This window comes from Gymnodraco acuticeps, unplaced genomic scaffold, assembly GCF_902827175.1.
Source record: "Gymnodraco acuticeps unplaced genomic scaffold, fGymAcu1.1, whole genome shotgun sequence".
Lineage (NCBI taxonomy): Eukaryota > Metazoa > Chordata > Actinopteri > Perciformes > Bathydraconidae > Gymnodraco > Gymnodraco acuticeps.
The window spans coordinates 2,218,296-2,290,384 of NW_022991123.1; positions in this window are offsets into that span (position 1 = coordinate 2,218,296).

Here is a 72,089-nt window from a genome sequence, read left to right on the forward strand (position 1 = left end):
CATGAAGTAGCAACACCTTTTGACATTAACTACTATTTTGTATTAAACAGTAATTAACTGTATTATTTCCTGAATGGATAGTGTTGCTTTTAAGCACCATTGGCCTTCACTTTTAATGCATGAACAAGTTTCCAATTGAAGTATCAGGTGTTAATCATATAATACAATGTTTTGTATCACATCATCTGCAAACAGATTTAATGCATGCAGTCACATTTGTTGTACTAAACAAAAGCAATAATGATGCTTTTGGTTACTGATTATCTTTATATGTATGCATGTAGGATGAGCAGTAAACTGGAGGGCAAAAATGAGCTTCAACAGATTGTCTCTCGCTGTGTGTATGCTGTAACATGTTGGTTATCTGGTCTTTATTTACAAACCCAGGCAGGCCACGCATGCATCAGAATATTTTGTGCTGAAGTGGCTAGCAAGTGGCCATCCTATATATAAGACCCTAACCCTCACCCCCCCCAGGTTAACACTATTAACTCTGGCGGCACTTTGGCCTCAGTTGGATGCATTCCTCGGTAGTGGAAAAAGTACCCAGGTCCTTTCTTGAGAGAAAGGACAATTATGATCTTAAAATACTCCAATTCAAGTACATTTAAAATGTTACTTAAGTAGAAGTAGGGTGTGTTATCAGAAAAATGCACATTATGTACCAAAATTATAGTACTTACTTGTAGAATTGCTCTTGGATTTATAGGTTATAGAATGTAACTGTTCTGTTTTATCATGATCATATCTAATCATTTTAATGTTGTTGTTTGTAATGTGGAGACAATTTTAGATGCATTTTAAAATACTGTGTATTTAAAAAATACATGGTATTGCATCACATCCTTTACAAAATAATACATGTAGGAGAGTTCAAAATGCAATACTTGCCTCCAAAATGTAATGCAGTAAAAGTAAATGTAGCATAAAATGCAAATGTATGTACAGGTACAATGTTGAGTGTATTTATTTTGATTACATTCCACCACTGGCATTCCTTCAATCTATGTTCTGAATATCATATTGAGGACCTTTAACCTGAAGCATGGACTTTAGTCTATACATTTTCTTCCAGCTATTCTTCAAAATACCATCCTCAGTTTGTTTGTTGTGTTTTTCTTTCTTGATTGTTTCCTGGCCTTTCTCTACTTGTCATTCTCCGCTGGTTAACATGTCATTCTGACTTTATTGTATCTTCAGTCCCATATAGCATTTCTTCTTCCTCCACTGGGTTATTGTGCGGGTGTGTCTGCTGCCTCCACACCATGCCATTAGGCAGGCTGCATCACGGAGGTGACTACTGTAATTTTCTCCCTACCTCTCTCTTTGCACTCTCCAACACTCAGCGGCAGAAAATTGCAGTTGGAACACACTGATGTGATGTGACTACTGATGCCTTACAGTTTCCCTGAACAAGGACTCCCTGCTGTTTGTCTCACATTGGTTGGATGAGTTTCCCTCTCATCTGATGCAGGATGCAGAGAGATGCACTGTTTATACGGAGCATGTGTATACATCTAATAGCAATTAATCATTACCAATAACTTTATGACAGTTTGACGTATACAAGGGGACAGCTATAATTAAAACTATTTGTATGAACAGATTATAGGTATATATTTTTCCCAAAATTCCCACAGTGATGAGATGAATAGAACGCTGAATATATGGATGAGGACTGATAGAGGTAGCCTTCATGATTGAAGTATCAACACTAAATATGTTATTATTATATTGTTAATACGATGCATTAATGTGTGCCATTTTACGGTTGCATCTGTTTGAGATGGAGCTTTTTCAAACTACTTTATCAGCTGGTTTGGTCCAGTAATCCCTAATATAAGGGCCTCCAGAGGGGCCCAAGAACAATCTGAGGGGTCATGAAATTATTGATAGGAGTGGCAATAAGAATAACCAAGCTACACTAAAATGTTCTAAACTTTACAGTATGTGAAAGATTGGATGAATTAACCGCATAAGGCATTAAGGGGAAATGTTGATGTTCGTAAACATCTGAAATGGACACACACACACACACACACACACAATCACATTGTAAATCCCTAAATGTTGTAAATGGAAAATATGTAAATGTAAAACAAGAACTGCAAAAAAGATTTCTAAAAACCCAAAAGTGTTAAACAAATATAATACGGAGATGCAGATATTCTAGTGAATTCCACCCAAAAATGTAAGATGGAACTCCAAACAGCACCTGTTCAACTTTTATTTTATTTTTTAAATCCACCACCTTTTCAGAACTGCTTATAATCTAAAATGTATTTTGTGTTGTTTTATGATGTATTGTGAATTGTACCCTGTAAAGTGTCTTTGAGTACCTTAAAAAACACTCTGAAAAAATGTAAGTAAAATGTGAATATCTTTCTAACATTTACAACTTTTTGTTAAGGCTTTGTGAAACCAATTTGTATTTGTGGTTCTCACTTCTACATCTGTGGATTTGCATTTTACACACAAACACAGTTGAGACACATTTTCCACTGGTCCAAACGGAAATCTACCTCCATCACGCCATTTCAGGAAAACACGTGATGGCGTGCAGACTGCTCTTTTTTTTATTTTTTATAACCAGCTGCAAGTAACGTCTATTTATTATTTCCAGGTCCATTCTTTTTTTTTTAATACCACAGAACTTCAACATTCAAATCCAAATACAACAAACCAAAATGTGCTATGCTCAGTGTTCTGTATGAGTCTAGAGTCTCTGAGTTTGAAGCAGTGGCCGCCTCCACACTGACCTGCATGTGGATCCCAGGGGACCGTTGAGGCAGTGACAGCTGTATTTTTCATGTGTTCCGTTGCTTACTAAGACCTCGTAAATATTGTATTGGCCCATGTGGAGGCCTTAAAGTGCTCTCCAGCTGTCACTTAGAGCACAACTAGCTGGGCATTAAGTCACTGTACGGGCCTTACCCTACTCTCAGCCAAATGAACTGAGTTGTCCACAGTCTCAAACACAGATTTTAGTAAGTGCAAAGCTTTTGTTATATCGCCTCAGGACCAGGCTGCCTGCAATTTTGCAAAGTATATTTAATACCTCAGACTAAATATAACAAAACGAACAGTGTGCAAGAAAAAAGCTTTAAGCAATAGTTTCTGCTGCAATGAGTTAAAAAAAGAAAATGTTAGACTAGAAATGGTGCTTTTAGATACGTTTCTATTAGCAAAGAAGATGGGAATCAAACAAAACATGTAATACCTGTTAACTCTGTTCTTGATTAAGTGACTTTCACGTCTGGTTGTAAAACTGATAGATAAACCATCACTGTAGGATTCATTCATTCATCTTCTACCACTATGAACCACCAGGAGTCCGCTCTAAGAGGAAGCAGTTCCAGTAGAGGGTCCTAAACTTCCCTTTCCCTGGCCACTAGTGCTGTAGCGACGCGTCGACGACGTCGAAGATATTTATATATTTATATCTCACTGAGACTGCTGCTTGACCGGAAGCAGCAGCTAGCTGTGGTGGCAACCATTAGCAGCTAGCATTTGCTCTCCGATTTTTACATAAAAATGGAATTATGGATTATAAATTCAATAATTGTTTATACATAGACGTTAAAAACCTATGGATTAACCGATTCAGCCGCGTTTTTTCTCATTTTAATGCCATTGAACACGTATTTTGATCAGATTGACAGCTACGGCGGTGAGACGATCTCCCTAGAAGCTCTGTGAAGGTACGTGTTGTGATGACTGTATTTGCTTCCCCTGTCGCGAGTCCGGATCACTCAGTGATGATACTATGTACCTACATAATCTGTGGAGTCTCAGCTTTAATCGGATATCTTGTATGTGCAGCTACGATAAGTAATAAGGGTACTTTTATCTTGAGTTCTGTGCCAATGTCCGTTGTCCATTTAGATAGCATTTTAGTTTGCTTCTTATGAGACTTGTGTTTTGTTTTGTGTTGGTAAACATGGTTTGTATCGTCAGTTAGCAGAGATTATTTCCGTTAATCTGGTATAACATATTAATAGGTTCTTAAATATTAAGATCCCCTGAGACACAGTATCGTGAAACATTTTTTTTTTACATTACGTTTTTTTACATTACGTTTTTTATGAATTGAACAACAGAAAATAATCGTTCGATTAGTCGACTAATCGATCAAATAATCGCCCGATTAATCGTTTTCAAAATAATCGTTTCCCCCCAGCACTACTGGCCACATACACCAGCTCTGACTGGGGGATTCCAAGGCGCTCCCAGGCAGCGTAAAGATAATATCCCTTCACCTGGGTCTGCCCCTTGGTCTCCTCCCAGCTGGACGTGCCTGGAACACCTCCTTGTGGAGGCGCCCAGGTGGCTTCCTTACCTGATCCACCTCAACTGGCTCCTTTCTACACTTTGAATCCCTCCCAGATGACTGAACTTCTCACCTTATCCCTAAGGGGAATGCAAGCCACCCTCCGGAGAAAACCCATTTCAGCTGCTTGTATCCGAATATCGTTCTTTTTCGGTCATGACCGACCCTTCATGACCAGGTGAGGGTAAGAATGAAGAAGGACCAGTAGATTGAGAGCTGTGCCTTCTGGCTCAGCTTCATCACAAAGGTAATGCCATAAAACTTAAATACCTCTCCAGCTGCTCCGATTCACCAACCTATCACACGCTCCATTATCCAAGACCTCGACATACTTGAGCTTGAACCATTGCCTCACATTTAGAGATACTGATCCTGTAAGAGTCTTAGAACATCAAATCCTTAGATTATGGATTTAGTCCGCGGGGCAAATTCAGTGGGAACATTGAATGTAACTACACTGTTGACAATGTCTCTTTTAGACTTCCAGTTTAATTCTTAGGTGGCACATACAGGGGATTTAAAAAAACAGAATCAGAAATATTTAATTAGTCCCACAGGGGGAAAATGTACAGTCTCTGCATTTGACCCATCCTCGTGTTAGGAGCAGTGGGCTGCCATTATGTACGGCACACAGGGAACAGTGTAGGGAACCGTGCCTTGCTCAGGGACACCTCGGTAGCACTTGGTCTTTCCGGCACTTGAACTGGTGACCTTCCAGTTCCCATGCCAAGTCCCTATGGGCCACCACCACCCCTAACTTGTCACCTTCATCAGTTTTCTAAAATTTGAAATTTTGAGCAGATTCCTGACAGAGGAAAGTAAAACATTTGAAAGAAGAAGAAAGAAGTCATCATACCTTCATGGAGTCGCCACTTCTAGAGACCCGGGCCTGTCCTTCGTGCCCTGGCTTAATAGTGGCCGCCGATCCCCACTAACTCTGCTTCGAGTGTTTGGGAGACCAGGATATGGCCGAGGCGGTGCCATTCACGTTCGCTATTCCAGCGGGGCGTGGCTCCGTTTGCCGTGGAGAAGGATGACGAGGACTTCTCGTTGTCGGGCACTTCTGGTCCGGCGTCCATGGAAGTCCACCGCCCAGGTCTGTCCAGGACTTCCCCCTGGTGATGACCATGGCGTCGGAGCTGCTCCCACTGGCCACAGTGGGATCCGGCGCATGCACTTTCCAAAAAAAAAAGGCTGTGATGATCTCCTGGGAGCCCCCGTGTCTACGGAAGGGCTCTTTGGATCGATTTCCCTCGGTCACATGGATGAGGAGAAGTCGCAGCTCGGCCTATGCTGCTTCTTGCTCCCTCAGAGGAGAGAACACTGTCCCACACTTGCCGCCCCGCTGTGAGTGGAATAAACCGCAGAAAGTGCTGTCAAAGCACTGTGCAGGTTCAGAGACGCTATAAGCCGGCGTGTTGTTGTCAGAAACACACCTCGCCTGGTGTAATAGCTCCGATTAATGCATTTCAATGTTAATGCAAAACACAGCGTTAATGCGAAGGCGCGCGGCCCCGCAAAAAATCTGCCCTTTTAATGTTGGTTCCCCATAAGCTAGTCTTCCTTTCATGGAAGGTTTGGCGGAGGAGAGGGCCACCAGGGAGTACCACAGCTTCTTAGCTCCACAGCTCCTTGCATGTCCCCTAAGACACAGTTTTATGGGGAATGGAAGCTCAGCTGTGTACTGACAGAAGGGGTGGACAGGACACTGAGACTGGGTTACTCACTCCAGTTTTGCAGCGTCCCTCTTCCATTCAGGCATTCAGGGGCAAGAGAGGCAAATCTATCATCCTAGGAGGAGATAGGTTTTTTAGCAACAGAAATGCAGGCCCTGTTGCAAGAACGGTGGGTTATGTATTGTAACCCTAGTTCTAGAGTAATGTGTGTGTGAAAAATGCATTCAATAAAAACGATTGCATTCATCCCAGAGAGTCATCTCTCTCCACAATTCCACATTTCCCCATAAATGTCTCGTTGAAATCGACAAGGTCCGTTTCATACGATGTTAATTGGGCACCCATTATGAGACACAATTCCCCACTCGCCGCCCCAGTTGTAACTCCAGTCAAGGAGGCAGCCAGTGGGCGTGCGCATGTGAGTGTGATAAACCGCAGGAAGTGCTGTCAAAGCGCTATGCGGGTGCAGGGACATTATGGCCGGCGTGTTGTTGTCAGAAAACACACCTGGCCTAGTGTAATAGCTAACCGTCTGTGTGAAGAAGGCATTATGACGGGGCCCCCCCCGAGAGCGTGCAGCGGTGCGTTCAAGGACCTCAGTAGAAAATCGGCCCTTTCTGTACTACAGCTTCTTAGCTGTGACTCCGCAGCTGCTTGCAGGTCCCCTAACACAGTTTTATGGGGAATTGAAGCTCAACTGTGCACTGACAGAATGGATGGAAAGGACACTGAAACTGGGGTACTCACTCCAATTTACGGCGTCCCTCCTCCATCCGTAGCGGGGCGACACTCAGACCAAACCCCTCCTTTGTTCCCAAGAACCTAAGGAGTTTGTTCAGGTCGAGGGCTATACGATTAGACGGCTTTAGTCTTCCACCCCATATTGGGGACAGGGAGGCTAATTTGCACCTCCTCTGCCCGGTGCGTGCGCTGGCATATTATGTAGGGCGCACGGCTTCCATTACGCACACTGAACAGCTGTTTGTGTGCTTTGGGGATGGTGTGGTAAAGCTCTGTCCAAGAAACGCCTGACAGTATGGCTCTGCGAGTGTATTTCACATGCCTATGGGCAGGCGGGGAGAGCCTTCCCCACTGGGGTCTGTGCACACTCTACACGTGGTATGGCTGTGTCAACAGCCTTGTTCAACGGCGTGAGTGTGGAGGACATATACACGGCGGCGTCTAGGTCTACACCAGGCCCCTTCATAAGGTTTTATCTCTTGGACATGTCTGGCTCCTTTTCACCGTCTGTGCTGGCTGGGGCAACACAGGACTGGGGGGGGGGGTTGTGGGTCAGTAGGTTGAATTGAAGGCAAAGCTATGGTGGCCGACAGGTGGAAACACGCTGCACAGCCGCAAAACATATACTTTAGGAGAAATGCGCTGTGCTTTCTAACACAATGCAAATACAAAACAAAACATTTGCCTAAACATGCAAAATGCAGGAACATCTTCGGCAACTTTTCAACACGTGCGCAGCATTTAGAAAACATTCACCAACTTGACAGAACATGTGCAGCGTTTACTGAAAGCGCTGCATAAACAAAACACTGCAAGAAGCTGCTAACACGACGGAAGCCAGGGGACACTAAAAAGTGACGCACACAGCGGGGACTGGATTGCTTGTTGACGTTCAGGGATTATAAAGTTGTCCAATGTCACTATTGGCAGAATTAGCCTGTTTAATAATAGGTAGTATTTTGTCATTATATTAGAAATGACTACAGTAGGTTAGCTACGTTAGCTGGCTAGCTTACAGCAGAACTGCAATAATATTGGAAGGAATCATGTTACCACATTGTTAAAATAAGCCGATAAAAACAAGTTTTCAGTCACAGTGACTGTTTTCTCCAAATGGAAATATTTATTTTACAGCTTAAACACATTTGCACTTGTCAACCACCGTAGGGAGCACCTGTGGGTGCAGGAGTACATTATGGAATAAAATATTATAAATACTGCTCTGAGTTCATAAATACTGTTGAGGGAAACAGTGCATTGTCCCCAACTCATTACACAACACCGCACACTGTGAAAGGATTTCATTTGGATTTCACACTTGCCATCACACTTAAATGGTTCAGATGTAGTGAGCTTTTAATAATTCTTGGCATTGATTTCTGAGGCAGCTTTGAATCATGGCTTAATGTTTTGAGGGAATAACAAATCATTTGTGGAGCTGATTGATGTCAGGGAAACTCATTTCTCCCCACAGGAAAAAGGAAACATCTTTGAAACATTCAACGGCAACCTACATTTTCCACTGGCTTATAATCCAATTAGTGCAGCAGCATTTATAGAGGGTCTAAGCACATGGATGAATCTCTGTGTCTCACTCAATATAAGGGATAATGGAACAATGCTTCTAAAAATGACAATGCTGGTGAAAAATATAAATGAAGCCTTTCTCTGCAACAGCCATGTGCCATATACATGAGAAGTCACTGAAATAACAAACAGGATCTCATCTCTTATTGACGCTCGGGCAGAGGCCCCTGGCTTCACAACGGAGATGCTGGGGCCAGCCTTTTATCTTGATAAAGGAAATCAACGCAACATTACATTGGAACATGATACACAGGTTGAATCACTAAACCACTTTTTTGGTTAAATTAAACTACAGAAGTAATTCAATTCAAGTCAATTCACTGTAGTTGCTCACTGGTCAAATGTATTGTAAATGTCCTCCCCCTTCGCATATCAGGCACAATGTGTTGGAGTGCTAGCCAATCGAAGCACACGTGTTACATAGTGATGTCACTATGTTACGGTAGTAAACAAAGGAGTCCAATGAGGCGTTTCACGTAGGGGGGAGTGTGGGAGATAAACTCCCTCTGGAGGGATCTGTTTATGGAAAAGAAAATAACTCAAAGACTCTACCAACAAATACAAATACGAAATTTCAGTACACTGGTAATTGTAAAACATCAGTGTCCATTTTCAATCTTTAAAAAAAACAGTAATCCTGCACACATGCAAACCTGTATTTATCCTTTGCTTTAAGCAACAGTATACTTTGTGTTGGTATTAACTTTATATTAATAAAGGTGTTTTTCCATTTTTTTTGTATATTACATTACATGTCAGTTGTTAGACGTTTTATCCAAAGCGACTTAATTCAGTACTGTGGGCAGTCCCCACAGAAGCAGTTTGGGGTGAAGTGTCTTGCTCAAAGAGACAACAACATGCTGACTGCAGTGGGGATGGAACCAGTGCTCTCCTGATCCGAATATCATGCACTTTGGTGTATAAACAGATAAGATCATGTAAGGGCAATAAGAAGCAGTAAAAAAAAATGTCTGTCAAAATTGCATTTCCTTTTGTAAAGGTAAAGGGGTTATAGTTTCAAAAGAGCTCCTTATAGGCTGAGCACATTGTATCGTGATTGTTTTTTGCCAGGATTACTATTCATTTTGAGCTCCTTAAAAACCTGAGTTATGGAAGAACTCCTATTTTGGTATTTTTGTCCAATGTCCTTTAAACTGTATGGAATTATTTTGACTTTATTTTAAGAGACCCTATTATGGTTTTGGTGCATGTAAATGGTCTGCAGACGCTAAAATCCCAAAGTTTCTATCTTACCAGTCACGCCCGCCCTCCAACTGCCTCAAATGCCTCCATTCGACTACTTTATTTACTTCCGTAACACAGTGACATTGCTTTGTAACATGCACGCTTCTAGCCGGCCAGCTAACCAATCAGAGAAGACTGGGCTCTGGTTTCAGACAGAGGGTGAAAAGAGGTGCTGCAGCACAGGCAGTATGAGAAAAATAAAGAGCTTTTTGAACATTAAAAATACGAAATTTGTCACAGGAGAGACACTAAATACAGATATGATCCTCAAAATGAGCTTAATAGGGCCCTGTTAACATAGTTCAATAATATATTGCATGTCTGCACTTTTAAGGTTGTAGGTTATGACTAGGGTTGGGTATCGAGTAGGGCTGTACCCGATATTCGTTCGTTGGAGTACTATTCGGGTTTCAATTTCATTATTCGTTTTGTTTGTTTTTTCCCCGTTCTTTTTTCGAATTGAATTTATTGAAATCTCCAATATCAACGTAAGAGTTTGTGTCTCTTCGGGGGGTGCTAACACTTAACCATAAACGTTATCGTTTACTTTCTCCGTCTTTATATGTAGACATGACTTTTCTACATTAATCTCCATCACGTTGTTTCCAAAGCAACAACAACTTCCTGTCAACTGCGCTAACTCTCCTTCAAAATAAAAGCATGTCCATAAATAGGAAGCCAAGCCAAATTACACTTAAGACATATAATACAACTGCAACGAAAGTAACAAACACAATGCGATATCCTTTTCCATTTCAAAGAACACAAATTGGGTTACATACATTAACAAATAACTATAAAACAACAATACTGTAGAATAACAAAATGAATGCCATGAATACACCGAAATACACGTGTTGAAGCGGTTCGCTGCTGATTACTACAAAAGGTGACACCACAGCAGAATTCCATGCCCATCCAGGACCAGGTAGAGAAGGAGCTGCATATAAGGCTATGCCACGCATAGTTACGTCTGATGACGCTGCGGCCTGGTGGTGGACCATGAGAACAACCTATCCTTGCCTGTCAGACATGGCCTTCTCATATTTATGTGTCCAGGCTTCCTCTACACCCAGTGAACGTGTTTTCGCGACTGCTGGTGACACAATCTGTGCTGAACGCTCACGCATACTGCCTGTCCTGAGAAGGCAGATATGCTTGTTTTTCTCAACAAGAACTGTTTTTAAATGGGGGGGTTCCTTTAAAAGTTGGACTGTTGCTGTATTGTAGCTTCAGTGGGTTCTCAGGTTACAGTTACATAGCAGTGAATATAAACAGACTGGACATATATATGTGAATATTACTGTAAACTAACCTGTGTAAAGGTTTCTCGAATAAATGTTGTTTTTGGGTGGAAGAAGCATGTACAAAATGTTTAACCGGCCCCTCAAAGAATCGGAATTGAGAAGCGTTAAGAACCGGAATCGGAATCAGAATCGTGGAAATTCAAACGATACCCAACCCTATACTGTTATGACAGTAGCTGTGTATTGTAACATATAAAGCCCCCACTTCCCTGTGCAGGGGGGGGGGGGCTGCAGGCAGGCCCTGGTAGTCCTGCATTAGTGGCTCAGGCTTCTCTGAGACCATCTCCAGATGAGACTGATTCTCTTTCCAAGAGCAATTTTATTATGCTGATGAGTGTTTCATCCTAATGGCAAAACCATTAGCGTAAATATATGCAAATAAAGTGCTCCATTCTTTCAACTGTGTTTGTGGCCCAAGGGTTAATGTTTTCATAGAATGACAATTACTTCACAGAATCTCAGGGGCCACTGTCCTCACAAAGATGCTTCCAACAAACGCACTCTTTTAAAATGTACCCTCACTTTCATCTTGATATCTGGAGCCAGTGTAGTTGATGACACAGTGCAGCGTGCACTTAAACATTTGCAACTGAAAGACTAAACACTTTATATCATTCTTTCTTTAATTTACTTGTGTTTTCTATATATTATGATCTATATATGTTGTTAGTACGCAGCCTGTTGCAGTATAGCTCCTGCTAGATTTTTTAATATATTCAACTTTTATCTTTCTTATTTGATCTTACTTGATTTTCTGTTAATAACTTCTGTTAGTCACGTATTAAATTAAGTTTTTTAGCTGTTGAGTTACCACTGTTGTGAAGTAACCCTGTGTCTGCCCTCGTTTACACCAGGGAGAAGCTAAATCTGCTAAAGCCGGCTAGCTTGGTGGTCAGAACAACGGCTATCCTCACTGAAATGTGGAGATGGACACAGAGGATGCAAGGTAAACTGAAGAGATGAAAGATTAGAGCTGGATCCAGGTTAATGGAAAAAAGGAAATATAGGCTGTGTCTCCCCCCTCTCATCATGGGCAACATAAGATCACTGGCAAATGAAATGGCCAAGCTATGGGTCAAACGGAATATCTTGAGTGTAGTTTAATGTGCCTTTTTGGAAGCATGACTGCTCCAGGATATATCTTACGATGGCTTCTGGACTGTTCAGGCAATGTTTATATTGTTTCCTAGGTTCTATTGATGGCCTCCGGACCTTTTTGGCCTACAAGGATTGCATTGAGAGACACCATGATCCTGAGTCTTCAGAGGGTCTCTGTGCTGTTACAGATGTAGCGCTTCATTTCAGACGCCTACCCATGCGGGTCCGTGATCGGCACGGGGTGGGCCCCTGCTGAAAAGGAAAACCCCCCGCAGGACTTGAAACGCCCCCTTGATAAATACATTTAATTATAATGAAACCAGCTGCAATGGATCATGGATCCACCAGGGGGAGCCGTGAAAATCTGCCACACTGGAACTCATGTGAAATAAACAGCTGATCTAGAGGTATCTGATATCGCGGATATTTGTTAAGATCCATATGTCACGGATAGGATCATATTCTGTGCTAAATAAGAGACATGTAATCATTTACTAAACATCACCATGTTTTTATTTAACAAAATAATGTTTAATTCACGTTGGCGTAAGTACAAAACCATCGCTATGTTTTTAGATCAGGAAATGCAGCCCGGCTCAAACAAACTATTTTCAATCATCATCCTCATGATCATTTAATGTATCATATGTTCGCGAATTGAAATGAATGCACTAATACATGTAGTTTAATCCACGTGAGTTTACAACGACAAAAATAATCGCTTTGTTTTATATCACATCCGACCGGAGGAAAAGGCAGCGGCTCTCACTACCGATAATCCTAATCCCACGGGCAAACAATGATATGTACAGTGTTAATAGTTTACTGTATTATTAGTGTCTAATATTACTGCTATAATAATCACACATTGAGACGTCGTTTTTTTTTTAAACAGTCTGAATGAAACGGCAGCTCTCAGGTGATCAGCTGTGTGTTTACACAATAAAATATGCATAGTAATTTAATACCTTCCAACACACATTGGTGAAGACAGTTCTGTTTCATATGAGTGTGAGAGCTGTATCCACAAATCTCTTAAGTTTGCCCTCAGTGCAACCAGATTGATGCATTTAACTTCAATTTAAATAAAAAACATCTTCTGTTGTAACAACAATAACATTATAAATAGTAACATAGCAGGGTATTGCACATTTAGCTTTGAGTGTTACTGGCCTGAGGATTTTTTTATTACATGAATTAAGGTGTATAGTATTCGTCTATATTAGTCCCCGAGGGGAAAATGGGTAGCAAGCACATCACAGAAGCATTTAAAAAGTTAAGACAATACATTCTGGAAATGTTCACATCAGGCAGCCTTCAAGTTAAACAATACTACAGTAAAACAATTAACACAGTAATTATGTGGATTAAATCACATTTATTTCGTTAAAAATAAACGAAATATGATTTCCTCCGGAGTCGGCTTGACTCTGTTTGCATTCATAAAGAATGCACAAATGTGTTTAATCGTTAATGTCAGATATGTAGGCTACTAAGTAAATAGCCTACATTAGTTCCTGCTCAAGATTAGATTCAACTTTATTATTATTGCACAGATTACAGGTACTGAGACAACGAAATGCAGTTTAGTTTCTAACCAGGTGCAACAAGCAGTAAAGTGAAAAGTAATGTACACAATCTACAGAATACAATATAGAATGAATTGAATGAATCATACTTCAATAATGAAAAGTAAACTAATATTAGACAAATATGAACTTTAACCATCCATGACTTAAACATATAATCCAGGATACAAGCCACAGAGTTGCACCTGCAAGGTGAATATAGAACTGGTTAAAAAATAACTACCGAGTGTTTGAAAGCGTACAACAGTTTTATGATATCACTGCCCCATCTAAGACACGAGTGGATCTGTCTTGAATTACATTTGAGTTGAGTGTTTAGTCAACTTAATGTGTTGCTTAAAATAATACTTCTGCATACAGTATGTGACAATGTAGGTGATGCACGGCCAGATACGGCTCGAGAAGCTGACTCAGTTAAGGAAATGTGATATATTATGATATTATATCTGAATGATAAAGTGCGACACGTCGGCGTCTTCTCTGCATACGGCAGTTTAAACTGTATTTCCTTTATCCTGTAATATGACTTGATAGATTTAAACTCCGCACACTGAACTCTGATTGGTCAGCAGGCGGTGCTTTCACTGAGTTGATCTCTTTTCTATAGACGCCGGAGCCGGGCAGCGTCAGGTAAAAAAAAGTTATTTAGCCTTCCCAAACCTGAGCCTCACGCGCCGCCTATGTCCTTAGGACCATACCGTTCACCAGCCCCAACCCCCCATGTTTTCCTATGCTGTATGTTGGGAACTCTTTGTTTTAAAACTAATTGGCCATCGTAATGTGTGGAGTCACATTCCACAGCTCCCCCCCCCCCCCTCCTGTGATCCCCCGCACACAGAGAGACACAGGGAGATCGCTCTTCTGGAGTGAAGAGAGCGGAAATAATGATATTGCAAGTTAGAAACGTAAATGCATTTGACAGACACTTGGGGGAAATATGCTGCATTTTGAATGTCCGATAGTCCACCATTAACACCTTAGTCCGTCTCGTCTCATCAACGAAAACTAAATATACATTTCGTCATAGTTTTCGTTATCAAGAATCTATTTTTAGCTCGTCATCGTCTCGTTTTAGTCATGTAAAAAAGGTCTTTGACGAACATTTTTCGTCATAGTTTTCGTTGACGAAATTAACACTGGCATATTTAAACTGTCGCACTTTATGTTGCTTCTATCGTGCATTGCCGGTATGAAAGGGTCTGTGCCGGAAATATCAAACATTTAATAAAAGTGAAAAACAATGAACAAGACTTAACGTATTCATCATAATTAATTATATTTATTTTGTTTGGATGTAGGATTTTTGACTTTGTTTAGAGCAGTGATCTTCTCTGCAGCAGAGAGCTAAGCGCTGTCAGACCGGACCTAACCCTGAAAAGTATTATCATCTGAAAGTAATCATTATGTTATTAACCCTTTGGAGTCCTGGGCTAATTTGGCCGTTTTCACATACTTTTGATTTGTCTTACTAAACCCCATTAAGAAATGTTTGGCATGTCAATGTTTGGTATCTTTTTTTAAGGACAACCTCACCTATATAACCTGATAGTTATTTATTTCATTTTGAGATACTATATGAACATTTTGGACCCAAAATCACAAAAAAAACTTAAAAACAGATTTTGAAAATGATATTATTTTTCATATAGGTAACACAAACATACACAACGAAACCATTTAAAAGCTGGAAATATATACATGGGATGTCACTATGATAATGTGAAAGTTTGATTGAGGTAGCATGGGATTTCATTCTGATAAGAAAAAAGTGTTATTATAAATATAATACAAATATATATATACACATTATGTACAAAAATCAGTTTTTTCTGTCTTTATCTGTGCCACGCTTCAAAGCGGTTTCTGTCAACTACGACACAGAGGGCAACATCACAGGTTCCTCCTCCTCTATGTCAAAAAACAAGCTTAAAGCTTGACTCACGTTCAGAGTTCTCTTCATCATAGTTGAATCTTCAAAACTCTAAATCTATCTAACTATATCTAAATTCTCAATGTTTGTCTGTCACTTTACTTCAATCGCAGTCTCCCGCCGTCTCTCTTCGTCTCCCGCCGCCTGTCTTCGTATATCTTCGTCTCTCTCCATTTCCCGCCGTCTCTCTTCGGTTCCCGCCGTCCCTCTTCGTCTCTTTTCGTCTCGTTTCGTATCACTCCGTTTACTTGATTACCTCACCCCCTTCCTGGTAAATACATCCTGTTGAGCAGAATCTACAGTTTCCAGTATTTCCCGTTTCGTAAAATTATCAAATACGGCGAAGATATTAAAATATGTGCTTCCATTATTCATACTTCTGAAATATATCTGTATTAACTTTATATCATCGTATGTCCGTGTTTATTGGGTCTTTTTGCATGAAACAAAGACTGGCATATAGTTCCAAGCCAGTACTTTCAACAGAAATACACATATACATCCTGTTGAGCAGGATCTACAGTTTCCAGTATTTTCCGTTTCGTAAAATGATCAAATACGGCGAAGATATTAAAATATGTGCTTCCATTATTCATACTTCTGAAACATATCTGTATTAACTTTATATCATCGTATCTCCGTGTTTACTGGGTCTTTTTGCATGAAACAAAGACTGGGATATAGTTTCAAGCCAGTACTTTCGACAGAAACACATGGCAATGTTGTCCGGACTGTTGTTTTTATGCGGCACCGGCTTGAACAGGTCATGTGATCTGATCACGCCGGTGTGACGGTAGACTCCAAAGGGTTAATATTAAATACATATAAGTATTTTTACAACTTGTATTTAGAAATACTCTGTTGTAATTATTGATGCATAAATGTGTTCATCCATTCAATGTGGCATCTGCTATAATGGGGTTAATGTATGATATTACTTAATAATAAAATACATTATAATATATGATATGATAATTACATTTTAGTTTTATTCATTTCTTATTTCATAGTTTCTCATTATTATTATTTGTATCGCTCATCTTATTTTTGATTTTATTAATCTGTGTGAATCTGTGCTGTCCTGTTTTTCACTCTCACCCTGTTGCTGTTTGAACTACTGAATTTCCCCACGGGATTAATAAAGGTCCATCTTATCTTATTTTAATGTATAAGTTGATTTACTTCAATCTACTGTACTGTGTAAAAACACCCCAACAATATTACAAGAAATATACTGCATAAAGCAAACTATATACTTTATTTGATCTAAAATATTGATGTTTTTTCATTATAGTAGCTTGTGAAAACCATAACAAATAAGTGATTAAATGCTACAGTATTCAGCAAACACAACTGCAGAGCTGCAAACATTGCAAATAGACTAAGTTCTACAACACCCAGTTGTCTTTGTGTATTTTGTGAATGAAGCGCCATCTCATGGTTAAATCCTGTAATTGAACAATGGGGAAATTGGGCAACGCCCTCTAGCAATTTTGCAACACCCCCAGCCACTGGGATCCGCTGGGCTTTTGACTGGGACACACCCATGTGAGTCCGATCTGGAGTGCTACAGATGAAGCGCTCCATTTCAGACGCCTACCCGTGCGGGTCCGTGATCGGCACGGGGTGGGCCCCTGCTGAAAAGGAACCCCCCCCCGCAGGACTTGAAACGCCCCCTTGATAAATACATTTAATTATAATGAAACCAGCTGCAATGGATAATGGATCCACCAGGGGGAGCCGTGATTAAAAAGCTGCCACACAGGAACTCATGTGAAATAAACAGCTGATCTACAGGTATCTGATATAGCGGATATTTGTTAAGATCCATATGTCACGGATAGGATCATATTCTGTGCTAAATAAGAGAGATGTAATCATTTACTAAACATCACCATGTTTTTATTTAACAAAATAATGTTTAATTCACGTTGGCGTAAGTACAAAACCATCACTATGTTTTTAGATCAGGAAATGCATCCAGGCTCAAACAAACGATTTTCAATCATCATCCTCACGATCATTTAATGTACATATGTTCGCGAGTTGAAATTAATGCACTAAATTTAATCCACGTGAGTTTACAACAACAAAAATAATCGCTTTGATTTTATATCACATCCGACCGGAGGAAAATGCAGCACGGGTCTCACTACCGATCATCCTAATCCCACGGGCAAACAATAATATGTACAGTGTTAATAGTTTACTGTATTATTAGTATTATTAGTGTCTAATATTACTGGGGATTTCGGAATGGTGGCCTACTGGATTTTGATTTATTGTATCGGCTTCATATAGCAATATATTCCCGAAGTCTGAAATGAAAAAATGTCCCACATTAGGGCAATTCACCCTACATGTAATCATTCATACAAAATCATATTTCGTTTCTTTTTAACGAAATAAATGTGGTTTAATCCACATAATTTACTGTGTTAATTGTTTACTGTAGTATTGTGCACATTACTTTTCGCTGCTTGTTGCACCTCTGGTTAGAAGCTAAACTGCATTTCGTTGTCTCAGTACCTGCAATATGTGCATAGCCGCGGGAAGTCATTTTGCTCAGGGGGTGCTGCCAAAAGTGAGGATGGAGCCGTTTAAAAAAACGGCTCCCTGTTTGTATAAGGCGAGACACGGCAGCCAAAAACATCGTTTTTCATGCACTGGTCAATTTTGAGATGTTGTGCTATTTTGATTCCATAACATGTTTTCTTTCAGGCTTTTGGAAGGAAAACGTACAAAATACACATTTAAGTGTTCATTTTACTATAGTTTGTCTATTTGCATCTGTATATTTCTCCTAAATTCACCAAGAGTTAGCATTCTAACGTAACATAAAGTACCGCGATCGCTGTTTGCACAATGTCATCGTTGGAAAAGCTCCGTCTCTCCTGCACAATGATCTCATAGTCATCGGATCCAAATATGGTCATTTCCTTTGTATCAGCAACCAATCGTGAAAGTACAAAAGGGTCTTAAACCAAGAAACGAAATCTCATTGGCTGGTGTCAATTTCTGACAACGTGATTCGTTCAGATGCGTCACGTGGTGTGCTAAAACACTTCCTGGTTAGCTTTCCGCTAGAAATGTAAATCTCAAAATGGCAAAAGAACGGCGAAAAAAACGTTCACATAGAAGACAACAACAATTGTCACTTGCACGAAGCAAGGTTATACAAAACACAAATGACCCCGAACATGAAATACCTTCACGGAGTGCGTCGAGGCGCAAGCTGTCATCCAAAGAACAGGAGGGTTTAGCTAGCGCCTCACTGCAATCTTTAAAGTTCGTTTTCTCAAAATGAGTTTTTTCTCCTACTCTGAGTCCGAAATTTCCACTTCAGTTGCACTTACATACACCAAACATTCCAGTTATATTCCTATCAATATTATGAAGGCTTTTACAGAAGGGTTTGTTCATATATCATTCATAGCCTGAATTATATAAGATTTTATACCTAGAAACATGGCGAAAATTGATATTTTAGGGCTGTTGACAATATTTTCTGATTTATGGAGTGATAAAGTGAGATATCCAAAATCCCTTCGGTGAAAGCCTTAGATGCTAATATGACTACAAAGTAAAACGAGAATTTTGAACCTGGCTTTATCCAAAGTGCAGATTTCAGTTCCTGAAATGTGTTAAAATATGCGCAAATGTAATGAGATAATGGATAATTTATATATATATTACTTTAGTTGTAGAGGTGGTGGGCTGAGGAGTGGTCCACTCTTTTTATTGGGTTGTTTGTTGGAGAAAAAAAATCCAAAATCCTTTTTTGCACCATTCTAGAAAGTTGTCACTCTGCAGTGTGTGTGTCGCGTCAATTACGTCACTCTCCCAAGACCTACGACCTAGATGACTCGGATTTTACTTATTTGGAAAATAAATTCAAGCCACCTGATATATACAAATATATACTATGACTATTATATGCTACTGTATACAGCTAATTTTATTTTAAGTAAAATCATAACTATTTTATGTAGTTTAATCATTTTTATTTAGGTGGTCACTCAGTTTTTCAAATGTACACCACTCGCCAACAGGGGGTGCTGCAGCACCCCCAGCACCCCCTACTTCCCGCGGCTATGAATATGTGCAATAACAATAAAGTTGAATCTAATCTTGAGCAGGAACAAATGTATTTAGGCTACTTAGTACATATCTGACATAAACGATTAAACACATTTGTGCATTCTTTAAACCGAGTCAAGCCGAGTCCGGAGGTGGCGGCACATTAAAGTGTGCACCTGATTGTTTAACTTGAAGGTGCCTGATGACATTTAATCATTCAAACTAAATCATATTTCGTTTATTTTTAACGAAATAAATGTGGTTTAATCCACATATTTAGGCCTACTGTGTTAATTGTTTAGTATTGTTTAACTTGAAGGTGCCTGATGTGAACATTTCCAGAAGAACTCTAGCTTGAATGGCCTTTGTATGTATACAGTAGGCCTAACATAGGCGGCGCGTGAGGCTCAGGTTTGGGAAGGCTAAATAACTTTTTTTTTCATCTTACGCTGCCCGCCTTCGGCGTCTATAGAAAATACATCAACTCAGTGAAAGCACCGTCTAATGACCGATCAGAGCTCAGTGTGCGGAGTTTAAATTTATCAAGTCATATTACAGGAAAAAAGGAAATGCAGTTTAAACTACCGTATGCAGAGAAGACGCCGACGTGTCGCACTTATCATTCATATCACACTGACATCACATCATCAATCAGATCATCGATCTCACATCGATATCACAATATTTCCTTATCTGAGTCAGCTTCTCGAGCCGTATCTGGCGGTGCAACACTTAGTTACATTGTCACGTATGCAGACGTATTATTTTAAGCAACACATTAAGTTGACGAAACACTCAACTCAAATGTAATAAAGTCAGATCCCCTCGTGTTTTAGATGGGGCAGTATAAAACTGTTGTACGCTTTCAAACACTCGGTAGTTTATTTTTAACGAGTTGTTCTGTATTCTCCTTGCAGGTGCAACTATGTGGCTTGTATCCTGGATTATATGTTTAAGTCATCATGGATGTTTAAAGTTCATATTTGTCTAATATTAGTTTACTTTTCATTAATGAAGTATGATGTTGCGCTGTCAGTACACTTGTCCCTGTTTGTGATTGGTCAAATGTAGCTAACCCCGCCCCTTTCACATGAACGCGTTCTCAGCTGGAGAGAGAAACCCTGGTTGATTTACCGAGTTGATAACCAGCGCCGTAGGACCGTTTAGCGAGATCGCGTTTGTTAGGGTTAGTTAAGATAACTCAAGCATATCCAGGGTCTGTTGAACTGGCTTCGTGGTACAGGGCACAGGGCACAGGTGGCTGCATAGCAGCGCTAATGTCAAAGACATTATATTTTTATTTTACCAGGATGCAGTTACACAAATATTTGGGAAGGCTTAGCCTTCATAGCCTACAGCACCCGCCGCCCCTGGGCCTACAGTATAGCCCAACCATGTACACCTTCCTTTTTTCCCGTCCAAAGTTTGAATTGGATAAAGGTAATGGTTATCGATGGTGCTTTTATAGCCTATTGTATAATAACTGTGTGATTTATATTGCTTTTCAAATGCATATGGCCACCCATTTACACTGCTCTTCCTGTCAAGAATATGAATAGAACTTAGTTAGATCACTTTACATTTCTGCAAATTAATTTTTAATCACACACGTCTCCCCACGTCTCCCCGTCCCGAAAATGATAAATAAAATAAAAAGAGGAAACCATTTTCAAGTTCAGTTTTCAACGTTTTATTTAAAATAACTGACATAACACAGACACCATACTGTAATCTGCTGCGGAAACCAGGACGAGCTATTTCGGGATCTGTTTTTCGGGGGCTCCTCAGTCTCTCATTTACCCGGCTCCTGATTAGGACACATCCTGGGGATTGTGTTTACAAACATTGACCAGACCGTTCACCAGCCCCCACCCCCCATGTTGCCTATGCTGTCCTGTGTTGCGAACTCTTTGTTTAAAACGAATTGGCCATCGGAATGTGTGGAGGAATTCTCCCAAGGGTCACATTCCACAGCTCCCCCCCCCCCCACTCCTGTGATATCCCATCCCCCAGTCTGTAGGTTTGTGTTTGCATATTTCTATGCCGTAATTCATATTGGTCCTCTCACGCACATACATTCTCCTTACAGTATACATACATAGGCTATATGAGTCCGTGTATCTACGGACCATTTGTTTTTCTTTATTAAAAAAGTAAACGGAAGAGCGTCTGAGAGGCGTTGTTGCCCTTTTGCTTGTTACCTTACTAAATGGTCTGATGGTCAGTGGAGCGAGGGGGGAGGCCCGCGAAACTCGCGGAAGTGATTTCAAAACAAAAAGCACTCGTTTGCTTGGAACAAAGAAAACGGCCAAGACACACATTGAGTCCAGAAAATGAATGTTATTAAGGGCTGTAAATATAATAAGCCTGTGTCTAAAATTGACAACAGGCTTATTATATTTACAGCCCTTAAGATACACTTTTGTGTTTAACAGCTGACCACTACCATGACATACTTTGTTTTAGTAGATTTCGCATGAGAGCAAAATGTATAAATATGAGCATTAAATGATATGAATATGAGAACAAAATGCATGAATGTGTGAGTGACAATATATGAATGTGTGCATTGAAATATGATAATATGAGAGCAAAATGTATGAATGTGTGAGTATATATACGTGTGTGAGAGTGAAAATGTATGTATGTAAAAGGAGAATATATGTGAGAGTGAAAATATGCTGCATTTTGAATGTCCGATAGTCCACCATTTCCACCGGAAATATCAAACATTTAATAAAAGTGAAAAACAATGAACAAGACTTAACGTATTCATCATAATTAATTATATTTATTTCGTTTGGATGTAGGATTTTTGACTTTGTTTAGAGCAGTGATCTTCTACTATATGAACATTTTGGACCCAAAATCACAACAAAAAAAAACGTAAAAACAGATTTTGAAAATGATATTATTTTTCATAGGTAACACAAACATACACAACGAAACCATTTAAAAGCTGGAAATATATACATGGGATGTCACTATGATAATGTGAAAGTTTGATTGAGGTAGCATGGGATTTCATTCTGATAAGGCAAAAGTGTTATTATAAATATAATACAAATATATATATATATACACATTATGTACAAAAATCAGTTTTTTTTGTCTTTATCTGTGCCATGTATGGAAGCAAACAAGAGACAGAAGTATTTGAATTTTATTAGACACCGAATTTATAGCATTGAAAATAATTACTTTGAAAATCATGAATCTGAATTTTTTTTGCTCCGAATTTATCTATGTGAAATAAAAATGTAAAAATTCAAGTTAAAAAAATTCGAATGTTCAAATTCAGATCCCAAAAATTCAAGTGAAAAAAATTCGACGTCAAATATTTCGGTGTTTAAAATTCGATGTAAAAAAATTCGGTGTGTAAAATTCGACGTCAAAAATTGCGATGCAGCCTCATCCGGGCTACTCAGACAGGATAAGCAATCGAGCCCTAATGCAATCAAACCGACTTCTGGCCTATCAGAGCCAAGCGGCAAACCCCGGGACAGTGCGGTGAAGCCCAATGCTGCAAACTGTAGGCGATGGATGCAGATGGGAGCAATTCCCGTAGACCCTTTGTTAAAATGTCCAACTTAACATCAGAAAATGAACATGTTTCTAGCCTGGATCTACAAAAACATATTCTGTATATAGTTAGATTCCCCCTTCATGACAACGGGGCTGCTGCTCCTAGCTCCTCTCTGCTAGCTCCGTTAGCTCCGTGATGCTACAGCGGCTCAGCTCATGAGGAGAACACTACTTGAACTCGGCCATGTTTGTTGTGTTGGTTCCTGGTGGACTATTCGTCATGCAAATATAGGATTTATCTGCGGTTGAAACAGACCGTCCATGAATGCAGTTTCTTCGGTAAGTCAACCCTGCGTACTTTATGTTATGTTACTGGTGTTTTTATTAAGCTAACGTTAATGAATGTTTAGAGTTGGGGTAGCATTTTAACAATCGTAGCTCCATCTGTGCTAACGATGCTATGCGTAGCATCCAAGAGTGTAAAACATTAAGTGGGATGCTACTGTATACCAAAAGGCTTCTGTGCGAGGTTGCTAAAAAATAAGGTCATCTTTGTACGTTAGATAGTTAGTTTTCTATTTAGGTTACTGTATGCATTGTTAAGGTTCATTTAAATTCGCTATGCTCTACTATAGCATAAAATAGACTAGCTAACGTCAACGTATTGTTGAAGAGAGGCTTAGTGTATATTAAATCAACCTCACAATGAAATATGTGTATCTTTAAAATATGAACGTCACATTTCAAGATAATAACGCTCCCTTAGATATTGTAATATGGTTTGTTGAACTGGAGTTATTTATTGCAGCTAACCGTCTATCCGACGAACGACCCAAACATTGTTGTTTTTAATATTATTACCAATGCCTCTTTTAATTGTATTATCATCACACTTGAGAAACAGCCTTATCGTGGCTGTACAACGGAACATGTAACTTAATTCCTGCATTTAAGGATGATGAATAGCGTAGTCAATGCTTTAGTGACAAGGAAATGATTTGTTTAAATATTAGATGCAGTATGACGTTATCTGTGACTTCAGTGAAAATTAAGCTTATCCATTGCATTGCATTTGTTCAATAGGTTTGTGTCTTACCCCTATGTGTGTGATACATATGAATATGGCATATGAAAACAAATTAATTTGACTGACTCATGAAAACTTCATCCAAAGTAACAGTAAAATAAATAGGACCTACACAATAATACTCAATCAAACTGATACAGTATAAGGACTGTGATATCCAGCCATTTCTTAAGTATAACAATAAGATTATGACCTGTTTTTAAAAGAAGATACAAAGTTGTTTGCATGGAAAGAAGTCTGTAAGCCATGCATGTAACTTTACATCTGTTTGTTCAAAGTGTCCTTAAGGTGATCCAGACAGGCTGGACCACAGGAGGAGAGACAGACCTGGACCAGAGGAGGAGAGACAGATCTGGACCAGAGGAGGAGAGACAGACCTGGACCAGAGGAGGAGAGACAGACCTGGACCAGAGGAGGAGAGACAGACCTGGACCAGAGGAGGAGAGACAGACCTGGACCAGAGGAGGAGAGACAGACCTGGACCAGAGGAGGAGAGACAGACCTGGACCAGAGGAGGAGAGACAGACCTGGACCAGAGGAGGAGAGACAGACCTGGACCAGAGGAGGAGAGACAGACCTGGACCAGAGGAGGAGAGACAGATCTGGACCAGAGGAGGAGAGACAGACCTGGACCGGAGGAGGAGAGACAGACCTGGACCAGAGGAGGAGAGACAGACCTGGACCAGAGGAGGAGAGACAGACCTGGACCAGAGGAGGAGAGACAGACCTGGACCAGAGGAGGAGAGACAGATCTGGACCAGAGGAGGAGAGACAGACCTGGACCAGAGGAGGAGAGACAGATCTGGACCAGAGGAGGAGAGACAGACCTGGACCAGAGGAGGAGAGACAGACCTGGACCAGAGGAGGAGAGACAGACCTGGACCAGAGGAGGAGAGACAGATCTGGAGTCCTAACAGCAGAGAACTTCAGCACGGATTCCAAGGTACACCTTTTTCATGCTTTACAAAGAATGCATAAAGTAATGACTCTAATACACTGATATACATGCCATTAAACATGGCTGAATACTAGATCTCCTACACATCAGTGATGTTGAGTGCACTTTATTAGCAAAAGGTTACATTTGACCAAGCAACATCACATAGTGAGAGCTGCGACCCTTTGTCTTTCAGTGAGACAACCGGACAGAGCAAGCTTCCACAGTTGCACTAAGTTTTGATAACAGTTAAATATTATTTTAATAATACATTTATTTCAATGTTGATGAATTTAGAACAGTTTATTCATAATCTGATTATCTTTGTAGTACACTGTTGGATTTAAAAAACACATTCAAATAAGAAAATCATTATATTTATGAACAAACAAACACACCTCTTTCTTAAATAACACACTTGCTCAGCAATAATATGTTTTTTGATATTTCTGTTAGGAAAGGACATGCCTGAGAGACAGGACTGCTTCACCATGTTCTCTTTCTCTGAGGGTCCAGAAGAACATCCAAGAGGGAAAGGAGAAGCTGATGTGATGAGATTTAAGAGCAGTACAGGACATTCACTAAGAGACACTTATATTGTAACACAAAGACCTGCACACTGAATAGTTTTGTAGTCTAACAGGAACTTCATTTGTGTTGTTTTGTGTTTTACGTTGCACCTCAGAGACAGTGTGATTATTGTCAGGCCTATAAAGTTTGGCAAAAAAAAAGTCAGCTGATCAAATGCATTTGCACTTTGAGCTTCACATCACCTGTGCCTTGTGCCGCCGAGTTTGGAACGTCATAAATAAATGGTGCCAATCTTCAGTCAGATGTGAATGTGTAATTTAACATTTTCAGTAAGGATAACGGACAAAAGGAGTGCAAATACAATTTATTGAAATGTGAACTAAAAGTTATCAAGCATGAACCATCACCATTTAAAAAAATAAATAAAAACGAAATAATATACATAAGTTACACTAAATGTTAATCTGTTAATTGACAGGCTAGGCCTGTGCAGGTGGTAACAGCTATGCCCAGCATGGGCTAAGTTCTGTAGGTGCAGCTGGTGTAAGTCCTCCTCCATCAGGTCTGCAGGGTCTTTCCCTGCGAGGAGGACTCCTCGCAGGGAAAGACCCTCAGCCCTCTCCGGCCAAAGCAACAGACAGGACGTTCATAAAGCTGAGGTCTCCCCCAAAGTCTCTAATCATCCATCCTGTGAATATGAGAGGGGAACAAATAGTGTAATAGATGCTTTGGACAATAAGAAATATAAAGTTAACTGTTGAGTTGCTCAGTTTTTTAGATTGACAGGGTTTAATAACACAAACAAAAGGAGAGAAATAAAGATTGGTCTTTCAATAAATTGTGTTGATTTTGTCTTTTGAATTGTTTGTGTGAAGTCAAGTAGCTAGAACTGTTACTTATAGTTTGAATGATACAGTCTGGTTATAATGTGTGGAGGAGGCATCACAGGTAAGAGCACCATTTGTTGTGTTCCATCCACAACACATTGATGTGTGTGTATTTATTTATCTACTATTTCTTGAATCATTACTGTCAGTCCAAAACAAGAGATTTTGTTTTGGTAACATTTAAAAAAAAAAAACATTATCTCTTTTCCACTACACTATCTTGAATACTTTAGTTTTTACGTCACTACGTTTATCCAACAGCTTTAACATTGTAAAGGTGTCACTTCGGACTCTGGGTAATTATGACAGCATGTCCTACTCAGAGCCCTAGAGTCTCTCGGGCTCTGGTCCTACTATTTTGAGAGTTTGAACAAACCAGACCTTCATCTATTAATGTAGAAAATAGTCAGCACATTAAACCATTATGAAAGTAATAATTAGTTAGCTCATTGTTCAAATGAGCTCCAACTACAACAGTTAAGTCAACTCGTGCATCGGTAATAACAATAAATCAAATGATATAATATAATAGAATAACTTGTGTCTACTTTAAATACTCTAACAATACTTGTTGCTAATTATACTAGCATACTTTTACTAAAGTAACATTAACATGTTTAAATGCAGGGCTTTTGTAAGAGAGTATTTCGTATAGTGTAGCATGGTCTACTTGACTTATCTAACCGAAGTGATCGTTACGTTACTTTGCAAACCGTCCCCCCCCCCACACACACACACAAAAGGACACGGTAACGTTGTGATTCACTTCAATTAATGATAACTACGGAGCTTGCTAACAGCAAGGCACAAGGCTACTTCACTCATTTAGCTAATGTAAGATACAAATGCTGTCGAGCCCTCACTGCTTGTAAGATAAAGAGCACAAACTGACTGCTTACCCGAGCGGCGAGCCCCGCTGTTCTCCGTCATTTTTCTCCCGGGTTGTTGTGATCACATGACTGACAAAGCCGTGCTCTGATAGGCCAAGTCAGTTTGATTGCATTAGGGCTCGATTGCTTATCCTGTCTGAGTAGCCCGGATGATGCTGCATCGCAATTTTTGACATCGAATTTTATACACCGAATTTTTTGACATCGAATTTTTTGACGTCGAATTTTTGGGATCTGAATTTGAACATTCGAATTTTTTTTACTTGAATTTTTACATTTTTATTTCACATAGGTAAATTCGGAGCAAAAACATTCAGATACATGATTTTCAAAGTAATTATTTTCAATGCTATAAATTCGGTGTCTAATACAATTCGAATACTTCTGTCTCTTGTTTGCTTCCATAGACACGCTTCAAAGCGGTTTCTGTCAATACGACACAGAGGGCAACATCACAGGTTCCTCCTCCTCCATGTCAAAAAACAAGCTTAAAGCTTGACTCACGTTCAGAGTTCTCTTCATCATAGTTGAATCTTCAAAACTCTAAATCTATCTAACTATATCTAAATTCTCAATGTTTGTCTGTCACTTTACTTCAATCCAGTCTCCCGCCGTCTCTCTTCGTCTCCCGCCGCCTGTCTTCGTATATCTTCGTCTCTCTCATTTCCCGCCGTCTCTCTTCGGTTCCCGCCGTCCCTCTTCGTCTCTTTTCGTATCACTCCGTTTACCTGATTACCTCACCCCCCCCCCTGGTAAATACATTCTGTTGAGCAGAATCTACAGTTTCCAGTATTTTCCGTTTCGTAAAATTATCAAATACGGCGAAGATATTAAAATATGTGCTTCCATTATTCATACTTCTGAAATATATCTGTATTAACTTTATATCATCGTATGTCCGTGTTTATTTTTGTCTGTTTATTGGGTCTTTTTGCATGAAACAAAGACTGGCATATAGTTTCAAGCCAGTACTTTCGACAGAAATACACATATACATCCTGTTGAGCAGGATCTACAGTTTCCAGTATTTTCCGTTTCGTAAAATGATCAAATGCGGCGAATATATTCAAATATGTGCTTCCATTTTTCATACTTTTGAAATGTATTAACTTTATATCATCGTCTCTCCGTGTTTACTGGGTCTTTTTGCATGAAACAAAGACTGGGATATAGTTCCAAGCCAGTACTTTCGACAGAAACACACGGCAATGTTGTCCGGACTGTTGTTATTATGCGGCACAGGTCATGTGATCTGATCACGCCGGCGTGACGGTTGACTCCAAAGGGTTAATATTAAATACATATAAGTATTTTTACAACTTGTAATTAGAAATACTCTGTTGTAATTATTGATGCATAAATGTGTTCATCCATTCAATGTGGCATCTGCTATAATGGGGTTAATGTATGATATTACTTAATAATACAATACATTATAATATATGATATGATAATTATATTTTAATTTTATTCATTTCTTATTTCATAGTTTCTCATTATTATTATTTGTATAGCTCATCTTATTTTTGATGTTATTAATCTGTGTGAATCTGTGCTGTCCTGTTTTTCACTCTCACCCTGTTGCTGTTTGAACTACTGAATTTCCCCACGGGATTAATAAAGGTCCATCTTATCTTATCTTAATGTATAAGTTGATTTACTTCAATCTACTGTACTGTGTAAAAACACCCCAACAATATTACAATAAATATACTGCATAAAGCAAACTATATACTTTATTTGATCTAAAATATTGATGTTTTTTCATTATAGTAGCCTGTGAAAACCATACAGTAACAAATAAGTGATTAAATACTACAGTATTCAGCAAACACAACTGCAGAGCTGCAAACTTTGCAAACAGTTGTCTTTGTGTATTTTGTGAATGAAGCGCCATCTCATGGTTAAATCCTGTAATTGAACAAATGGGGAAATTGGGCAACGCCCCCTAGCAATTTGGCAACACCCCCAGCCGCTGGCATCCGCTGGGCTTTTGACTGGGACACACCCACCTGAGTCTGATCTGGATTGCTTCATCTGTACATCTGTATATGGGTATGTGTAGGAGTTAGAGTTAGTGTGAGGTTGAACCCACAAGCTGTACATGAACCTGTGATCATCTGTGAATAAGAAGATTTATTAAAGCCTAATAACTAGAAGCCTTTTTCCGACTCCCTTTGTGATCGTTACATTGGTGCCAGAAGTGACTTTTCGAACGGAGGACGTCTATCCTGACGGGAGTTCGTAACTGCGTCACGGAGCTAGCCGGTAAGCTAGCGGAGATGGAAAAGTTCAGCAAGATGGGAGTGAAGCAGGAAAGTAGTGAGGGAGAGGAAGATGGAGCATGCGGGTGGTCGAAGGACATGAGTGGTGTTATGGAAATCTTAGACCCAGTCAATACGGTGGAGATACACAGGTCAGAATGATCAACAATAAATGGTGAAACAAACAGAGTTGTCTTTCTGGTTATTTATTCGAATATATTCAAAGACACAGGTCTCACAGAGTATAGGATAGTCTGCAGGAGTGTGCGCAATAGTCATAAAATAGAAAAGCGTATATACAGGAAAGGGCGGGAAGCTCAGAAATCTGCTTTCACACGGTCTCATATTGTTATTAGACACCTGTCCTTGAGCTGTAGATAGTATAACGGTTCTCAGAATATGGAAGTTCTTGTGTGACTTAGTGTGAAGAGGAGTAGTCTCAACATAGTCTGCCAAATCAGCTCTGTGGCCTTGAAGCGTTTTGGAATAAAACCCCTCATTAGAGTATGCAGAGAAAACAGCACATAATAGGAAAATGGCACAGTAGTGTTAGACAATGCTTTTAGAAGCATTTGGTTTTAGCATATAGGAGCATTTAAGAAATGTCCACTACAGTGGAGAGTTCATGAGTGCACGGGAGGCGAGAGAGCGCCTGAGTGAGTCGGCGGTGAAGATGGCTAGAGACGCGGGAATGTCGCCGTCTTCAGCGGCATTTCGCGCCATTTCCAAGCTGGATGTAAACAACAATGGCGCCGCCCATCAACCAGTAGCAGCCACCGCGTCTGTGAAAATACCCAAATACTCGGGTAAGGCAGACTGGGAGGCTTTCCATGCCCAATTTGAACTACTTGCACATGCCGGGGGGTGGTCAATAGAGACTAAAGCACTACAGCTAGCTTTGTGCCTCACAGACGAGGCTCTTTCATGTCTGCTACTACTTAGCCCTGAGGACCGACTCAGCTATGAAGTGTTAGCGGGGGCTTTGAAGAGGCGGTTTGGACAGTGTTTCCCGCCAGAGCTGCTCCGGAACGAGTTGAGTAACCGCTGTAGGGAGTTTGGAGCAATTGAGCAGCAAGAGCAATTGGGGCAGCTTCTGCTAGAGTTCCAGGGCAGTTTCGCCATGAAGGAGGAGGAGGTGGGCCGAACGCATCTGGTAGAACACGAGATTGATACAGGGGACTCGCGTCCCATCAGGTGTTGCCCGCGCCGACTTCCCATTGCTTGTCAGCAGGCTTGCGACGAGGCAGTGCAGAGCATGCTGCAGGCAGACATCATCGAGCCCTCCGACAGCCCACGTGGGCAGCACCTGTAGTCATGGTCCCGAAGAAGACAGGTGGCTGGTGGCTGTGCTCAGACTACAGACCGGTGAACGGGGTCACCAAAAAGGATTCATACCCCCTTCCCCGCATCGATGAGTCCCTGGACCTGGTCGCAGGGTCGTCGTGGTTCTCTTCCTTGGACCTCCGCAGCGGGTATTACCAAGTTCCTCTTGCCCCAGAGGCCAGACCAAAATCGGCTTTCTGCACCGGCCGGGGACTATGGCAGTTCAAGGTCCTCAGTTTTGGGCTGTGTAATGCCCCGGCCACCTTTGTGCGGTGATGGACAGGGTGCTGTCTGGGATTCCCCGCCAGCAGTGTTTGGTTTACCTGAACGACATCCTGGTGCATGGCAGCTCGTTTGAGGCGGCCCTGGGATCTCAAAGAGTGGTGCTGGAGAGGATCAGAGCCGCTGGTTTGAAGCTACATCCAGATAAGTGTCATTTCCTGCAGAGAGAGGTCACTTTCCTGGGCCACAAAGTGGGGGGTGAGGGCATCGGCACCCTGCACGAGAAAGTGCAGGCGTTCGTAGGCTGGCCAAATCCTCGCAACCAGAAACAGCTGAAGAGTTTACTGGGCCTGGCCTCGTACTACAGACAGTTTGTACGGGGTTTTGCTTGCACTGCCGCACCCCTGTTCCAGCTGCTGCAGAAGGACAGGGATTTCCTGTGGTCTGAGCAATGTCAAGCAGCGTTTGACAGCCTTCGGCGTGCCTTGAGTGAATCCCCGGTTCTCGCCCCAGCCAACCCCAGGCTGCCGTTCACCCTGGACACAGACGCTAGCGGCGTTGGTGTAGGCGGAGTGCTCTCCCAGACTACACCAGAGGGGGAGCGGGTGGTGGCATACTTCAGCCGGGCGTTCAACAAAGCAGAGCGACTATACTGCGTCACCCGCAGGGAACTTTTGGCAGTGGTGCTGTCCATCAGGCACTTTAAGTACTACCTGTGTGGGCAGGCGTTCACGGTGAGGACGGATCACTCTGCATTACAGTGGCTCATGACGTTCAAAGAGCCAGAAGGGCAGGTCGCCAGGTGGCTAGAAGAGCTGCAAGCTTTCGACTTCAGGGTGGAGCACCGGGCTGGGGTGCGCCACACGAATGCAGACGCTCTCTCCCGCCGCCCGTGTGCCGCCGGCGGATGCCACTACTGCGAGAAGAGAGAGACTCGTGAAAAGGAGCTGCTGGAGGAGGACATCGCCTGTGCGGCAGCGCGGCAAGTGGAAGAGGTTATCTGTCGGGAGCTCCAGACAGTGGACGTGGCAGAGTGGAAGCAACAGCAAGAGCTGGACGCCGTTCTACAGCCTGTACTGCAGTGGGTTGAGTCGCAGCAGCGGCCATCGTGGGAAGAAGTGGCAGTGCTCTCCAAAGCAACCAAGGGGCTGTGGTCTCAGTTTGAGACTCTACATCTGTGTCAGGGCGTACTACAGCGGGCGTGGAAAGAGCCAGCAACGGGGGAGAAGAGGTGGCAAGTGGTGGTCCCGAGGGGTCTGCAAGAGGTCGTACTCAAGGCCATGCATGGAACGGCAGGCTCTGGGCACTTTGGCGTCACTAAGACTCTCCGGCGCCTTCGTCAGGGCTGCTACTGGGGGCAGTGCCGGAGGGATGTCGAAGACTTCTGTCGCCGCCGTGATGGCGCGGTGTATGGCGCGGAAGGGCCCCCCTGGTCGTTCCCATGCTCCGCTGCAACAGTTTCCCGTGGGGGCCCCGATGGAGAGAGTAGCGGTTGATGTGGTGGGGCCTCTACCTTTGTCAAACAGGGGTAACCGCTACGTTCTCACGGCCATAGACTATTTCACAAAGTGGCCAGAGGCGTATGCTCTCCCTGATCAAGAAGCAGAGACAGTCGCAGATGCCTTGGTGGCTGGCATGTTCAGCCGTTTTGGAGTGCCGGAGACCCTGCACAGTGACCAGGGGAGACATTTCAAGTCCCGGGTGTTCGCCTCCATGTGCTCACAACTGGGCATGCACAAAACACGCACCTCCCCCTTGCGACCTCAGAGCGACGGACTAGTCGAGAGATTCCATCGCACCATAGGACAGCAGCTGGCCATCCTAACGTCTCAGCATCAGCGCGACTGGGACGAGCATCTGCCCCTTGTGCTCATGGCATGTCGTTCTGCAGTCCAGGAGTCCAGGAGTCCAACCTGTTCTCCTGTTCTCCTGCCCTCCTCATGTTGGGGAGAGAGCTTCGAACCCCTGCTGTTTTGGCATTTGGTCAGCCACCAGATTCCCTGGACACGCCTCCAGGGCCTGAGTACGCAAGGAGACTTCAGGACCGCCTTGATTCCGCTCACGCCTTTGCCCGCGATCAGCAGAAAAGTGCTGGGGTGAGACAGAAGCGGAACTATGACACCAGGACAAGAGGGCAGCATTTCCGGGCTGGGGAGCTGGTTTGGGTCTACAGCCCACAACGGAAGAAAGGCCGGTGCCCAAAACTGGACAGTCAGTGGGTTGGTCCCTGCAGAGTACTGGAGAGGGTGGGGGAAGTGGTCTACAGGGTGCAGCTGCCAACAAAAGGGAGAAAAGTGGTGCTCCACAGAGACAGGTTGGCTCCGTACAGAGGAGTCACTTCTCCACAGGCCCAAGGAACATCGGGGCTGGTCCCCTCGACACCCCCACTCAGGTCCCCCGGCGAACAGAGCAGCAGTCCCCCATCAGGGACTGAGTGTCCCCCATTTTTTCGCCGCCTGGGCCAGAACCGGCAACCCCTGTCCTCCTGACCCCAGTCCCAGAAGGCAGTCACGACCCCCGGGTCGTTTCAGAGACTTTGTTTGGTAGTAAAGTTATAGTGAGACCCCTCGGTTCCTGTAGAGGGCAAGAATGCGCCCTGGTCTCACTGGAAGGGATGGTAGTCCACCCAGACCTTCCTAGTCAAAGTACAGTGTGTAGTTATAGTGTTTGTGCTGAGTTTTATTTGTTCCTCGTGGGCGAGGAACTTTGTAGTCGGGGGGTAGTGTAGCGACCCTGTATAGGATGCTGAGGGTGTCACTCAGGCATCCTCCGTCTCTCTGCCAATCATAGAGCTGCACAGTGATGCTGGTTGAGGTGCGGGCCTGTGGTTGGGGGAGGGCGGGAAGTTGTGACGTAGACACCGTTATATATATGGGTATGTATAGGAGTTAGAGTTAGTGTGAGGTTGAACCCACAAGCTGTACATGAACCTGTGATTATCTGTGAATAAGAAGAGTTATTAAAGCCTAATAACTAGAAGCCTGTTTCCGACTCCCTTTGTGATCGTTACAGTACTTTCCACTTGCCAGCTCGGGCCACTAAAAATATTGCTTTAAAAAAATTGTCCTGTGGTATTGGTATTTTGACTAGCAATTTTGTTAAATTGTTTCGTTTATCAACGCTACACAACATAGCGTTCCGTGAGTCGGTTGTCGTTGTTGGGTGAAAAGCAAACAGCTGTTTGCTGCGGAGCGCAGTGCGAGCAGGCTCCCGTGAGCGGCAGCGCGCTCCTTCACTACAGACTATCACGCCACCTAACCATTCGCCAAAATGTTTTTAATACCAGCGGTAACCGGCCAAGCGCCGGGCAAAAAACTATCTTCAAATAAAAGAAAGTCACCGGAGGAGTTAAAGGAGAGTGATAGGGAGCATGAGAAGAAGAGGGAGAGAAAGTTTCAGCCAGCTTTATCGATGGAGTTGGCTTCTAGTGGTGCAGTGACGCATCCTAAAACCCTTTTATAATCTATCGATTAGATTTATGATTCGAAAATTATAAAAGTAGGGTAGACATATGGAGATTATCCGGCTGAACAAAACGTGCATTTATCAAACAGGTTTTTTTTCCACAGACCTTATTTCCAGCTATTTTCCAAAACCCTGTGGAGAAATCCCATTGCTTTTTGTGGAGGGAACCAGCAGCTTACTTCCTGGTTTTAGGAAGCGTCACTGGCTGCGCCTCTCAATATGATGCCAATATAAACAAGGTCTTCTGTCGGCTCTGTACATCAATGCCGACCTATGCTGACAAGTAAGTGAAGAGTAGACAATAGAAAGGTATTGGCAAAATGTCCCTGCAGTTTAGGATAATGAAGGTTCTAATCAAATCAATTGCATAGCCATTACATGTCTAACTCCTAATGACATTTTTTAACAATGACCACAATATCATTATTTTAATAAACCAAATATGAACAATTGAGGTAAATGAGGAATAACTGATGAATCAAATGTTGGAGTACAAGTAGTAATGTAGTTAGTGCATAAATTACTATTGCAACAAATGTGCTCCGGGCCGTTACCCTTAATGTCTACCTCTGCGGTAAGTCACTAGCACACCCCCCCCCCCCCCGTCGACAATTTACTAGCGGTATTTACTTGTGGCACCGCGGTGGGCCGGCGGTACCGAAGTGGGCCGGTCGAGAGTCCCGGGCTGATTTGTAGTCCCAGTCCGCCCCTGCCTGAGACACAGTGTCGTGAAAAAAAAAACTAAAGTACCCGCCGTCGGGGACCTTCGGGCTGAACAGGTTAACTATGGCAACACCAATAGGAACAATCGTCCCTAAGTGGTGGAAAAGTACTGTTCTTTATTACAATATTGACTTACTTCTACTTTGGAGAGAACACCAACACCATACTAAAACGCCAATAAAAGTAAAACATTTTTGTATCCGCTCTAAAATGCAATGTGTTCTTCTATGGCCCAACAGATCACCCTTCCTACAATGTTCATGAACATTTTATTTTTTGTTTATATAACAGCAGCCGGAGTAGAATCAGAGTATCTCCAGGTACCGATTAAGAAGCGTCTCTACTGCAACATAGCGAATGGGTTGAAAAAGTTCACATTATGCTTTGCCCTGTCTCTCGGCGTAGTGAAACTCTTCATGAGAAAATGCAATAACACATTAGTCAGGAGCACAGAGTACGGAAGTGGATGTTTTGGTAGTTTTTATGAAATGCTTGGAGCCAAACAAGCCCAGTGCTGCTGTTGTTCATACAGCAAAAATCAATCATATCCATGCTCAGATTGAGTGTAATGACTTCAACAGCTCAGAATAAAAGCACTGAGGGTGAGGTAAAGCTTTTACACGTAGTACAGTCCTTTGCGTCATTCACAAACATCGTCGCAAAAATATATTTCTACTGCACATAAGTACTGTTGGATGTGGATGAAACGGGGGGGTTACGTATTGTAACCCTAGTTCTATAAACACAGGCGGAGCCCTCTACTGGACTCTATGGGTACTCCCCTCATCAATTATACGCAAGCGTTCACACACTGAAGTTGTATAAACGTAGCTGGCCAATCAGGCGAGCCTACCTGAATGCGGCCACAGTATATAAGGCAGCTACGCCTCCTGACTGTCACCCTACACCCCCTTCAGCGAGCGGCATAGGAAGACAGGGCCCCTAGGTAGAGGGCACCGCCTGTGCTTATAGAACTAGGGTTACAATACGTAACCCCCCGTTCTCTCACACAGGCTCCGCCCTCTACAGGACTCTATGGGTACAGTGGGTGGAGCTCCGATGGATAACCACCCTGTCGTCCTACAAGTCGACCCACCACACTGCCCCTGACCGGCTTTTGGTTAACAGCCACCTCACCCCAACTTCCTCTCATCTGGTTGTGACCGTGGAGAAGTCGGGCCGCAGCCTACTTAGCTGGATAGAACCTAATTGGTCTGAATAAGCCCATAGCTCCACCCTGCAGGTGCCAGCGCAAGTGACTAACACTGCGCACTACGCTTCCCAGGTCCCTAAGGAGCATGGGGAGAGCATAAGTGCAACATGTCCTCCACACTCACACACGCTTACCTCGTGTAGTGTGCATGGACCGTAGTGAGGAAGGCTCTCCCTGCCTACTCATAGGCAGGCGGGGAGGGCCTTCCTCACAGGCGGGGGAGAGTCCTCCAGCCCCGTTTGGGGCTTGCTGCGCACCATGTTCTTCTTATTACAGACACATGCATTTCCTAACATTCTACAGTCTATATGCTGTAAAATGTATTATCTCTTCGATTTACACACGGCATCTATTGCACGTCTGTCCGTCCTGGGAGAGGGATCCCTCCTCTGTTGCTCTCCCTGAGGTTTCTCCCATTTTTTCCCCTTAAACTGTGGGTTTTCTCTGGAAGTTTTTCCTTGTACGATGTGAGGGTCTAAGGATAGAGGGTGTCGTTTTTCTCATACTGATATTCTGAACAATCTGTGCTGTTGTATTTGCTGTAAAGTGTCTCTACTGTAGGCTATTTTTATTATATGTACAGCACTTTGGCTAAACCAAAAATCGTTTATAAATGTGCTATATAAATAAAACTTGATTTGATTTGATGTTCCCCGGGTCCCTAAGGAGCATGGGAAAACATAAGTGCATTATGTCCAGGTGGTCAGATACAGCTTACGGTAAGGGGTGGAAGACTAAAGCCGTCTAGCTGTATAGCCCTCGACCTGAACTAACTCCTTAGGTTCTTGGGAACAAAGGAGGGGTTCGGTCTGAGTGTCGCCCCGCTACGGTCACCCCGAACCAAAAGGCAACTCGGGTGCACCGACAGGGCGGTCATACTCTCTTGGTCGAAGTCAAGGCAAGCAGCATAGTTGTTTTCCATGATAGCATCTTCAGGGAGGAAAGCTCCAGAGGCCCAAATGGTCCTGTGACCAAAGCCTGGAGCACCACCGGCAAATCACATTGCAGGGTGGAGACATGCACCACTGGGCGCTGTCTCCTGACCCCCTGCAAGAAACGCGTCATAAGCGGCTGACTAAAGGCTGACCTGCCGTCAAATCCCTCATGGTATGATGAGATGGCTGCTGCATACACCTTAATTGTGGAATGAGCAAGCCCCCTGTCCACCAGTATCTGTAAATAGGACAGAATAGAGCCCAACGTACAGGATAGAGGCTCTTGACTCCTTCCTTCACACCACTGCTGGAATCCCAACCACTTCGCCCTGTAGCATACTGTGGTGGATCCTCCTCTTGCTGCCTGGATAGTCTGAATAACCTTGTCAGACAGTCCATGCCGTCTCAGCATGTCCCTCTCAGGAGCCTTGAGAGGTTGGCCCAGAGTGGGTAACTCCCCTTTTGCACCTGCTTCCTGAGACAACGCCCCCCAGACCTGAGGAACCGTCCAGGGCTGGCCCACCATCATCTGTGTAACCTCCGCGTACCACGGCGATCCGGGGCTACCAGGATGACTGACAAGCGCTCTTGTCTAACCCAGGGGTAGAATGAGACGCAGCGGTGGAACGGCGTAGAGCAGCTTTCTTGGCCATGGCTTGTGTGCAAACATGTCCACCCCCAAGGGTGGATTGTCCTGCCAAGCCAGGGAAAACCATAGTGTACAGTGGCTGTTGCGCCAGTTGGCGAACAGGTCCACCTCCGCTTTCCCGAACTGAGCCCAGATCTGCTTCACCACCTCCGGGTGAAGCATCCATTCGTCTGGCAGGGGCCCGCCCCTCGACATGAGGTCGGCCCCCCTGTTCTCCCGCCCGGGATGTGGAGGGCGTTCAGAGATAACACATTCTCTGAGGCCCACAACCACAAGTTCTCCGCTGTGCTCAACAAGGCGGTGGAGCGGACTCCGCCCTGCCTGTTGATGTACGCCACTGTGGTGCGGTTGTCGCTCCTCACGAGCACATGTTTGCCCTGTAGTAAGTGCTGTAGGACCAACACCACCGCCCGTAGCTCTAGAAGGTTGCTGTGCCGAGTCTCTGCCACCACCTATAGCTCTCTCTAGGCAGGTCCCCCCCCATCCTGTCAGAGATGCATCTGTGAAGACCGTGATGTGGGAGGTCACCCGCCCCAGTGGAGTTCCCCTCCACTGAGGGGGGGATGGTCACCAGACGTCGTTTGTGCTTCTTGGGATCTAAACGAAGGCCGGAAAACGACCTTTGCAGGCGACGCATATGCAGTAACCCCAGCGGTACCACGAGGTGAGCAGCCGCCATGAGACCCAGAGTCTGCATGATGGTCAAAGCCGTCACCGTTGCCCCCTGTCACAGTCTGCCAACTGCCCGCAGCAGGGATGCCTGTCTGCTCTCTGACAGGGTGGCACGTAGTCTGCCTGCATCGAGCTAAATCCCCAGATACTCCACCTGCTGGTGAGGTATGGGACTGCTCTTCCTCCAATTGACCGCAAATCCCAACTTGGTTAGGTGAAGGATCAATTGGGCTGTGTGGAACATTGCCCATTCCCTGGACCTGGCCATGACTATGAGGTCATCCAGATAAAAGAAAACCCTCATGCCATGGTCTCAAAGTGGCTGAAGCGCTGTGGCCACACATTTGCTGAATGTGCGTGGGGATAGGGAGTAGCCTAAGTCTTTTTTTAATATGGAAGTCATTGCAATGCATTTGAGCTGTAACAATTTGATTCAAATCATTTCACTTTTCTGCATTTCTCCGCTAAGGTCAGCAACACACTTACTTGGTTTTTGTAGCTAAAAGCAATATATTATATATTCGGTTGTTGTACTCGTAGGCTATCCCCTGGAAGGCAAAACGCAAATACTTTGTGCTTTGGAGCAATTTCGACATGAAAGTAAGCATCCTTCAGGTCGATGGTTGTGAACCAATCGCCCGGCTGCACTAGTTCCAGTAATTGTTTTATGGTTAACATATGGAATTTTCTGCAGGCAATGTGCTGATTCAGGCTGCGAAGATCCAGAATGGGTCTGAATTCCCCTGTCTTCTTGGAAACCAGGAAGTACATTGAATAAAGCCCCTTTTCCCTGTCCTGGGTGTGCACAGACACAGCCTGTTTTTGCACCAGGGTCTGAATCTCTGTTGAAAGGAAACCTATCTCCTCCTGGGATGATACATTTGCCTCTCTTATGCCCCTGAATGGAGGAGGGGCGCTGCAGAACTGGAGTACGTAACCCAGTCTTGAGTGTCCTGTCCATCCACTCTGTCAGCACACAGCTGCGCTTCCATTCCCCATAAAACTATGTTAGGGGACGTGCAAGCAGCAGCTATGAAGCTGTGGTACTCTCTGGCAGCCCACTCCACCGCCAAACCCTCCAAAAAAGGAAGTTTGGCCCATGGGGGGCTGACATAGAAAGGGCCGATTTTCTACTGAGGTCCCTGAACGCATATGATACACAGACGGTGAAATGCACTTACTGGAGCTATCACACTAGGCGAGGTGTGTTTCCTAACTAGGGCTGCAACAAACGAATAATTTGATAATCGATTAATCTATCGATTAATCGACTATTCAGACTATTATGCCTTGCACAATTTCTCAAACGCTCTTATTTAGAGGCATGTGGAAACTAACAATGAAGACAATAAAGATGAATACTTGATTCAAAAATACATATTATTAAATTAACTAAACACATTTTGAACAAAATTAACATAACTCTTTATTTAAATTAAAGAGGCTATATAATATTTCACATCAAAATAAACAACAGTGTTTTAACAAATCGTATTAAATAATGTGATGACAGCACTTTAAACAGAATAGCTGACCTTTAACAAAATAAATAACTCAGTTACCTCTAATCATTAACTCATGTTTGTATAATTGTATACACTCGTTGTATTACTCAACTGTTTTTCAACAGTTGAGTAATTTCTTGCATTTAAATAACTGTTTTGATGTGTTCCAGTCAGGCTTTCGTCCAAACCACAGCACTGAGACTGCTCTTGTAAAGGTCTTTAATGACATCCACTTAAACACAGACAGTGGCAGAACTTCAGTGTTAGTATTATTAGATCTCAGTGCTGCTTTTGACACTGTTGACCACAGCATATTACTAGACCGACTGGAGAACTGGGTGGGACTTTCGGAAACAGTTCTAAATTGGTTTGAATCCTACTTAAAGGACAGAAACAACTTTGTTTCTATAGGTAAATACACATCTGAGTTGACAAATATGACATGTGGGGTTCCTCAAGGCTCCATCTTGGGGCCTCTTCTCTTTAACATCTACATGCTACCACTGGCTCAGATAATGAAGAACAACAAAATAAGTTACCATAGCTATGCAGATGACACACAAATTTACGTAACAATTTCACCAGGAGACTATGCTCCAATTCAAACACTGAGTAAGTGCATTGAACAAGTCAATGACTGGATGTGTCAGAACTTTCTCCAATTAAACAAAGATAAAACTGAGGTAATGGTTTTTGGAGCCAAGGCAGAACGTATACAAGTTAGCGCTGAGCTTCAGTGTGCAATGTTCAAAACAACAGATAAAGCCAGAAATCTAGGTGTAGTCATGGACTCTGACCTGAGTTTCAACAGTCACATTAAAACAGTTACTAAATCAGCCTACTATCACCTAAAGAACATATCTAGGATTAAAAGACTAATGTCACAGCAGGATTTGGAAAAACTTGTCCATGCTTTTATCTTCAGTAGACTCGACTACTGCAATGGTGTCTTCACAGGTCTCACTAAAAAATCTATTAGGAAGCTGCAGCTAATTCAGAATGCTGCTGCTCGAGTCCTCACTAACACTAAGAAAGTGGATCACATCACTCCAGTTCTGAAGTCTTTACACTGGCTTCCTGTGTGTCAAAGAATAGATTTCAAAATACTGCTGCTGGTTTATAAAGCACTGAATGGTTTAGGCCCAAAATACATTTCTGACCTCCTGCTAAATTATGAACCATCCAGATCTCTCAGGTCTTCAGGGACTGGTCAGCTTTCTGTCCCCAGAGTCAGAACTAAACATGGTAAAGCAGCGTTCAGTTATTATGCTCCAAATATCTGGAACAAACTCCCAGAAACCTGCAGGTCCGCTACAACTCTGACTACTTTTAAATCCAGGCTGAAGACTTTTCTTTTTGTCGCTGCTTTTAATTGAACTATTCATATCTTAGACTGCACTGTAACTTTTATCCATGTACTTTTTTCTTTTAATGTTTAATTGACAGCACTGTAACTTTTATCCATGTATTTTTTCTTTTAATGTTTATTTTATTAGCTTTTCTTTTTAATGACTGATTTTAAATGCCATTTTCTTAATCTCTTTCATTTTTTGTAAAGCACTTTGAATTGCCTTGTGTTGAAAAGTGCTATATAAATAAACTTGCCTTGCCTTGCCTTGCCTATAATTGAGTTAACTCTGTGTGTTGCTGCTAGCATACATAACACCTGACGTGGAAACGTTACTCGTGGATGGGGCTACAGCGCTACTAGAAAGACAGTCGAACCTGGTGCATTCCTCCGTCTGAATGTGGAGCACTTTTGCTAAATGTTTAGACAAACTGCTCGTGTTACCGCCCTTACATACTAAACTCTTATTGCACTTTTGGCAACGAGCATTGTCCACATCGAGACGGGTAAAGTTTAACCACCTCGGAGCGCGTTCTCTCCGCCATCTCCTCCGTGTGTGTGTTGTAGAGATGGGCGAGTCCTGATTCATCCGGATCATTAACCCGGATCCTAGAAATGAGCTGGTCATGACGAGTCTCCCCTCTCCATTAACCCGAGTCCTTTGAGTCCTACACCTTGTATGACGTACAAATTAAAACTATAAATTGCGTCACTCGCTACTCTCTTTATAACATGTAAAATAACATTACAACGTACCCCAGTCCATCTACCTACCCTTTAGCAAGTAGGATAGCTTCCAGAAGTTATCGTTTGGCTCAGGGGAGGGGACGCGGATCAGTGAAACTTCCTGCAGACCATGCTGCAGACTCGTGGGGACTCAGAGGAGCCGTAAATTACGGCTCCTAACCGTAATAGCATAGCAGACCCAGAGATCCATACTCGTCATGTGCACGAGCATAGCCGCGGAGGTGTGGCCAAAAGTGGGGAGAGATTAACAGTAACATGTTGGAGCCCCTCCTCCAGCTCCCGGCTCCCGCGGCTATATAATGCACGAGTCAACAGCAGACTCAGAGATTCGCAAACCCTGACTCACTGTGCAAGAAAACACAGCAGACTCGTGCGGACTCAGAGCCGTAACAGTAGCAGCAGATTCAGAGATCCAGCAGACTCGTCGTCATGCACGAGTCAACAGCAGACTCAGATTCGCAAATCCTGACTCACTGTGCAAAACACAGCAGAGCAGACTCGTGTGGACTCAGAGCCGTAACCTTATAGCAGCAGATCCAGAGATCCAGCAGACTCGTCGTCATGCACGAGTCAACAGCAGACTCAGAGATTCGCAAATCCTGACTCACTGTGCAAATCATAGCGGACTCGTGCGGACTCAGAGCCGTAACCGTATAATAATAACATAATAACTGAACGCTGCTTTTCCATGTTTAGTTCTGACTCTGGGGACAGAAAGCTGACCAGTCCCTAAAGACCTGAGAGATCTGGATGGTTCATAATTTAGCAGTAGGTCAGAAATGTATTTTGGGCCTAAACCAATCAAAGCTTTATAAACCAGCAGCAGTATTTTGAAATCTATTCTTTGACACACAGGAAGCCAGTGTAAAGACTTCAGAACAGGAGTGATGTGATCCACTTTCTTAGTGTTAGTGAGGACTCGAGCAGCAGCGTTCTGAATTAGCTGCAGCTTTCTAATATATGTTTTAGTGAGACCTGTAAAGACACCATTACAGTAGTCCAGTCTACTGACGATAAAAGCATGGACAAGTTTTTCCAAATCCTGCTGTGACATTAGTCTTTTAATCCTAGATATATTCTTTAGGTGATAGTAGCCTGATTTAGTAACTGTTTTAATGTGACTGTTGAAACTCAGGTCAGAGTCCATGACTACACCTAGATTTTCTGGCTTTATCTGTTGTTTTGAACATTGCAGACTGAAGCTCAGCGCTAACTTGTATACGTTCTGCCTTGGCTCCAAAAACCATTACCTCAGTTTTATCTTTGTTTAATTGGAGAAAGTTCTGACACATCCAGTCATTGATTTGTTCAATGCACTTACTCAGTGTTTGAATTGGAAAATAGTCTCCTGGTGAAATTGTTATGTAAATTTGTGTGTCATCCGCATAGCTATGGTAACTTATTTTGTTGTTTTTCATTATCTGAGCCAGTGGTAGCATGGAGATGTTAAAGAGAAGAGGCCCCAAGATGGAGCCTTGAAGTACCCCACATGTCATATTTGTCAACTCAGATGTGTATTTACCTATAGAAACAAAGTTTTTTCTGTCCTTTAAGTAGGATTCAAACCAATTTAGAACTGTTTCCGAAAGTCCCACCCAGTTTTCTAGTCGGTCGAGTAATATGTTGTGGTCAACAGTGTCAAACGCAGCACTGAGATCTAATAATACTAACACTGAAGTTCTGCCACTGTCTGTGTTTAAGTGGATGTCATTGAAGACCTTTACAAGAGCAGTCTCAGTGCTGTGGTTTGGACGAAAGCCTGACTGGAACACATCGAAACAGTTATTTAAATGCAAGAAGTTACTCAACTGTTGAAAAACAACTTTTTCAATGATTTTACCTAGAAATGGCAGGTTTGATATGGGCCTGTAATTGTTCATTACTGAAGCATCTAGATTATTCTTTTTTAAGAGCGGTTTAATGACTGCATTTTTCAGGGCCTGTGGAAAAACACCTCAGTGAAGAGACTTGTTTACTATATGAAGTAGATCTGAGGCCATGCAACGAAAAACATCTTTGAAAAATCCTGTTGGAATAATATCATGGCAGCAGGAGGAGGATTTCAGAAGTTGAATAATGTCCTCGATGTTTTTATCATTAATCTGATGGAATTGTGTCATGGTGTTTGAATTGATATTAGGTGGACATAGGGACAACACTTTTGCTGTACCTGATGCAGAGGCACTGACTGCTTGTCTGATTTTCTGAATTTTGTCAGTGAAGAAGGAGGCAAAATCATTGCACGCCCTGGTGGATAGAAATGCAGAGGCTACTGACACTGGGGGGTTAGTTAGTCTGTCGACGGTAGCAAACAAGGCACGTGCATTGTTTTTGTTTTTGGTAATGATGTCAGAGAAGAAAGACTGTCGTGCGTTTTTCAATTCCAAATTATAAAGGCCAAGTCTCTCTTTATAGATTTCAAAGTGAACCTGGAGATTTGTTTTTCGCCACCTACTTTCAGCTTTTCGACATTCTCTTTTTTCTGTTTTCACGGTCATGGCCTTTCTCCATGGAGATATTTTCTTCCCAGTCACTTCCTTTACCTTAGTTGGAGCAATATACATTTTTTTATTTTTTTATTAAAATGATCTACTAGCTCATTTACTGAGATGTTAGCAGGGGCAAGTGTGGAAGAAAAATTCTGAATAAACATTTCCCTAGTATTTTCAGTTAAATATCGCTTTGTGGTTACCTCTTTTTGAACATTTTGTGAACAGAAATAGAGCTCTTAAAGAAAACACAGGAATGGTCAGAGAGTGCAACATCAGTCACCACAACCTTAGAGATATTCAGACCCTTTGAGATAATTAAGTCCAGAGTGTGCCCCTTATTGTCACATGCTGAGTCAGTCCATAGTTATCAAGAACACAAAACAGTTCTTTAGCCCCTCTGTCCTGGGGGTTGTCAACATGGATGTTAAAATCACCAACAATGACTAGACGGTCAAAGTCAATACACACTATAGACAGCAGTTCAGTAAAGTCATCAAAAAAGCTTGCACAGTATTTGGGTGGTCTATAGATATTTAGGAACAGAGCTCGAGAGGAGCATTTCAGCTGAAGGGCCACATATTCAAAAGAATCAAAGTTTCCATACGATGTCTTCCTGCATTGAATGGAATCATTGAACAAAATAGCAACTCCACCCCCTTTCTTATGCATTCTTTCCTGACTCATAAAACTAAAGTTGGGAGGTGTTGATTCGATAAGAACAGCTGCACTGTTATTTTGTTCAATCCAAGTTTCCGTTAAAAACATAAAATCAAGATTGTGCTCAGTGATAAAATCATTGATTAAAAATGTTTTTTTTTGCCAGAGATCTGATATTTAATAAAGCTAGTTTAAGTTTGTTAGATACACTATCAGTAAGATGTTTTGTGACAAGCTGTGGCTGACATGGAATCACTGCTACATTTGATAAACTCACACAAACGTTTGAGCACTTCCTGTTTCTAAGCTGATTCACCGCTCTTAATCTATTACCTATCAACACAGATATCGGCAATGCTACTGGCAGGCAGGGCCCCGGCATGTCCTGGAAAGAGTTGAGAGTGCCATACGCCCTTGAGCCTGGACCCAGCACATATCAGTAAGAGTTTGTTGCGTTTTGTACACACACATCCTTATCAGGCTCCGGAGACTGCAGATGCTTTCTTGAAGGGAAGGGAGGTGGTTGATGTAGGCACGGTGATGAAGACGGGGGAGATGGTGCGGTGATTTTGGTGGGCGTCGTTGAGGAGCGGGGGTAAAGGACATGCTGCCAACCCTGCGTATCGCCTTAGTTTGGTCTTTGAACTCCAGGAAGGAATCGGTGCCAACCCTCTGTATCTCCTTCGTGTGTTCAGCGATCTCCAGGAGGGTGGGCGAGGGTGAAAGGGTGAATGGAGAGTAGAGAGAGCTGTGGGGTGAAGGAAGAGTATCCTCAGAGGTGATAGGGGGGGTGAAGGGCGGTGGAGACTCCTCCATTTGTCTCCCATAATCAAGACATTCCTCAGGCGGGTGCAGTGATAGATTTTAAGGTTTTCTGAGCGATGTGTTATGTCTTTCTCTTGTTTTGATTCCTCTTGTTGCTTGTCCTTGGCAGAGGGAACAGATTGATGATGTAGGCAGTTGAATACGTTAGAGATAAACAATTTCACTCCTGACTTGTTCAGACAAACTCCATTTGCCTTAAAAAGATGTCTGCGGTCCCAGAAAAAGTTAAAGTTGTTAAATCTCTCCACTCCTCTTCTGACTGGCGGTAGAGGGCCACTGATGAACACCTCTGCATTTAGAGAGCTGACAGTTTCAACAGACATTTAAAGTCTTTTTTCAGCACTTCTGACTGTTGTTTCACAACATCATTTGTTCCAATATGCAGTACCACATTCTTCACAGTCGGATGTTCAGCCCCAATATGCAGGATCTTCTCAGCCAAGTCAGAGACCATATCCTTGGGAAAACAGAGTACTTTGGTGTTGTTCTTACTACACAGACCTTTTACATCTCTTACAGCAGAGTCACCCACAATCAGAGTTTCAGGCCCAGTCGTTAGCTTTCCCTCTAGCCTTTTACTTTTGGAGTAGCTATTGGTCCTTACCCTGCTGTGTGAAGAGGACAGGTTATCCAGGTCATCAGAAAGAGATCTCCGGTTCTGTGTCAGCGGAGCGTATCTGTTCTGGATTGGCACACTCAGTGGTTTAGGAGGATTGTTTGTAATTCTCCCTTTAGCAGCTGTCCACGGCTTTAGAGCCGGAAACATAATGGGCTTAATCAAAATCGCGGGATCCGTGAATCCAGGACAATGATCGAGAGAGACCAGTAGCCTACGAGTTAGTCAGCGGAACTTCACAGACTCAGATTCGCAAATCCTGACTCACTGTGCAAAACATAGCAGACTCGTGCGGACACAGAGCCGTAACCGTATGGCAGCCGATCCAGAGATCCAACAGACTCGTCCTCATGCACGAGTCAACAGCAGACTGAGATTCGCAAAATTGCAAAATGACCCTTTTTTTTGTGATCAACATTTTTTCTTAAAGCAAAAGACACTGTGTAGCGGAGGTTAATGTAACGTCAGTTTAATATGCTCGTGAAATGCAACAAGTTTTCGGTTTCACCGGTAGGATTTCTACGCTCTTGGTGATGCTGACTCATATGACTCAAATGATTCGTATTTTCCGGATCTCTTCAATGACTGACTCAGAAGACCCTGAGTCGGTAAAAGGATCCGGATTTGCCATCTCTAGTGTGTTGCTGCATGTAGCAGCTGCGTGTGTGTCAACTGCCCCGCCCCCTCGCACACAGACGGGGAGAGAAAGATCGAAAATACATCATGACGCATTTTTTTGTCTTTTTGCATATTAGAAACGAGTTGGCGACACTAAAACTGCGATACAATGCTTATGTAGCAATAATACATGAGATACATTTTTTAAATGTCTCCAATACCGATAAAAAGACCAATAACGTTGGAGCTTAACGGCGCGTAAAACACACGTGATGACGTCACTAACGAATCGACGACTGAATTAGTTGGCAACTAATTTGGTAATCGATTAAGTCGCCTATTCCTAACAACAACAACATGCCGGCCACAATGTCCCTGCACCCGCATAGCGTTTTGACAGCACTTCCTGCGGTTTATCACACTGACATGCGCGCGCCCACTGGGGCAGAGAGTGGGGAATCGTGCCTCATGGGTGCCCAATTATCATCGTAAGAAACTGATTTTGTCAATTTCAACGAGACATTATGGGGGAATGTGGAATTGTGGAGAGATTTGACTGACTCTGGGATAAATGCAATCTTTTTTATTGACCACATTTTTCACACACACAACACTCTTCATTCTACAGTGGGAGGAGGCGGAAGGATTCACCCACCACCCTTGGGTGGCGAGACACACTTATCTCGCCGCCGGGACGCTCTCTGTCGGCGGGACTAACCGAGGAAGTAGTGGGAGCCTTCTCACCGTGACGCCGTGCTCTGCTCTTTGAGGAAGAGCCAGCGGCAGCATGCGGCTGAGCTGCGTCCTCTCTTCCTCCAAGCGTCTGAAGCGCTGTGTGACCGATGTGATCGATCCAAAGAGCCCTTCCGTGGATACGGGGGCCCCAAGAAGATCATCACGGTCCTTCCTAGAGAGCGCCGTGAGTCCCAGCCACACGTGACGTGACCCCACTGTGGCCAGGGACATTACACGGCCAGCTGCGGCCACACCATGGATCAGATTGTTCATCTGCCAAATGCTGCGGTCCAAATAATCACTCCGGTCCTGAGACGGGGGTGTCCTGCTGAGGAGTAATCAGCGACACGCCCAACACACCCAGATTATTTGCCGCTGCTGCCATCTGTGCTCTGAGACGGAATATTTTGTCAAAATACTCCAGCGGGGGCAGAGGCTTCTTACCCTCCGCCCAACCTGCTGCCTGTGGGAGCAGATGGGCTGCCAGGCTCTCATCAAGGGTGGGCATGCCGGGACACACTGTGTCTGTGCGGCCCTGCACCTCGAGAATTCCCACCATACCAGCCACTGGAGCCTTCGTCTTCAGCGGCTGCCGCCACTGGAGCCTTCGTCTTCAGCGGCTGCCGCCACAACGCCTCCACACACTGCCAGTTATCTGGCAACGGGGGCGAAACGAAGGCTGGCCATGGTCATCACCAGGGGGGAAGTCCTGGCGGACAGACCTGGGCGGTGGACCTTTGTGGAAGTGCACGACAACAAGGAGTCCTCGTCATCCTCCTCACCGGGAAGCGGAGCCATCCGTGCAGCTGGAACGGCGAATGCAAATGGCACCTCCCCGGCCCTGTCCTGGTCCCCCATCTCCACCACATCGCTCGCATATCATTGATGAGGGGAGTACCCGTAGAGTCCAGTAGAGGGCGGAGCCTGTGTGAGATAGAAACCCTTCTTTAATTTTCTGCTTTTCAACCTTCCACAATCATTAATCAGAGCTGCAAAATGTCACCTATATCTCGGACCACCCCCCTGCTCATGGTCTCCCTGTTCACTGAGCATCCTGTGAGAAAGTGTGTGTTCATTAAATGAAGTCACGATGGGAGAAGGCAAAAGTTGAGTGAGCTCGGTAAGGGGGTACCATTATGTTATTTCAGATAATTCTGCAGTCAGCTTCCTCCATCATTTGGTTTTAAAGATGGGGACTTTTCAGGTTACACAAATGTAAAAACTGAATGTTCAGGTATCCAAAAAATGGTATGCTTCCTACTGCTTTATTTGTTTGCTAAAACAATAAAATAAATGTTAAATACAAGTCTCTCTCTAGACAGGTTTCTATCCAAATGAATCACAAATTCCAAAACACAAGGCAAACACGATGCAAACATTGCTTGTTTCCATCCACTACTGTTATGCGACCAGTAGAAGTTTGTTTATAGAGTGGTGCAGTGATGAGGTTTTTTAATATACCAAACCCGGAAGTTAGTGTCGCAAGGTCTCCCTTGACAAAAAGCAACTGGATTTTGGTATATTGCAGAAAATAAGCTCTGTGTCAAACACACATGCATGAGACTATTTTTATTCAGCAGGATAATCTCCACATATTAACAACATTTACGCTATAAACGAACTCCATCACTTTCGGTTTTGGACATTCACTAGCAGTGTGTTCAATTACTGTATTTCGTCTCACAAAAGGGGAAAATCTCTTAAGCTTAAGTTCACAACAGACCTTATTTCAAGCCTCTAATCACACAAATGTTAAAAGAGCCATTAAAGGGTAAAATGCTTAGTCTTTGCCGGGTTTTAGGACTAATTCCTGTACCACTATATTGATGCAAGCAAAAAGGTGTCACCAATATTCAAGTCAGAAAACCCAGAATGAGATGAAGAAAGCTAAACAAGTTGATTCAATCAGCTTCAGTCTAACCTAAACAGTTATTAAGATGTAAAATATGTATAACTGAAAATATGACATTTGGGCTTGTTTCATGTATTAAAATCAAGCATCTGCATTAGGTACAGTACACACCCATTTCTGTGTGGAGCATGAAGATAATTCACCTGGTTCAGTGGACGTTTAATTCACATGCTTCATTTGCATCATCATTTATTCACACAAGCTTTTTCCACTGCTCTTTGCTTTTATCTCTATGTTTACATTATTTCACTCAGACAAGCTTCAGACCCTAACCCTTTTTTGCGATATGTCAAGACTCTTTTGAATTGTCCACCTAGGTTTATCCTAAAAACAGGTGGAAGGAAACATGCACCTTCACATACTCACAAACCACTCAAGCAAAAATAGATGAAAAGCTCTCAGTTGAATTCATTGGCACTAAATTGTTCGTACTTGAAATCAACCCAAATTACTGACTGGCTAATGTGTCAACAACAACTTACTTACCTCATACTCTAATGCGACACACGCACCCTTGAACACTCAAATACATCCCTTTGCACATTCAATGGAGCACTTACATGCCTGCATACACACACACACAGGCACCTGCATATATTTATGACTCTCCTTTGAGTCATATTCTAACACCCAAACAGACCATTTTCAATTTCAATGCTGTCTTTCTTTATTCCGCCGGTCCTCCCGTCTGCATTTACAATATCAACTTGATGGCATGATTGAAGCAGCCCTAAATACAGCCGCTGCTTTCCTGCCACCTTCAAAGAAAACTCATATTTTTCAAAAGCCTTGGTCTTATTTTCATATTTTTGGTCATCATTCCAATTTTTTTATATCACCTGCAAAACCATCTATTTTCATTTGCTGTGATCTGAGAATGTTGCCAGATTCAGGAAAGACAACAAACAGTGGTCAGATTATCATAGGCTATAAAGGGGTGTATGCCAGATGTAATAATTGTCCATTACATAGTAAAAGGCGAGGGCACAACCATATAGCTGCTATCACTTGTTAATGCCGTTATAATGCTTAAGATGGAGTAATGTAAGTTTGTTACATTAACAAACTTACCCTGTAGCTAAAAACAGCTGCAACCCCACCCAGTTTGGGAATATCCCAGTTAAGCGGAGTCAGCACTGCCATGATGGCAACATCCATAGCATCATATAACATCTCCTATGAAAGCTGGTTGACGTCACTGTGACCATGTCCATATATGTTACACCAGGGGTACTCAAATACAAATCTTAAAGGTCCAAAATAAATGTTTCAATAAGACAAAGGTCCGTTTATTACGGTCATTCAAACTTTTAAACAATTGCAACAAGATTCTTAACACGAGGTTGCAAAAACAAAAATAATCTGTATGCAGCAGTTTTCATTGTTATTGTGTCTGTGCTTGACCCCTCAGAGTCGCAGTGTAAGAGCTGCACAGTTATGAATAAAGGCAGCTGCACCCTCTTTCATTCAGCATTCCCATTATTGCTTTATAAATGTCTTGCCCCCTTGTGTGTCCACTGAGGTTCGTCAGGCCCAACACATCTTCAACAAACTCCCCCTTTGCCTCATCATAAAAACTCACAAACACCAGCAACTGAGCATTGTCAGTGGTGTCAGTGGACTCACCCACAGCTAAGGAAATGCACTGTGCATTTTTTATTCCATCACAAAGCTGATGAATCAAATCACCAGCCAGTATTTATGTTCTTCTGGTTGCTGTGGAATCTGAGAGGAGATTTGCTTGATTTGACCTGTTATTTCCTCTTTTTGTTTGCCTTCATCATGGTCTCCATCAATTCAGTCATGCATTATTTTATACTTCAGTTATTATCCAGTGGAAAGTCCTTACCTACTGGCCTAGTTAAATCAAAGTGGTTACTTTTTTTTGGCTGGGCAGTGAAGTTTTACACACCGTCTTATTTGACTTTCTCAGGACTTAAAACAGTTTTTTGGGGGCAGACCCCCTCAAAGAAAACAATATATTTACACACGTAAGGTCATCATCTTAAAGGTGGGGTAGGTAAGTTTGAGAAACCGGCTCGAGATACACTTTTTGTTATATTCCATGGAATGCTCTTAACATCCCGATAGCAATGAATATCTGAAGTATTTGACAAAAAATCCATAAAAAAATGTCATCTGTGGAAGCCGTGGTACTGTAAAAAGTACAACCAATCCGTTTAGCCGGCCCGGCTAAACGGATTGGATTGCCGCCCTGTCTGTCAGCCTTCCATCTCGTGCACGCACAAATGTATCTCGTGCCCTCATTGGGCGTGCATTGCAGCAGTACTTCAATGACTCGCTAGGCGGCCACTTTCACCAGTCTGCAGACGTCATGTGCGCGTTCATGTGTGTTGGAGGAGGTGCTCTGTAAGGAAGTCTGAAGGAAGGGGCGGATTCTTTTCGGCTGTGTATTTTCAAATGTTAGTGCACTCGAGCCGGTTTCTGAAACTTACCTACCCCACCTTTAATAGTTGTGTATGCTCATCCGTGAGCAGAGCATCAAGTTGACATGTCTATTACAGCTGAATGCGGCGATTACCATTTCACAAACGTATTAAGATCAACAGCTTTAGAGCGTTTTGATTCAATGCTGAGTACAGCCAAACTGACAGTCTCTTCTCTGTCATTGTAGACCGCAAATACCTCATTCCTTCAGTGCTTGGGTCCGAATGCTTCTCGTTTTGCGCCGTCCAGTTCAAAATGAAATCGCCGCCAATCGTATGTCCACACTCGCGCCAGGACCGGGGGACGTGCATGACGTGCATCTTGTGCTGCATTCACTTGCACTCGGACATTAGAGACTTTCTCTCATAAATGTCCGATGAGCCACAACTTTTCTTTCAAAACAAAGCTGCCAACTGGGGTGGCAGCTGGGGTGGCAAGGCCTATTTTTAGGGTGTCAGTTGCCACCCCGGTAGGTGAAACTAGGCTACAAGCTACAGTACAGATGGAACTAGATGAGCTGTTAACTCTCGCTCTGAATTTTGTTTTTTTTAATTCTCGCTCTGACTTAGACAGGTTGAAAGAGACACACACATTTTTCCCACCCGCATTCCGCGAAGACCCGCCCTACTGTGCCTCTGATTCGCAGATTGTTTGGGGGGAAAAAACGCTGACTGGATGCTGAATGTGATTGGACCAAAGCGTTGACACACACAGGTGGAACACAGTGGAACAGTCAGACATGCAGAGCGCTGTTTGCAGTGGACATAGCGGAGAATTTTGACTCGTTGCGAATGCGTTGTGGCGATGTCTCACATATAATACAGAGAGATAATACATATGAAAACTATAATTTGCTCAGAGTCCGGAGACAGTGGTGATTCGGTCCGGATCCGGACCGGAGTCCGTAGTTTGAGGATGCCTGTGTTACACCCTATGGTCACTTAATGAAAGCTTTAGCGCAAGTTCAATAAGGAAGACCTAACACGAGTCACTTACATGTCACTCTATGGCTCCCTTCCCCCCTCATTACACACGAGGGCGTCACCCCTCAGCAGCCAATCGCTGCACATGCTAAATTCCTTAAATGCCTGCTCTTCCTCCCTGTCAGTTGTCATTGCAGATGATCACACGCAATGGTAGTTGCAATACAATACTCCTTCTCGTGAGAAAAACCGTAAGAAACAACTAGCTCAAGATGTCCAACTCGGACAATTCGGAACACGAACCTTCTCTGGAAGTCTCCGATCCCGGTTCGGCTCCCCACAGCGGCTTATCAACAGAGGCAGACTTCCTCATCGCCCGCAGCAGGGCTTTCCCACAGCCCCAGGCCTCACTCTCTCTCAGCTGCGAGAGCTCGCGGACCAGGTCTCCAGCGTAGCTCCCCAGTCCGGGGCAGCAGCTCCAGTCAGCTCCTCAGAGAGCAGGACGAGGCCGCAGCCGCGGAGGTAAAAAAAAAGGGCAGGAAGTCGAGCCCTCCAGGATCACGTCCCCCTCCAAAAATCCACCCCTTCTCAGGCTCGCCAGGCAGGGAGTGTCACACCCCTTATGGAGAGTAGCGCGGCCGGCTCCCCGCAATCCCTGGCTAGCTCCATGATAGCTATCGATGCTCGCCTCCAGGCTCTGGAAGACTCCGCCACAGGAGCATCAACTTCCGTTGCACTCAGGTACTAGTTTTAACGAAAATGTTTGCACTCACCCTTACACAGGGTTGGGTTGTAACGGAATACATGTAACGGTGTTACGTAATCAGAAGAAAAAGGAAACAACTCAGTATATTCAGCTGGTGTTACATTTGAAAAACGAGTAATCTGAGTGCAGTTACTTTTGCAAACCTGAAGTGAATACTTATTGGAATTTTTGGTGGAAAGTTTCCTCACAATATGTAATGTTCATTACTGGCAGAACCGTGTGCACAGCGCTGCAGCGTATCTGCGAGCGAGAGATGCAGCGTGTCCGTGAGGCCCCGCCCCGCACGCAGATGAGAGAGAGTTCTCTTTCAAAACATATTGGAAGGTAGAAACGGAGATGTTTAGATAAAACGTGGAAGATAATGTTTATGTAGCATTTATTTATTGTCGAAATGACGACATTTATAACGGGATCAAATCTAACTGAATGGCCTGCTGCTGCCGAATGCATGGGGCAAGTAACTGGGAAAAGTTTTAAAAGTTATTACATCGTTTCAGATAATAAATAATAATGATAATGCATTCTATTTAGGGGCGCCTTTCAAAGCACCCAAGGACACCTTACAATGCATAAACTTTTCCAAGGAAAGGTTTTAAGACAGTACAAAGAATGCAGTCTGGGTGAGTTTTTATTTTTATTTGCGGTGCAGATGAGAGAGCTGTCCAGAATGACACTAAAATGTTGTGTTTGTGCTCTTCATAAACCATTAAAACAGTAAAATACGTGTCTCCCGTTCACCAAAACATACCCATCTGTTATGGAAAAGAAATTATTCTAAAGAGAAAGAAGAAATAAAAGAAGAGAAAAGAAAAGATAAAAAGAAGAGGAAGGAAGAAGAAAATATAAAAAGAAGAGGAGGAAAGAAGAACAAAGATAAAAAGAAGAGGAGGAAAAAATGATAAAAAAGAAGAGGAAAGAAAAAGAGAAGAAAGGAAGTATTCTAAAAGTAATCTGGTACCGGCGGGATTGTGGTTAGTTTCTGATGCGCAGAATAAAAATCTGGTTCACCCCATATTTTTACAGGCCCACCCTAAAGTACATTTCTGCCTACGCTACTGGTCCGCCCAGCAGCAACAACCAATCACATGAATCTCTTGCCCCCGACACACAAAGCAATAACAATGTTAAGACGAAGTAAACTGGAAGAAGAAAAAAAAAAAAAAAGTCCCCAACAGGCGAAAACCTACCAGTTTCACCCACTGTCTCTGCCACCTCCCTCCATGCCTCGCTCCTCTGGTTTGTATACCGGTAGATGAACAGAGACTGATCATACAGCACCGGGTGATTCACTACCACTATAATGAGTTTTCCCTCAAATTTTTGGAATATGAGGAATTACCTGCGTAGTCTCTCCCAGCATACACGCGGTCTGATTGGCTAGCGCTTGTACTGGCAGATTTGCATAAACGGGATTTCATTGGCTGACGCTTCTGCCGAGGCGCCAAAAGTTGAACATTGCTCAACTTTTTGAAGCGAGCAACGCCAGCAAACGCTCCACGTCGCTTCCCAAAATACATTTCTGCTAAAAGTGACGTCACCCCATTCAAAGTGAATGGGCAGAAGCGTTTGGAAGCTGTAACGCACGCCACCTTGTGGACGGGCCGTCACAGTGGCTCTGGGCCAGAAACATAAAAAAATAAATAAAAACATTCTGGAATATCACCCCTCCACTCCCATTAACATCCCTCAGCTAGCAGCTGCGCTATCTACTCACCCGGATTCAGTGTTTGTTGACTATCTCCTGTCAGGGCTCTCCCAAGGCTTCAGGGTAGGGGTCCTCCCATCTCCCACAGTGACTTTCGTAGCAAGAAACTTACAGTCAGCCGCTAAAGAACCCAACATAGTTTCCCAGCTCATCGACAAAGAACTTCTCAAAGGATATATAATCGGTCCTTTTAGCTCCTCCCCCTTCTCAGTGTTCCGTTCAAATCCCATCGGAATAGCCACACGTAAATAAAAGGCTGATGTTCGATCTGTCCGCTCCCTGCTCCGGCCCATTCTGCAGCGTCAATAGCATCATCCCTCCAGATCAGTTCTCCCTTCACCATGCCTCAGTGGATAATGCAATAAAGATGATCAAGTTCACAGGGCACGGAGCTCGGCTCTCCAAAGCGGACATTACCGATGCATTCAAGTCATCCCCATTTATCCGTCTCAGTGGAACTTGTTCGGTATTAAGTGGGAGTCCAAACTCTATCTTCGCCGTTCGCCTGACCTTCGGGTGCAGAAGCAGCCCCCGCATCTTCAATTCCTTCTCGGAAGCGCTCTATTGGATCCTGCTGAACATCGTCAGAATCCCCTCCGTCCTTCACCTACCGGACGACTTCCTCCCCATAAACCCGCCACAGGACAGCTCAGGGATCTCACTGGCCAAGTTTAAACACTGCTTCAGGAGTGAGGTGTCCCTCTCTCCAAAGAGAAAACGTTAGGTCCCGACACACTGTTGGAGTTCTTAGGCATCATCCTCGACTCCATAGACATGAAGGCGTCTCTCCCCTCCGACAAATTGCAGCGCATCCGGGACATCACCAAGTCATACTGCGAGCAACAAGTTATCACAAAACAACAGTTGCTCTCCCTTCTCGGACACCTCAACTTCGCCATGCACGTCATCCCCCAGGGGCGCTTGTTCATCTCCCGCCTCCTGGACGCAGCATCAGCGGTCGACAACCTCCATGACTGCGTTTTCTTAGACGAAGGCTGCCACTCAGATCTTCGGTTCTGGTCCCTCCTGCTCGCCCACTGGAACGGAGTTACTTTCTTTTACGATGGCCTTGTGCGTTCCTCTGACTCAATGAGGTTCTTCACGGATGCCGCCCATCCATGGGTTTTGGGGGTTTTCTTCCAGGGAGAGTGGTTCGCAGGGTCATGGCCCCGTCAATTTCTACCTCAGGCCGGATTTAATGAGAACTTGCTTATCACCCATATCATACCCGGGGCATTCCTTCAGGATAGGTGCAGCCACCTCTGCTGTTAATCAAGGTCTCTCTACCTCATCCCTACAACAACTAGGACGGTGGTCCTCCTCCGCCTTCACAACCTTCATTCGTCCGGACATCAGCGCCGTACGAGCTTACCGAAGATCTCTCAGACCCTAACTATGGTATCTATGCATATAACTGGTGGTGGCTCATAAACACATTCATAAGTATACATGTCTCACTAAGGTACCCGATATTCAAACTGCATTCCCGTCCTAGTCCGCGGGCCCCGCCCATAACGTCTCGTCTCACGCGCACCTACACGTAACGGGCTTCATCTCCTGGACACAGGTATCCAAATCCCAGGCCCTTGCTCAAATGTGTCAGTGTAAAATGTATATCCTGCAAAGTCAGGCGTGGACTCGGGCCACCGAACATTTCGATGTCAGTTACAAAACAAAGAAAATAAAGAAAGAGGAAAAAGTAAAGAAGGAAAAGAAAAAGATATATCCTGCGAAGTCAAGCGTGGACTCGGGCCACCGTACACTTCGGTGTCGTGGCTCCGGGCCACCGTACACTTCGGTGTCAGTTACAAAACAAAGGAAATAAAGAAAGAGTAAAGAAGGAAAATATAAAGATATAGCCTGCGAAGTCAGGCGTGGCGGAAGGCCACCGTACACTTCGGTGTCGTAGCTTCGGGCTACCGTACACTTCGGTGTCGTGGACGTTGGGCCACCGTGCACTTCGGTGTCAGTTACAAAACAAAACCGTTCGACCTTCGGGCGGCGTAGTCAAGCCCTGCTAGCCAGGCAGGCGACCCGCAGGTCGTTTTCAGATAAGACCGGCACTGATTTCGGCAGTCAGAGTCTCAGCATGACCCGTAAGCTCCGGCAGTGATTCCGGCCCAATGCCGCTTACATATGTTAATCTATTATCTTTCATTCCCAGATCACGAGTCACCCCACAAGGTAAGCAACTAAGTTCATCTCAGTATTTCATACTTCACTGGTTTTGGGGATTTCATCGGAGCGGTTATTTCCCTCCTGAATGATTATCCTGCAAACCGGGGCCTAATCGCCAAACACCATTACATTCTCCTGTTGTATTATCATGGTAATCATTTCATTCATATGACGTGTAAACAATAAATATGTAATTCTTACATCACGTCTCTCCGGTTTGAACTGTGTTTTTCTTCTGTTTGGTGCAACATTTGTTTTTCTGTCCTCCTATTTGACACACATCCTCTATTCCTTAGCTGCTGAATTGCTTTTTTTCCTTCCCTCAACCAGTTTCCCATAGATTTGACCTATTTTCCCTATTAGTGACTCCATCACCCATCTATTCACCTGTTCCCACTTTCATAATCAGCCTTTCTGTCTGGCCTTTCCCCGCCCACCCCCTCACCTGCATCTCATTCCCTCACCTGCATCTCATTCTCATCAGCCACTCTCCACATATACTGGTCCACTTCCTTTGTCAGAACATCAGTCACAATATTACCTGTCTCCCTGTCACCATCCAACTGCCTTATTTAAGACTGCCTTCACCTGTTCATAGTCTCTGTTTACTTGAGTTTCTACAACCTATACCTAAACAAAATCATCCAGATACTTGTAATATTATGCATTAGGGTCCTATCCCTGTTGTTCTGCATTTTCAACTGTGACAGTATGAAAGCAGAGAAACTAAACCATAGCATAAAATGAGCTAAAACTCACTATCAGCACAATAAAGCTGAAATGAGCTGCAGCTTTTGAAATTCTCTGTAGGTTAGTCACTACAACGTCTCCTTTCATTTTGTTTAGATTGTCATTAAAAATAATCAAAACTGTTGCACACATCATGATACCATGGCATGCTATTCTATTGAAAAAAAATCATTCGAAAATGAGGAAGATATATTTTGAATGTTGACTTATCAGAGACAAGACTTGATTGCCATCACCTGGTGCTGATTGGCAAAAGATCACACACTTCACACTTAAGCCCTGCTACATTAGACCATTTTGGGTAGCAGCTGGATCACAAATATCACATTATACCTAAATACACTTTCATAATGAGATGCAAAGAATGTACAGAATATATATTTCATAAGAAACCTAAAGACCTTTCCAGAATGTACCATACATGTAAGACGCATGATAAGGTGAATATGAAAATGGTATAGAAAGATAAGATCGGAGACAAAAAATAGAAAAAAGCAAGGTATACATATTTTAAAGGTGAGATGGATATAGAAAAAGAGGTGAAAAATGTAAATAAAAAACACATAATATATTTAAAAGATCCAATACAAAATACTTTTGATTCGACTACAATTAAACGTCACTCTTTCATTAGAGACCTGGCTTTCTTGGTCACCTAGGTGAAGCAATAATGTGTGATGGACATATAAGCACAAAAATGTACTCAGGTCTGCTACATTGGCTCTGAGGAGTTTAGTATGTATATCTAATATGCTTCCCTTTTCCATTACTGATTTATTATATTGCCCCTTGTTAAGCCCCTCAATAAATGTGGGTTCTTCCCTCGTTGTGCCTTGCAATCCATGTTTTAATTTCCCATAGCTGCTTTATGTCAGAGCAGTGGCGGCCGGCCCATAGGGGCGCTAGGGGCGCCGCCCCACCTCTTCCCACATACAAAAATATATATAAAAAAAAATATGAAATTTAAAAAAAAAATATTTAAAAAAGAAATATTTAAAAAATATATATATTTTATATTTTTATTTTTAATGAACAAGGTAAATATCATACAATTGGTATCAGTAAAATGTATAATCTACAATAAAATCTTGTTTAAAATGGTGTTACGATGTCTAAAGTTACTGATAAGTCACATGTTTTCCTGCCTGGCCTTGCCCATGGCATTAGTTTATGATTACCGGGCGGAGCCCCCGAGCCAAACAGCAGCAACCAGCACGTTGCAAAAGTCTCAATAGTAAACTGTGCCGCCGAAACATAATTTCAGCCAATCAGCGCCGTCAAATATTTTGGTCACGAGGGCGCTCACGTTGGCGCCCACGTTGCTTACGTGCGTTGACGTGAGTTGTTTTTTAGACTCGTGAGTGACCAAGGTGACGCAGTATTTAGAATGGTGTGCAGGTGGAGTCGCCGGACCTCGGTCCGCACCCAATTCCGTGCAAGAGCTACTCTCCAATCCTTTCGAAAGGAGAAGTTTGGGAGATAAATTGATACTTAAAGACCTTGGACCGGACCAACCCGATTTGTATATATCACAGCAAGCTCGTGAAAAAGACAAAACGTATCAACGAGGCTAGCTGGTAAATGCTATCTTTTGTTTCCCATGCTTGCTCTTCAAACATCCGATCTGTTCAGAAACTAGACAAAAGTTAAACAAGTAGGCTACAAACCACAGACTGTCTGTGTCATGGAGAATACAGTCGCTGGTTTATTTATGTCTGTATAGGCCGTTGTTTTTCGCCTGCCGTCTATCTGCAGACTTGTCAAAGCATTAATTCATGGTTTTTACTAACCGGTATCAGTATGTTGTTACGTCGGCATCATTTTGAAACGTGTATTACAATTTAATCACGGTAAAATATGTTCATTTTGTTGTAGTTGTAGCTCCCAAGCCAGCGCGTCTTGTTTGAATGACGCGAGTAAACACAGCTGGCAGCCGCGGTGAAACTCGAGCGACTAGAGCGATGCGATAGGAGCGTTTAGAGCGAAGCGAATATTCGCATCGCGTCCGGTCTGAACGCAGCATTAAAGCGAGCTCCGCGCTGCATTGGAAACGCGCCATTACATCACCAGAAGTCCTAATTTAAGGGGTCATTTCTCCCCAAAAAAATTGTTTTACTCACAAAATCAACAGCCCCACCAAAAATATTTCCACCAGCCGCCACTGTGTCAGAGCCATATGGACACTTAACCATATGTGACCCGCTCTATTGAAATCAGTCGGAAGTCGCAACGGCTCATTTCAAAATAAACGTGGATTTGCGTAAAAAAATTGTTTTTCGGGTGTTTTGTTTGATTTTAAATAAACAAAATCTTGGCTTTCAGAATATGAAACTTTTATTTCCAAAATCACACGATAAATACATTTTTGAAGCTTGTAAAGGGAAGATGACAGGCACCACTCACTCACAATCTGCTCTTCCGCAGCGCCGCCCCCCCTCCCTCCGGCTGAAATTATGAATGGAAGGCATATACAGTGGCGTTTTTATATGTACAAAAGTGGTGGGGCACAAAAAACGTATATGTCTATATATAAGCTGCTGCAGTGAGGTTCATGGCTGGTGAGGCACATGGCACTGACTCTTCAGGTTTACAAATATTATATTTTGACCTAAATCAAAATATAATATTATTTTCAAAAGCTTTTTTTGTCTGATGCTTCGATTAATTTTAAACACAGTTCAACAAAAGGATACCCAAAAAATGTAATTTTATCATTTAAATATTGAATTGTTCTCTCTTAGTAAGATCCCATTTTCAATAAAATTGCGGTCTTACCTTGACTTGAAGATGAAGTCCATTTGCCTATCCCTCTGGACTAAAATCTCTTCATTTATCTAACAGGTACGTTTCCCACAGATCTTATTTTGAGCTATTTTCTAAAATCCTATGGAGAAATCTCATTGCTTTTTTGTCGAGGGAAGCCATACTTACTTACCATACCAGCTTACTTCCAGGTTTTAGGATGCGTCACTGCACCTCTCTCCTCTCCACACACACCACACTTTTCGCGGCTGTAGAAGCAAACACAATAATGGTGGCTTAAAGCCCACCTCTGCTCCGCACCGTCCGTTAGATGAGCCTGGTCAGATTAATAAAAGAAGTTCAAAACACCGGCATAAAAGTTATAACAATAATCTGATTGTAATGGTAAAAAACACAATACGAAATACAGAGTGCCCTGTAACAGAGCACTCCGGGCTCCCCGCTCTACTGCCGTGCGATACAGATATCGGGACCAGCCATTCAGAAACAGGGGGCATTTTGCATGAATAAACAACATATAGACATATTTGGGGCGGAGAGTCACTTCACTTCCTTCTTGCACCTGAGTTCACTCCTTTAATTTCCCAAGGAAGATTTCACACAAACTCTATTATTTCCCAGACAACCAAACATTGTACACAGATATATTGGTACATTACTTCTGAACAGAGCGTGAGTAGACAAAGGCAGAGTCAATCTTTATCTTCCACCTAACTTCACTCCTTTAATTTCCAAAGGAAGATTTCACACCAACTATTCCTTCCCAAACAATCAAACATTGTACACAGATATATTGGTATCAAACATTGTCCACAGATATATTGGTGCTTGAGATTATATTGGCCCCAGAAAGAACCTTGAAAAGAACATGTGTGTGTGCTGGTGAGAGGAGGTGTATGTGTGTGTGTAGCAGGGTATCTGGGTCATTGAGTGTAAGTGTGAGAAGGCTTATATATATAGGATTACTTTAAAACAGTCCCAAATAATACATGTTCACTTCAATACAGTTCAAGATAATACCTGTTTACTTTAATACAGTTTAGAACAATATCTGTTTACTTTACGGCACACGTACTTACAGCCAATCAGCTCTGAATTATGTGAGATGACGTATGGTGGGGATGGCAGCACTATGCCCCTATGGTCATTATTTTTTTGCCACACACATTAAATAGGAAAATACTCTGAGCATGCGCAGTGTAGTTTTTACACATGGCTCTAAACAGCTCAATAGAGTGGCGAAGTCACGCCCATCTACTTCCGGTCCATGGGACCTTATTTCGGAAAAATCATGTATTGAAGTCAATGGAGAGAGAAAGATTATCTTTTGATCCCGTTTGAATTGTGCAACGAATTACACATATGATGTTTGTCAATTTAAAAGATCCTTTTGCAAGTAAAAAAAATAAAAATGTGCCGTAAAACTGTGAAGTAACACATTTTTTTGTGTGAAGCGCTCAATGAACTACAACTCTGGTCTTGCATAGGTCACCAACACCAAGATGTCCGTCACGTTAGCACATTTCACCTCTTTCTCTCAGAATGAAGTAAAGTATTAAAAGAGGTGAAAATCACTACAAGTCTGGCCATGTTGAGAACTGTACATACACAAAAGGGGAGTTAGTCGGTTCCAGCATGCGGGACCGGCTTTACAAGGTTTCGGTGAGTAACACGAGTGTAATGTGTAACGTTAATGTCATCTAGCTAAATTCACTTACGCGACTCTGGGATTTGTAGTCTTTCTAGTTGCATATTTTTCATAGTCTTATATTTCAACAGTTTTAAGACAAACTGACTTTTTGACATGGAAATAATTTTTTAAGATTGACAAACATCATATGTGTAATTTGTGGCACAATTCAAACGGGATCGAAAGATAATCTTTCTCTCCCCATTGACTTCAATACATAATTTTGGCCTATCGCCGCTGGGCATATAGTAATCATAGATAACACGGCAGGGTCCGTTACAGTTTGTTCTCATCTAATTTCAAATAACAAAAGTCTTGGCTTTCAGAATATTAAACTTGTTTCGGCAAATTCAGATGATAAATACAACTTTGAAGCTTGTAACGGCATAATTACAAGCGGAGAACGGAGTAGCTTAACGTCACCATCCATCCATCCATCTTCTCCCGCTTATCCGTGATCGGGTCGCGGGGGTAGCAGTTCCAGCAGAGAGCCCCAAACTTTCTTTTCCCTGGCGACATCAACCAGCTCTGATTGGGGGATCCCAAGGCGCTCCCAGGCCAGCGAAGAGATATAATCCCTCCACCTGGTCCTAGGTCTACCCCTTGGTCTCTTCCCAGCTGGACGTGCCTGGAACACCTCCCTAGGGAGGCGCCCAGGTGGCATCCTAACTAGGTGCCCGAACCACCTCAACTGGCTCCTTTCGACGCGAAGGAGGAGCGGCTCAACTCCGAGTCCCTCCCTGATGACCGAACTTCTCACCTTATCCCTAAGGGAGACACCAGCCACCCTGCGGAGAAAACCCATCTCGGCCGCTTGTATCCGCGATCTCGTTCTTTCGGTCATGACCCATCCTTCATGACCATAGGTGAGGGTAGGAACGAAAATGGCCCGGAAGACCGAGAGCTTTGCCTTCTGGCTCAGCTCCCTTTTCGTCACAACGGTGCGGTAAAGCGACTGCAGTACCGCTCCCGCTGCTCCGATTCTCCGGCCCATCTCACGCTCCATTGTTCCCTCACTCGAGAACAAGACCCCGAGATACTTGAACTCCTTCACTTGGGGTAAGGACTCATTCCCTACCTGGAGTGGACAGTCCATCGGTTTCCTGCTGAGAACCATGGCCTCAGATTTGGAGGTGCTGATCCTCATCCCAGCCGCTTCACACTCGGTTGCGAACCGATCCAGTGAGTGCTGAAGGTCGCAGACCGATGAAGCCATCAGAACCACATCATCTGCAAAAAGCAGTGGTGCAATCCTTAGTCCACCGAACTGCAGACCCCCTCCCCCATGACTACGCCTCGAAATCCGATCCATGTATATTACAAACAGGATTGGTGACAAAGCGCAGCCCTGGCGGAGGCCAACCCTCACCGGAAATGGGTCCGACTTACTGCCGAGGACCCGGACACAGCTCTCGCTTTGGGAGTACAGAGATTGGATGGCCCTGAGTAGAGACCCCCTCACCCCATACTCCCGCAGCACCTCCCACAGTAACTCCCTGGGAACTCGGTCATACGCCTTCTCCAAGTCTACAAAACACATGTAGACCGGATAAGCGTACTCCCAGGCCCCCTCCAGGATCCTTGCGAGAGTAAAAAGCTGATCCGTCGTTCCACGACCAGGAAGCTTAACGTCACAGCAGGCATAAAAACAGCCGGCGTTTCTAGTGAGTGTTTTCCCTGGGAAACAAACACAATACACAGAAACACAAAAAGACACCAACACACATACACACTTGCGAGCTTCCCCGAGCTTTCCCTCCGTACTATTTTGATCATTTGCTCCGCTAATAATCAACCAGATCGATGGATTCCAGAGAAGAGGAAACTTTGAAGGCCTTTTTCTCAAAATGATGACTCGGTGACAGTCATTATATAATGTGACATATTTTGCTTAATATTTGGAGTACAACAACAATCCTGATATCATTAGAAAGCTAGGAATCTCCTCCTTCCAGCAGTGTATACAACTCAAAATGTATCTTCGGGTCAATGTGAATGATTTCGAGCAGGTCACATATGTTTAGACAAATAATTGATGGAGAGAAACATTTGACGGTGGCAGGGAGTATTTTGCTTAATTTATTAACACATTTGATCCGTCACTTTTTAAGAGTAGGCTACCTCAAACTTGTTCCATAATTGAAGTGGAACAAGATTAATGTATAGCTTGGAGTATTGTGTAAAAACTTGTGTATTTTACTTTTATACTTCATTGTTAATAAAATTAATTTAATTTAAATCCTTTTTAAACCACTAGCCATTACCTGTCAAACTTTTCCCCTCTCCTTTTAGGAACTAGTGACTGTATTTGTGTCAGTACTGTATTAGTGATCATTTTACTTCCGGACTCCTTGGACTGCTGAACTGTGTTTGTGTGCTGCGATGTTTACTGCTTGTGTTGACACGCTCCTGGAATTTGTGATCCAGGTGGGAGATATGGAAGCCGGGGGGGCTGCTGAGACGTGCATAGAAATACGCTTCTGGTGAGAGGCGGCCTGCTGACTCGTGTGTAACTCCGCTCTGAACACGTCCTTTCAAGTAAGCCTTTGAGGGTATATAGCCTAAAGTGCTGTTGCCCACAAAACTCTCGTTCTCACAATGGCGAGTCAAATGAAGCGCTTCTGAAGTTCAAAGGAATCAAAAATAATGTTTCCCCACGTCTAGTTTGCACACTGATAACTGTATACTGATGGTTCCTGTTAGGAAGGATGAATCACATTTGTGAAGGGAAGCCAGATTGAATTAACTTCAGAAAATAATTAGGTTCCTCAAAACATTTTCCAGCAAGTATTAGTTAAGAATAAGTTGCATTTTCACAATTTGTGGGCTTCTGTGGTCAAAATGACCTGACTCAACTTTTTCATTCAAGTTTTTTACAGTTACATTCACCTTTGTCTTCTTCGTGGAGCTGGAAGGATGGTTGGGAGTGCAATTTTTGAAACTCTTTCGCCAGAAGCTTTCCTTGTTTGTTTTATACAAAGGTCACAGATGTTTGGATGCCTGCTGTGGTGCCCAGCACACTTAATGGGACCTTTACAGTTTTCGTCCCCGCAAAGGTAGCTCTGCTTCTGCAGGCCATAATAAAACCTGCAAAAGTGTCAAACTGGCTGAAAAAAGCATTTCCAGACACACCAACAAACAACCACGTGCACATATATCCTTCGTTAAGCTATTACACCTCCACAACGCCAGCTGGCTCCCACTGAGATGCCTTCTGTTCAGCAGACAGATTCTACATGTTTACAGCAAATGGATCTCAACTGCCATATATTTATGTCCCCTGGAAGAAATAAACTCAGCATTTTTGTGTGTATCTCTGTGTGTGGGTTCAGTTTACATTCTCATCAATTAATTTCTCCCAGATGAGATTTTGAGCTCATGTGCCATTTCCAGCACAACCATTCTGAGAGAAGCCGACACAGAGCTCTGATGGCCTCCCGTGGAGAAGAGCTATTAGCTGTTTGCTAAATGGTCCCAGTGAAGATGCTAACATTAGCTTGATCTCTCATTCAGTTAAGGTTATTAAATTCAGTTCCTGACAGATGCAAAAAAAGCCAGAGATTATGGAATTAAAACAATAAATAAAAGCAAGGATAATTGTGTGTTATTGGTGAGTAAATAACAGTGTGTTATTTTGAAAAGAATAACAAATTAGAAGGAAAAAAAATATTTAAAAAAGACAGATTTCAGTATTCTGAGGCTCTGAGCCCCATTTATTTTCCTCACAGACGGCAACAAAAGTCCGAAATTATACGATTTAAAATAAAAGCAATAATTGTGGCTTGATATTGAGAAAGAACATGTTTTTATGAACCACACAGCTTCCGGTCTTCCACGACCCGACCGGAGAAAAAGACGTGCTGCAGGCACGAAACACATTACCAGTAGAAATACATTGCTTTTAAAATCGTGCTGTGCAACACAAAAAAAAAGGGGGAAATCGTGCTTAGTGAACACGAAATGCCATGAGACTGGGTTGTCTGTTAAGCCCCAAGGTCCTCACCAGCGGGTACTACTCAGGGGATCTTAATATTTAAGAACCTATTAATGTGTTATATCAGATTAACGGGAATAATCTCAGCTAATTGACGATACAAACCATTTTTACCAAAACAAAACAAGTCTCATAAGAAGCATCTAAATGACTCCTGAGCGAAAAATGCTAACGCACTTTGGCACAGAACTCAAGATAAAAGTACCCTTATTACTTATCGTAGCTGCACATACAAGATATCAGATTAAAGCTGAGATTCCACAGATTATTTAGGTATATATATCATCACTGAGTGATCCGAACTCTTGACAGGGGAAGCAAACACAGACATCACAACACGTACCTTTACGGAGCTTTTACAGGAGATCGTCTCACCGTAGCTGTCAATCTGATCAAAAGACTTGTTCAATGGCATTAAAACGAGAAAAAACGCGGCTGAATCGGTTAATCCATAGGTTGATAATGTTTCTGGGTAATATTGTTTTTATTTATAATCCATAATTCCATTTGTATGTAAACATCGGAGAGTAAAAGTTAGCTGCTAATGGTAGCCACCAGAGTTATCGCAGCTTCCGGTCTTGGCTATGCGGCAGTCTCACACACATTACCAAATAAGGAGTATGTGGGAGTTCCCTTCGATTCCATTGGCTCTGACGGTTAGAAAGAGATGTCAATCAGCAAAATCGACCAAGGGGGGCCAGAGACAGGTCAAATGACCCCAGAAGTGTTTTTTTTGTTGCTAAATCTCTATAAAAAGGTCAAATTTCACTTGTTTTGCATCAATCTTGATACAGGGTACTTATATGTTGTAGTTTGGATTCCTAAAGCTTTTAGTCTACCATCCCATCATTCAAGGGTGGTTTTCACTATAAGTAATCTTTTTTTTTCTTGGACGGATACAATCATTTAAATTTTTTTACTGTGAAAAACAGGCTCGGGGCTTAACAAGTTTGTTTAGCCCTGAGCCTATTATTCAGGTCTCAGGCTCGAAAATGACCATATCTTCCCTTCTAAAAGGGTTACATTAATAATCTTTTTCCTCAAAGTAATGATAAACCTTTGAGTTGGATGTAGAAGAGTCAGAACAATATAGATGTTTTTTATTTTAAAGAAAATTCAGATTGAACATAGTAAAAAACTGTAAATTATAGTGTCCGTCCAAAAATTATTGTTTACTTATAGTGAAAACTACCCTTGGATGATGGTAGGGTAGACTAAAAGCTTTAGGAATCCAAAGTACAACATATAAGTACCCTGTATCAAGATTGATGCAAAACAAGTGATATTTGACCTTTTTAGAGAGGTTTAGCCAAAAAAACTCCACCTCTGAGGTGATTTGGGTGCAACTGGGGGTTTCACCGTTTCTCTGGAACCCATTGGTCGATTTTGGTGATTGACATCTCTTTCTGACCGTTAGAGCCAATAGAATCGAAGGGGAAATCTACCCACTCACACACAAGGTAAAACAAAAAGGTGGGGGCTTTGAGCACACAGTTTTGCATGAGAGTGAAGCTGTCTCTAGCTCTGACATCTGGAAACCGAAAAGCAGGTTTATTGCTCATGGATTATCAGAAATCATTCAAAGGGACACAGACACATTGGATTAACCTATGGATTAACTTCAGCAGCGTGTTTATCATTTTAATGCCATTGAAGACCACGTTTGACCAGACAAAGACACAGGAGAGCCATGTTAGCATTTGTAGCTACCTAGCGCCACATGCTTTTGTTTATAAAGTCGCAATTTCGTATAATGAGGGTATCTTTCGATTCTATGTCACCTCACGATGTGAAACGATGTGTTGTTGGATGTGCAAAGATAAATAATAAGGTTTTGTGAGTAAATTTCGGTGCAGTAATCTGTTAGCATTTTTAGCTCATTGCTAATTCAGAGGCTCAGCGTTAGCATTGTGGGTTTTATTTTGAAAAATAATAATAATGATCAGTAAGATGAGTTTCTTCCCGTTACATGGATATAAAACATTCATAGTTTATTAAATGAACATGCCCTCAGACACTGTTTCCTGCAAGATGTTGCGGCAGTGCCCCGGTACCGGGGTCTCTCGGGTTTAACAGATTAATAAACCATATTACATTACTCCTCTATAAATATTAGTAAGGGACAACTATTAAATACAGGATGTTGTCGGACACAATCTATAAAGCATGACTATTTCAAATATATATAATAATAAATATGACTTTGATTTTCAAATGTTTAGGAATGCAGGCCTTTTGCAAGCTGGAGAAAATGATCTCAAATGCGAGGATTTTGAAAGCTGTCGCCAAACTCAGCCCCCACCACCTGACTTCATCTTTGGAGGCATTCCACGGCGTCATCCTACGCTTTGCTCCAAAACAAATGGTGTTTCCATTTCTTGGAATCTTGTGCAGGTAAAATAAACCATAGTTACTTATAATTAGTGACAATTTGTACATCCTTTGCTATTATTTACATTTTATTTTCTCATTACGGAAATTAAAGACTGTACCTGGCAGCCTTGCACTATAATGAAAACGCTGATCGTGCACAATCCACTACATCCACTGGAAAGCCTCTGTATAAACTGCAGTTCCCAAAGGCCAGGAAGGAAGAATGCAGAGCAAAACCCATAAAGACTGACCCCACATTCCGTAAGTGTTTAAAATATTTATTATACAACTATTTACATAACAAAATGTACACGTTACATTGGATATTTTACATTTCAAATATCTTTCAAAACAAACAGCAGCATTACAACAATGGCAGATAAATGCAGAAGTAAAAGAGTATAGACTTCCATGTAAATTAGGACGCAAGCACATGAAAAATAAATATATAAATCTGTTGAAGGTGCCAGTAATTTTCACATGTATACATGAAATTCGTATTGCACAATCAATTATAAAATAAAACAATATTTGAAAAAAAGTAGAAAGAACTTTCAGTTTTAGTTTTTTCACATGCATATAAAAAGCTAAACCAAATATTTGTTTTTGTTTTTGTTTTTTTAATATTGCACAGATTACGTTGCCAACTTGATGGACCTCATTTTCAACCAAGTCTTTGTGGACCCTGCACCATTCACACAGGAGGTTTTGAAGATACCCATCCCAGAGGACCTGTGTTCCCAATACGAGCGACCTGACAGGGAGGAGGTCATCGCAGGTTATGCTACACGGTTCAATTTGGCTGCTGTCTGAACCCAACATAGACGTTTTGCGGATCAGGAAACTGCGAATCCTGAGTATAACACAGGCCGGAATCACCACTCTGATCCTGCGTCCAAGGAAGCCCCAGCACCAGCTCACAAAACTTCTATAGGCTAGATACCTGTGACGCCTGAAATAATTGCAAAGAATAATTATTCAAAAGCCTATGTCATGTATGTAAATTACAAGTATATTTACTTATTTTTTATGGGTTCAATGAACCGTTGATTTTATTAATAAAGTTCCGACAATTTATATAAAATGTGTCAGGATTATTCATGTTTGATGGGTAAAGTATATGCAGATTTCAAAAGCAAAAGGTTGTGTGTGGACTTTTTTTGTCATCAACAAATGGGTGTGTTATGCCATTGCTGTGTAGTATATAATATAATAGTAACGCCATGTACAATGACAGAATTAAATGAAAGATTGCATAAAACCATATACACCAGTATTTATTTTCATGAACAATATTAGCATACATTTTACAAATTCAGTCATACAAAAAAATAAACAACAAACCACTCACTGCTGTATTCCATATTCAGCTCTGTATATGCATTCTGCAGGGAGAACACATGCTCCAATCCAGGATGGTCCACCATACAACGCACAGAGTCCTCAAGTTCCTGCAGCCGTCTTGACACTTAGTGTGATAAACATATTGAATGACATGTGAACAATGTCTCTAAACAGATAACTTAGTGAAGCTATCAAAAATGTTACCTGTGGTATCTCAATGCAGCACACATGTACACCTGTATAAAGAAGTCAATAACTGAGCTTCTAAAAACACATGAAACTACACACAATGCTGACAACTGAGGTGTTTAAGCATCTGGAGTTATACTTTTTATGACCCAAAGTTATTGAACTTTCCAACAGTAACACTTGTTGCACAATGTTGGAAGAAAAGGATTGTAAACTAATAATAAACGCAATGCGGCCATTGTATATATGCTGAAAAGATGAATGTCTCCCTATATAAATATATATATGTACCGCTGTTTTTGCGTTACAAACTCTACACATTGCATTCTTGCTAATTAGCCAAAATATTTGTCTGGGAGAACATGTTTCTTCTCCTCTCGTATTCACAGCAAGCATGGTAACATGACGTTCGTGCCGGGGCCGTGCCTCGCCCCCCTCTTCTGCAGAGGGGCGTGGTCAGCTGCAGCTCATTTGCATTAAAGCTACGTCACAGAATCAGCCCTTGCAAAAACAGGGCTGGAATAGAGCAAATAGAGGCATGGCTAAAATGCATGATCTGTTTGGTATTTTGAAAAAAAAACTTCACAGACATGTTTTATATAGGT